Genomic DNA, 72,089 nt, shown 5'->3' on the forward strand with positions numbered 1-72,089 from the left:
ATCTATCATTAAAGTAAATGTTAGAATTGTCCATTCATGCGAATGCATGCTCGTACCCGTTTTCGCAAAGATCCACGTACTCGTGATAACATGTCGGCATCCTGTTGAATATGTCCGCAACATTATTCCACCCTTCCTCGAAGGTCTTCTAATGTTGCAACAGAGGTAGAATAAAATTGCGATTTCACATTGCCCCAGAGAAAGAAATCTAAAGGATTTAAGTCCGGGGAGCGCGGTGGCCAAGCAATAGGACCCCGCGTCCTCTTCGTTTTCGTCCGAATCGGGCATGTAAATGTTCTCTGACACGGTAAAAGAAATGTGCTGGCGCTCCATCATGCATAAAACACAGTCGCTGACGCCTATCGAGAGGTATATCTTCAAGTAGAAGCGGCAAAACGTGTTGGAGAAATCGCAAATATGAGACCCCAGTTAATGCGTTAGGAAGAAAGAATAGTCCTACGAGCTGATCACCTAAGAGTCCTACCCACACATTTAAGGAAAACCCACGCTGATGTCCTAACTTTACTATTGCATGTGGATTCTCAGAGGTCCATACATGAGAATTGTGAAAATTTACAATGCCATCCTGGGTGAATTGTGCTTCATCAGTAAATAGGACGTCATCAGTGAAATGAGGATTGCGAGTAATTTGTCTGCGAAGCAACTGACAAAACTGCATCCTCGCCGGAAAGTCTGTGAGTGTCCGAGGTTGGACACGTTGCAGATGGTATGGGTACAACTGCTATTCATGGAGAATGTGTCATACGAGAGCATTGGATACGCGTTCGGCAAGTCCCACACGTCTTGTGCTCGTTACTGGGTTTTCGTCCACTGCCTGTAGCACGCGTTCTCCTAATTCAGGGGTCCGTACTGTCCTTAGCCTTCCCGGCCTGGAACAGTTTGTAAAGCTCCCATGTTCTTGTAGCCGCTGATGTATTCTGATGAATATTCTTCGGTCTGGTTGCTGTCTCGTAGGGAAAGTCTCGCGATATAACCTAGCGGCCTCTACCGCATTTCCGTTTGCTTTGCTGCATAAAGCGCATGTCAGCATACTCAATATTACTGTACATTGTATCAATGGCAAGGTAAACAATAATTTAGCAACACACTAATAATTAGCACTAATTAGCACTGAACAATAGTATTCCTGTGGTTTTGCAACATTACTGAAACTATTGCACTGTTCCCCGCAATTCAGTGAAGTAAGTGCATCCACAAGACTGTAAAGGCACACGAATTTGACACCTCTTCAGCACACAGAATTACTACATTCACTGTAGGCGACAAAGACAAGTGAAGACATCGAACCTCTACACTCTGAATCATTCTCCCAAGCGACTACTCCGGTACAACGAAAGCATGTAGACCTGTAGCAGAACCCTTCATGCAACATAATAAACAAACGTGGAAAGGCAAGCGTGTTTCCAATTCACGTCTGTAGTCGAAACAATGTAGTGTTCTTCCATTTCATATTTCCTGGCTTACCAGCCGATTGACAAAAACTGTTTGCACATTTTTTTATTTACGTATACATACAGGGGATGAACCAAATAATGAGCAACCTACAGGCGCTCGATTGATTGAGTCATTGTTGCTTTAAACGAGCTTAGGATCTTCGAAGGACGGGACCTACGATTTGGAAAATCTGGGATCAGAACCACTGCATTCAGTGGACACTTCAGCGGATTTGAACATCATGCACCCAAGGTGAGCTCAACGTCTGTTGCAACCTCGGTTCAGCATTTCCAGCTGGCTTCCATGTTCTACCAGTGTTCCTTCCGGCCATTCCATTCATTTTCGCGCATCGTTTGTTTTCCTTGGTTATGGTACAGTAAAGGACTACTCTGTACATGTGCACTCGTCTTAGGAATGTGCTCTGGAGTAGTTCACAACATGCACCACCACCTTTCTTCAATTGCCTCTCTCATTTCCTGCTGGTTATGCAACCACACACGACACGTAAACATTGTCCGCCATTTTGTATCTTTTTCGAGCTTTCGACCTGGTACCACGACTTATGAATTACTGGTGGATAAACTTGCCCTCGATGTTCATCTCGAGCCCCCTTTCCTTGCACAATTGTCCGGGAATCCCTCCGTTTCTTTGGAGAATCATTTGCGCGCACATTGCAGAGTTATCAACTATGAATTTCTGCATAGCGCAGGTCTGACTTCGATAGTCATTCATTGGACCGCCCTCTGTCCGATTCATACTTTTTGGGAAATTCGTCTCTACACTTCATTTTCCCACACTTTCGACAGCCCCTATCTCCGTTACGAAGCGTTTGCGGACATATGTTTATTAAGACTTTTTTGTTAGTTTTGGCGCGTACTATCTATGGTTTAATTTATGACCATTACTTATTAAACACCCTGTATATATATATATATATATATATATATATATATATATATATATATATATATATATATATATATATATATGAGTATCGAGTTAAAACATGTCAGCCAATATTACCTCCTCAATATTTGGCTCCCTTATGCAAATCTCGCTATTACTTTCGATAATATGAAAAAAAAACAACACAAAACCCAGTGCACCTAACGCAAGCCCGTAGGTGGCAAAGGACGGTGCATAATTGTATTGTTGTGCACAAGCGGATTAGCTGGAGCAAAACCTGTAATCAACTGAACACAGAGTCACATCCAACGAAATATTCTAAAAACTTTCACCTTCTAACTGGGCAAAAAGTAAATTCATCTTATCCTCTTATACAGAATGACCAACCTTTACATACAGACAATGAGAAAGCAGATGCTTTCCCCAGCCATCTCCAATCTGTCTTTACATCTCCTACATGCATTCACCGCAGCAGTCCCAAAGTTTCCGAAGAAACAATAAACCAGCTATTACAGCGTTCAATCCATCACAGGTTAGTCAACAACAATCCTTTAACTCAGGAAATTACTTCTGGAGATATTCTATCCGTCATTAAACGGAAACGTAGCACTGCCCCTGGCTTTGACCAAATATCGTACAGACTTCTTAGAGAATGTTCGGCCAACTTTTTCATTTTTCTGGTTACAATATATACATTTATACTTCTTACAGGCTACTATCCTTCCCATTGGAAGGTATCTAAAGTCTGTATGTTTTTGAAACCGAACAAACCAGCACATTCTGTACAATCATATCATCCAATCCAACTAATGTCCACACTTGGGAAAGTCTTTGAAAAAATACTGGTCTTACGTTTACACCCCTATATCACTGATAATCAACTTTTACCACTTCATCAGGCTGGATTTAGACCCTATTACAGTATAAATGATCTGTTACCTCGCCTAACCACCATCATAACCAACCACTACAATAAATGCCTTCAGTCTTGTCTCATACTGATGGATCTTGAAAAGGCATTCGATCGGCTTTGGCACTACGGATTATTTTATAAACTACTTAAATTGAGTCTTCCTCTCTCATATATATCAGAGTTATTTATTCGTTCATACTTAATCGTATTGCTTATGTCAGTGTCAATAACTCTTAATCCCTTCCAGTATTTCCACACACGGGGGTACCGCATGGTTCTAGCTTATCGCCTCTTTTGTACATCTAGTATGCTTCAGATTTGTGATCTCCAGCGTCGAATACTTATCTGTTCCAATATGCTGATGGTACAGCCTTTCTAACATTAGGAAAAACAATACAACATATTAATATACACTTGCAGACTACGATTACAACTTTTGTGCAATGGTGTCGTAAATGGCGACTATCAGTAAACTCAGACACTAGTTATTCTACCAACGAAGTGTCGTAGTAAAGTTAGGCGTAATCCGAATTTGTTGCAGATACGAGTAGGCGATCACCTTCTTCACCGCTCTAAAACTGTTACATACTTAAGTATCATCTTCGATGATAAGTTGCGATGGACAGCCGAATTACAAACTTATGTTACGAAGGCTAAAAACAGGTTACAACTTCTTCGTCGCCTTGTTGGTCAGAACTGGGGACTAAACTCTAAATTACTGCTTAACACCTACAAAACATTCATGAGGATTGTCCTTACTTTTGGTCACGTAGCTTGGTGTTTAGCCCCAAAAAAATTCTACAAACAGACTTCAGATTCTACAGCGACACGCCATTCGTTTAGCATATCGGATCAAACTTCCTTATCACAATACTTACCTACATGATAAAATTGGCTTTCCTCCGCTCGTTTACCACATTGCCAACTTGCGTGAAAAGTTTATAGCAAAGAATCTCCAGAATCGTAAGGATATATTTCTTGATACAATATTTACAGACTTACAGCAAGAATCCATATATAAATACTGTTATACACCACACAGCGTCGTGCTTACAATATATCTTCTCAATATTCCAGCAGATCATCATCACACAACATTCTTTCGTCACCAACTTATCCAGCAGCATATTCCTCATCTTTTTCCATCATAGCACTGTTTCTCCACACCACTAATAATGGATATCCATATGTCTTTCATCAGTCCTGAGCTGCCCCAAGACAGAAGATTAATATGCACTTGTCTGTTCTAACATCCATCTACTGTGTTGTGACGTCGAGAGCACCTCACTCATCACTATTCATTTGTTATCAATTTGTACTATAATTTCTTTCAACAGTATCTTCTGTACATTTCGCAATATTTTATTCTGCTCTACCACTATTATCACTTTTTTTGCACTTATGTTATTTTCCTACACTCGCACCTTTGTTTACTAGTTTAATAGTTTGCTTAATTTTTTTCTTTAATAACATTTTGTTTCCATATTTCGTTTTGTTTATTATATTGATATATAAAATAATCTTTTATTTTGATATAATCTTTGTATCTGGATTTTGTTAATGACTAAAATAAATATTCTTTCACAGCTCCTTGGCCACCCAAAATATTAATAAATTGATGAGTAATTGATGGTCTCAAACCCCAGGACAAGAGAGAGGGCGAAGCCCTCTAGTGGCAGATTATAGACAACTAATGCTTATTTCAATTACTTAAAAATAAAGATTGTTTCACTGATAATAAGATGCCCTCTGACTTCCGAATACAGAAATAAAATGTTAACTCCTACCACTACCCTCTGAAAAAAAACCTCGAGTTGAATAGAAACCTAAGTAACACGCTTAAGAGGTAGTCATTTAGTGTTGGGTTACCTTTGTAACCAACTGACAGTTTAATATTAACCACATGTGGTGTTAAATCCTGTAACGGTGAATATGACCTTGATTTTAACCCATTATTTCGTCATGTTTTAACTCAACCTTGGTAAATTTAATCTCATTGTTGGGTTATTTGCACTCCCTCCCTTCTCTAAACGACCCCACAATGTGGTCATTTCTTACCTCACGCTTGTTCACTTTTAACTACACTTTTGATCGAACACATAACCAGGTTAATGGAATTTACACTTTGTTTAGTCATGTTGTACATTAAGTTATATTAAACGTTTTAACCGGTTATGCGATTTCACACCAATTGGGTCTTTGGGTTGGACTCCTACATTTAACTACTTCTTGGGTTGAACTTATTTCAACCCAGTTTAAGTAAAAACTTTGACCCTATTTGGGTTGGAGCAGTTTTAGCCGCCTGGTTGGATTAAAAGATGCACCAATAGGGTCAATTTCAACCCATCGTATTTCTCAATGTATCTGTCCATGAATTTTTGCAGCAATATCCTGATTAACCTGATACGGATATGACAAATTGAACAATATTGCATTATATAAAAATAAGATGCATACTTCTGATTGTAACCCCCATTGTTACCTACATTTTTGATACCACCAATTCATCCAACACAATTCCGTGTTATTTTGCTAATGTGACTCTCTTGTCTCAATCCTGTGAGTAGCCAAAATTGAGAATATATAATATCTTCCTTCTGATATTCAGTTACTTTCTGAACTAGTACCTGGTCACCATTTCTCGTATTATTTTTCTGTATAGAAGTGAAATAAAATATTTAAGTTGTATATTTCACGGTTATATCGGCTAAGCTAAAGAAGACACTGACGATCAGAAATGAATGAAATGGTGGAATGAAGAAAGTGAGAGCAATCGGGAAAATTCCGAGAAAACACGCACACGGTGTTTGCTCACCACAAAGCTCACTTGGCGCGATCTGGGATAGAACCAAGAATCACATGCGCCAAAAATGAACGCTCTACCACTGAGACACTGCTGTCTCTCTTTCATAGAGAACTCAAATACAATCCACGTATCTGTAGCTATATTAAAAGTTGCAATTAACATGTTTTCTTAGCTCACATACATTATATTACTGCCCATAGAAAGGATATAATATTCTATGACTGGCCTGAAGAACTCTCAATAATGAACGAAGTGACGTGTCAGAAAAGTGAATGAACTATCCAGTAAGTATTGATTCAATTTGCATTTAGACAAACAAGAACAAACTTCTTGAATTTGGCTCACTTATTATAGTGTTGCTCCATTAAAAAAAGTATCAAGAAACTCCAAAAGACTTGTTGCAATCTTGCCGATTGTCTGTGCATCCAGATTTTGTTTTTACAATTATATAAGGCACAGTTATGAATACACATTTTACAAGAGAGAAAGTAAAATCAACTAAAAATTAACAGATAAATCTATAAAAATTGAATGCACTTACCATTTTTTAAAAGGATTGTAGCAATTGAACGTAAATTCAAAGTACATCTGGTATAAACACTATTACAGAAAATGATTAAGTCAATACAATTGAAGTGAATTTGATAATGTCTGAACGCGGGTGAGAAGGAAGTAAACCCACCGTGTGTGCTCGACATTAAAATAAGACACACCGATGATTCGATTTTGGAAGCAACGAATGTGTTTTGCATTATTTTCTTTAATGGTTACGGTGCAATGTTTAAATTCTAACGCTGGAATGGGAAGAAACAAATTTTGTCCAACTCGCTTGAGGTGGAGTTTTTTCTTTTATTGATCCACCAGTGATAATTTTGTATTAGTTCTTAAGCATAAACAAAAGTATGGATTTTTACTAGTGCTGTAGTGTTATTATTGTGTCATCAGGGTTGATATGTTTAAAACAAAAATGTTTAAAACAAGTGTTTAAAACATGTTTAAAACGAAGGCTGTTGTTTTATTCAGTTTGTTTTAAACGTTTTAAACAAATTGTTTTAAACGTGTTTTTTTTTTCGATGTTGGTTGGACATGTTTAAAACAACTAAAATATCAGATTGAAGAAGCTAATTTAATTTTCTGACAAACAACCCATCCTCCGCAGGATTTGTGCATGGAGTCAATTACAAGCAGAGTTATATTCTTATTATAACAACAATTACTGAACGAAATTCCGCACATCAATGTGCATATAACTAAACCAACAGAAATTCAAGTGAAGTATTTGAACATTTCTTAATTTCCAAGAATAATAGAGGTTAAACACACTATACACTATTCTAAGATCCAAATTCACAAATTCAAAACTTGGGTATTTTTTATCACTATCATTTCCATAATAATGAACAGTTCTCACATCATAAGTTAGAAGAAATACTCTGACAAATACAACTCATAGAAAAGACAGTGACTAGCCTGCAAGGAGCAAATGACATATTTTGACTAAACAGTTTTCAAGATACATCTCTATCTGCAACATGGGTAGCTAATAATGATTAGTTGAGTTGAGTTGATTTTGAGTTTACCGTCCCGTTCAGCAGCGAGGCTATATGAGACGTGGACCTACTGATTAACGTGGAATCCGAACCACATGAGCTCCCGCCGGGAATCGAACCCGAGCCTCCCACGCCAAAGGAATAATGATTAGTGTCTACGGCATAACAACACAATTAACTCTAGACGCCCGCCAGGGATTTTAACAAAACGGTAGACTCTCATGTTCGGGGCTCTGGTGACCCCCCTAATTATCACAGAGTCATGAGTTATACACCATTGGAAAGCTTATATACCACAAATTCCAACGAAGTAAGATTCATAAAATTCCCACCGTATTCGTAGAAAAAGAACAGACATAAAAAATCATTAAAAATATGAAAATATTAACTTTGCGGGGCCCTGGCAACCCTTGCAGTCTCCCTACGCTGACAAAATGATGCTAATGTGTAGGCCATATATTTGTGACAATAATATAAGAAATGGTAGCCATTGCTGCCTTTGCGTAATGAATTCGTTTTATGTAGGAAATAATTAAAAAAAATATACACAGAAAAACATTCATTGAATTAGACATTCTCTCCCCTCCCCCACTATAGTACCACGTCCATATGCAAATCATTTTTGCTGCACACATCATGTATACGAACAAGGATTATGCTTCTAGACCACTTCAGTGAAATATATCTTGTGTTATATGGGACCGTCCCGAAAATAAATGTAAATTAACCAAATTTGACCCCCTCTTCCTCTATAAAGAACAAGTACACATACAGGTTACTATCATGTAGGGACTACTTCATTGCTTCACATACAAATTTTTAGGGATGTACCACAAAGGGGGGAGGAATACTCGCCAAAACCTGATGAAAAATTAAAAAAAAACAAACAACTCCATCCTCCCTCTCTCGGCCGTACATACGTACACCCTATATACATAAAATGCAACTGACGGAAAGCTTCATCCCTCAAAAATACTTTGGTACCAAATCATCTTTCTAGCTTAATTAAGAACTGAGCTATTGATGTTTATTGTAAAAATAAATGTAATTTACTTCAAAAAAAAAAAAAAAAAACCTCCAAAAATTGGCTAACTTTGCCCCCTTCCTGCTACCCCATATAAACAAGAAGTACAAATACACGATATTGCCATATAGTGGCCTACTTCATTGCTTCACGTAACAATTTTTATGAATCTATCCCCCAAGAGGGGGAATGACACCCAAAAAACTGTTGAAAAAACAAACAAACAAAAAAAAAAAAAAAACGAAATTTACCCTCCTCCCACATACATAAAATGTACATCAGCAAAGCTGCATCTTTCAGGAATAAATTGGTACCAAAACCATCTTCCAGCTTAATTTGAGGTTTAAGAGTGAGCCATTGAGGTTTAAAGTTCTGATAGAACGTAACACAAAGAAACTAAACTACATATTCTGTGAACGGAGATCGGGAAATTCCCGATTTCTTTCTCCGGAATTGAACATTTTGGCGGATCGAGATTAGGAAAGTTCTCGAAATTTGATCTAGCGGTTGAATATAGATGGCAAGCAATACCTAAGAGTGTAAAAATGTAAGATATATGCCTATTTAGATTATTGTTTTAAACAAAATAAACATTTTAAACATGTTTTTTTCTGTTTAAAACAAAGTACTTTGTTTTAAACGTTAAAACGTTTTAAACGAAAAAACGTGTTTTAAACATAAAAAAAACGTTATTTTTGTTTCTTTAAATAATCATGTTTTTCTTTTCAACCCTGTGTGTCATTATTTCAAATTGTGTTATTATTTTGAATGAAGACATTCCTGGTTTCAAGAAGTTGTAAATAGAAAAAAATACGCATAGTTTACAGTGAGAAATTGTAAGCTATACCATTATCCAGGATAAAAAAAAAAGTAGAAGTGACTCCTTATGAACGCCAAAGCCACACCGCACTAGCATACGCATCTTTGGCCTGGGAAACCCCAGTTTGATTCTTCGTGGAAATTATTTGGCTCGAATTCACGTTAGGCTGAGGTTCACGTCTCATCAGCCTCGCTGTTGAAGGCGACGCTAAACGCACACACACACACAAATCGCACTAATATAGTCAAAAACAGAATTTGGAAAGAGCACTCATTTTGTCACGAAATCAAAATATATGAAATGATTTGGAAATACCTATCCTAGCGGGGATTCGTTAAAAGCTCAGTATCTCAGGAATCCCTAAAGTTAAGAAAATGAAACTCAGTATATGTATTTCTGATTCAAATTAACTGGAATGTATTTAAGAATTTTCGAAAATTCCACACCTGAATGGGGGAACAACATCTGAACGGAGAAACGAAGTAATTCCCATAGCATCAAACTTGTTACTTTTTATTCATAAAGTACCAATTTGAACATTCGTTTAAGTTGGCGGTTTGAAATTTGGTGTGTAAACTCTAAATCAAAAGTAAGATATAACTTGTTTCAGGGTTTCGGAACATTCCTATCCTAAAGGGAGAAAGGGACACTAGAAAGTTCTTATAAACTATTATATAAAGAGTAAAAATATAGTCACAGATCAATGCCAAGGTCATGCTCGTTAGATTATAAAATAATGGATTACCTCAAGAAATTCATTTCCACAAAGTATCTGATTGGTTGGATAGTGATGATAGTCAGAAATGACGGCAACGACAGCTGATATGTTTGAGAGCTTGGTTGTATGTCACTCAAGTAGCAATCTATCTGATCTATCAGAGAGCTTCAGGGTTTGTGGTAACGGGGGTCATCTATGTAACTTCTCTTAAATGGGGTAACATTCATTTCTTGTTTAGCAGATACTTTTATTTGTTTTGTTATTCTGTACAGATATGTTGTCCCATTCTTATGCAATTTTCTACAACATAAGAATAATGCACTATTAATAATTTTACAAATACTTACCGTATTTTCTTTCAAGGGGAGTGTATCTTCTAAACCTATTACGTTATCCATAGTTGAAAAATTAGTTTTATTCAATTTAAAGGAAAATCTTATGTGTTAGTATAGAAGTTGATTGAAAATACAATATTTTTAAAAAATATTTTTTTTTAGTATTTTTACAAGTAAGTTTATTACTGTAACAACTATTACATTATTATTAAAAGCTACAAAATATTACATTTGTTGCTTTGCGTATCTGAAATATAAAGTCACCTTAGAGCAAGTGGTTACATTTTAGCACAATTTTAAACTAAATATAATGCATTAATCCCAGATATAAAAACATTACCAATTCCTTTACAAACACATTTGAACGAGAAATTATTAATTATCAAGAAAAATCATACTATTTTCTACGCATTTTTAGAGTGGAATTAAATGAAAACATTAATTTTCAAAACACTTATATATTTTTCTATTAGAAATTAATACAGTAATATTTCAAGTGAAGGACATTATGAAATATTTGCTACTTTTCGATTTGTTTTCGAAATACAAACTATTTCCGAAAACAAATATTGCCACTCATCTTATTACACATAATATGAACAAAAATATCGTAAAATATTTACATATTGATGCATATAGAAAAAATCTTTAAGCAATCTCATGAAACAAAAGATCTTCCTTCAATTCATGTACTTATTCTCAATGAACATATGTCGAATATTATTTAGTTACAAATAGATTATACGAACAAAATCTCAAAGTTTTATAGTACGAATTAAATGAAGGTAAACATGTAAGCAAAACATAATATGAAAGGCTAAGTGAATCCTCACTATTTTAATATGAAATGCCTTCCCGTGTGCTAGCCGAGTGCATGAGTCGCGGGTTCGATTCTACGTGGGAGCGTTCGAATTTAAACGCATTAAGTGTGGTCCGAAGTCCATCTTAACCTGTATATTGCAATTATCACATAACGCTAGTGATGAAAGCGACACTAAACAATCCAACCAACTAAGTTAAACGAAATATATAAATTAGTTAAACATAAAAGAACCTAAATTACATTGACAGCAAATAACTGCAATTTATGAAGTTAATAAAATACACCACAAATTACGTAGATTCTGAAGAACTGTTAAACCAATAATACTAAAAGAAGATAACTTATTAATTGCTACAATTGTATAAACTCTTAGGAAAAAGTAAAAAAAAAAAGTCACGTGAACGTTTATTTCTGCATCGACCTCACATCTATTGGCACTACATTCGTTTTACAAATATCACTTATAGGGGAACTGTTAAGTGAGCAAACGACGTTTAAGACTAAAGTTCAGATTTCAATATTGTCTTGTCAAATATATATTGACAAGACATTGACAATACACACACACACACATATATATATATATATATATATATATATATATATATATATATATATATATATATATATATATATATATATATATATATATATATATAAGTTGGTGAACCTAACCTCACCCAACGGAGATTAGGTTTAGAGTAGCACTTATACATGAAGGGTTAAAACTTACATTAGGGTTTTCACATTTATACAATATACAAATCCAAATATTCGACTCTATAGAGGCATCATATATACAGTTTTGAAAGAAGTTTCATAGCAAATTTGGTGAGTTTTCAAAATTATTTACTATTTGATATTCCTATAATCAAAAGTGTTCATATATATGAATTGTTATGCAACAATAGGGATAAATGAATTATATATATATATATATATATATATATATATATATATATATATATATATATATATATATATATATATATATATATATATATATATATATATATATATATATATTCCATTTTCATATTTACGAGTATATTAAGCGTAATTAAATTATTTCCATCTCTAGATTTCACAGCACTTTCATTGAAAGTCGATTTGTGTTAGTGCACTAGCATACCATAATACATTTATAAGATTACTATTCATATTATTCTGACTTGTTACTGGCAATCTATATTAAGAAACAATAAAATAATTAAAATTAAAACGTCAGTTACACTCTATGGAATTATAAAACTTAAAATATCCAAACTTTTAAATAAAGAAGACGCCATAACGTTTATCAGTGGAAAGAAAAAGAATGACAACTTACAAATACGGCTCACCAATTATCAGCAGTTGGGAGGTTTTCGTGGGGCATGTTATGTGTCGCGATGAATTGCAAACCCGACACCTTTAGAATAGGTTGTCGTAAGAATAGTCTTAGGTTTTGCAAAGAAAAAAAACTCAGAACATAGTGACGGAAAATAAGCACTATTTGACATAATTAAGGAGTCTCCAAAACAGAGCATAATCGTTTACAACTTTTTGCCATTCAAAAATTCATCGCCATCTTCATCATCTTCATAAACATAATCTAACAAATAACACGAAGATATGTTCAATTGACCATTTTGAACTTTAAGGACTAACATTATTCTTCTTCCAAACTCAGTTGAGAATCTCTCAAATCTTATATCTGTCACTCCTTGGCGTCTAAGCTCCAAATATTCTTCTTTGACTTTCAACACATTAAACAAACGTTTAGTAATATCAAAATATTCTTTAACTGAAAGGTCACGTGTTGTTTCAGGAACTCGCTTGTGCTTAAAATAATGATAAAGAGCAGAATATACGTTTCTGAAGTTAGGTTCGTGGTTAATTCGTTCCAGTTTAGGTTCGATTTGAGATCTAAGATTTTGAAATGTATTTATCAGATTATTATGAGTAGAACCATTCGATAGTTCTGCTAGCATGATTTTTGTCACTTTCTCGGCTATCCGACGCAGTCTTTCAGCGAAAGGAAGGTTTCTAATGTTTTCGGGAAAACCGGAACGATTGTATTCGTCATTCAATTGAGCCAATTGCTCGCAGATGCATTCGCAAGTGAACTCTACTAAACTAAGAAAATTATCAAATGTAATTTCATTCACATCCTTGGGAAGTATATCAAGCAATTTCACAACTATCTTAATCACGTGTTCTAAATTAATGCGACGGGAAATTATATCTTTAAGCATCTTCTTTAGATATTTTTTTTGTCCAGAATTAAGGTCCTTAAAAATATACTTACCACGTATGCAAATATCATCTAATGAATTAACACCGAATATTTCTAGAAGTAATGATAGAATACTTCTATTAGTTTGGTTCTCGTCTTCTTTATTATTCTGATTATCATTCGGCTGTTGTGATCCAGATCCACTTGCTTGGTTGTTTCCCGAAGAACTAGATGAATAGTGACCTGTACTTTGGTTTGAGTTCGATTTTTTGGATTTGGAGTCACTGGGTTCCTTCACTGGTTTTTTAATGCTATTATTGACTATTGCGGACGTAGTAGTAAGAGCTACTGTATCTGTTGCTGCTTTGACTACTACTGGTGCAACACCTTTGGCAGTAGCTTTACCAACAACCATACCAAAGGAATTGAGAGCACCACTTGTTACTCCTGCTCCTACACCACACACAACATCTGTGCCAACCTGAACAGTGGTTTGAAGCACAGACCTAAGTGGAATTTCACCTTTTTGAACATCTGTAGCAATATTGACAATACCTGCACATACTCCTTGAGGTTCATTTGTTGCAAGACTTGTAAATGTGTCCATCACCATACCACCAGCTGTAGCTCCGAGTGCTGCCCCTGCTGGGCCAGCTACAGATCCAACGATTCCTCCCCCGATAACAGCAGTCGATCTAGTTGCATCACGCATTGCTGCATGCCCTGCTTTCTTATCGCCACAGACATAATGAACAACTCCTTTAACATGCCCTACAATTGGTATTGAATTTAGAAACATGTTAATTGGTGCTTCCTAAACTAAGGTATTGTGAAATTTTATTGGAACCACCAGATGTGGGACTCAGGTATTCCAGTTTTCTCTGCTTCTCGATCTGATTGTCCTTCGTCAGAGTCTTCAGCTTCACGCCACTTATCTATGATGTCGTCCAAAATGTCAATGCTTACTTGTAAATTGATTTCTGCAAATTTTGTCGACAATGAAGTAGACCCTACTGGAAACTCACCGTAATCATCCACTAAAAACTGTAAGGAAGATCTCTTCCGAAGTACCGAATTTTCCAGCCTTGTTCGATATTTACATGCAGTGTTTTCGATGCAGAATTTTATAGGTTTGAGGACATCTACCACAAGTTCACCAACTCTTCTCTTGTCTTTTGCTTCAAATTTCGGTTGTTTCTTTCCTATTTGGAAAATCAGATTAAGCAGTTTGTCTGTTTTTGCGTGGCTTTCTGCAGTAGGGCATGCACAACTTTTAACTTCTTGCATACATTGCACTAGTTTTGGTACTAGTGTCGACATGTCAAACACCAACGGGGAAATCTGAAAATAAATTTTTGAATTAATTTAATGTATTTGAAAAATGTACAACAGTATTAAGTTTAATCTAGCAGAAATACAGGAAAATTTATGATTACTGTAGAATATTTCAAAGGTATATCTATAAACCTCTGGATTACAATAATCATTGACATAAGTTCTAATTCATTAGCGTTTCTTAAACCTCTTAGAATATTTTCCCTACTTTTTTTTCCAAAATCCGAGACTTAGTGGAATGACCTTCCCCAAAACGATTCCCTTCATACCATGGAAAAATGAATGTAAACTACTTAAGTCTCAGAAAAATGAATTTTTCAGGTGGTTCTCAAATAACTTAAAGCGTGTGTCCTCCCTCACTCCCATTCCATTTTAAATTCCTCAGTCAACCCCATCTGAAGTGGAATAAGGCTCTATACACAAGACGTTGACGCAAACCTTATATTAAGGTGCTGTCTTTTTTAAACGTGTTGGCTATGCTTTGCCATGGTGACTTGCATTACGTGCTCAAGAAACAAAGAGGTGTGAAATGGTTATGATGTTATACAAAAATAGTTTAATGAAACTTATCGTCATCGACGTTCTTTCTATTGTTTTTGGTACTTTTGATTCCGTTATTTAAATGACAAACAAGTATACAACTTGCTAGTGTACATATTATGTACAAAAGAACGTTCTCTTATAATATTTTAATATTGTTACCTACAATTAATTGGCGTAGGAAGACAGACGCTTTGTGCTGAAGTCGCGAAGATTAGCATTGGGATGCCATCATGAAACAAATAAGCAAGCGTGTATATTGATTCTGAAGGAAATCCGTGACAAGATTTATAATCCTTCACACTGTAGTGAAATATATTGTATAAACAGTTTCTCGAGTTAATGAACGAACAAACTTAATAATCGAGTGTGAACAATATATGTGATTAAAGGAAGAATCCTCCACGGAGTGGTGAAATTAATGATATAAATATCTCCTATAGTCAATGCAGTTCACAATGTAATAGTTCTAGTGAAAATTAGAGAAGATATGTGATAAAAGCACGACTCAGTTGTAACTTAGTGATTATACATTCTTAATATCTATTACGTACTAGTCCGTTCAATTAACCAAACTAATCTTTATAGTAAATCGCCCCAATATTAATGAAAACATAGTAAAAGATTCGTAGAAATACAAATTCATTAGCGTTAATCTGAATTTATTGTATTTCAAGTAATTTCACATTAAACTCTGCGAAGAGGAAGCGTGAGATAATGTAATCCAGATGGAGGTTGAAATTCATCATCGTCGGAATTAGAAGACAAAGCTGCAAGGAATTCTTCTACATGGAATTATTCTAAGTTCCCCCCCCTTAAATCCCCTGTAATTGATGTGTAGTGCAGTGATGTGTTCAGCGAACCAACGTGTGCTAGGTGGTCGTGTATCACCAATCTTAAAATAAGCCGGCAATAATATATTATACCATTTTAAATCAATCCTTCGTCATTTTTTTATTTTTTTTTATTATATATCAAAATGAGCTAGAAAGTTTTGAAAATATATCGAAATATATTTATCAATAGAAATATATTGATAAAAGGTGCACGTATGTAAATATAACATGTGAATTACTTTTTTGATCAAATAAAATACATACTATGCATTTGTTTTGTCTTCAGTTATCTTTTCCATGTTTCTTACATGAATCACCTAAGGAATTCTTAGTATTATTTACATGTATTTACGTATACTCTGCAAGCATAAAAGACTGACGCGTCAAGGATGGTGGGTATGCGTGAGTGCAACCTTAGTGTGAGTTTATTTTGGTTTGTGATTTAATTAAGGGCCACGCATGATTTATACTCTAACCACTACCACCTGCAGAGTGAAGCACTTGTTCCTTCTAACCACTAAGACCCCCTTCTAGGTATAAAATTACCAGCCCGAACATGGGAAAACGAACCCGGCCGGTCATAAGAATGGCTTCCCGAACAGGGACGGACGAGAATCGAATCCCGTCGGGTCATACTTTTCACGACATCGATTTGTAGTGTATTATAATCGATTTTAGCATCTGAAAACAGTAGATACATTCAATACAATAGAAACAGTTCAGTAACATTGATAGCCCATTTAAAAATGTATTTCCCACACTGCCTCTATACAAGATTTCCCAATATTGAGATCAACTTAAATCGGTATAGTGCACCTGGAAACGATTAAATAATCCCATTTCAAGGAAAACATCAGGAAATGGAATTCATTTTCCAAATTCTTCCAATGAGTCTCTTCAGATTTGATACCATAGTTAAATAGTTCAATTTTATCCAAAAACGAAAGATTATCCAAAGTGTTGTTATCAATTTTTTTTTTTACCAAAATCAATTTTTTTACAGGTTGCATTTAAAGAGCTTATCCTAGACTTGAAACTCGCTCAAATGAACTTATTTCAGTTAGAAAACACTACATTCGCTGTATTTCATTCAAATTGCTAATCCGGATCATATGATTGAAGTCAAGATCTAGGAAAATTGTTTTGTTGCACTTGATACTTCATGAAATACTATGGAAATCGTTATTTAAATCAATTAATTCTTGACATTTCAACATGATCTATATTTAAGCGTATTCTTGCCACCCATTTTGAATTCGGATTATGGATAAAATCGCGCTGCTCTAAACATTGCCGTCGAAAAAGCTTTGAGTGGCGAAACGCTCGCTGCCCCATATCTCGTCTGGCCAAACCATCGCCACCCGAAATCTTGCCATAATAACACATATAAGAGTTTGTGGGATCAAACTAATAATAATAAGAAGAAGAAATTAAATAGCATTTACCATAAATGCTTATTTTAGACCCCGAGGGCCCTACGCAAGCGTTGTATTATGAGCTGGACTAAAGTTTGATGCTAACTTCCGTATTCAGAAACAACAAAATCGTAATGATCCATGACATATTGTTTTACTGAAGGTAAAAAAAAATGTACTAATTAAAGTATCCTTACTTAGTCCATCGCTTTCACTTATATCCAACTTCCACCATTGTATCCCATCCCTAAAAGAAGGCGTAGCCTTCTTGATGGTTGCTAGCCTCTGGATAGCGCTAAGAAAACGCTTATAATTTCAGTATAGGAGAACCTACCTGATAAACAGGGTTTGGAAGTGGATATGAAATCTTTGATAAGTCATTGGTCTTAGCAAATGAAAACTTCGGTGACCACTCGCGAATGATATAGTTATTGCAGAGTTATCAATATTACCTAGGTAAAATTTGAATGGCTTGCATTCATCATGTAGCTGTTGTATATACTGAAAGATCACCGTTTGGCTGTTTCTATTTCCCTGATTTTTTAGCTAATTCTTTATCTCCACCGCAGTGTTATTTTCACAATGCTCGACACCGTGCGCGTGTCAAGTTGGTAACACCAGGCCTATGTTAAATCTGACACCAGACTCTTGTTATTAAAATAACACACTAAAATGGTAGTCATGCAAGGACCACTGGCCTGTGTTAAAATTCAGATTATTAATACGATCATTTTTGTTGCGTAGAAGCTCCAACGCCAGACAATTAATCAAAATAAATATTTAGGAAATAAGTTGCACAGCGTACTTAATGAAATAAATATTAACAAGCTTATAATATTCTTCTAGAGCTCTTTCTTCTAAAAAAAAAAAAACTCACAATGAGAAAAAAGCTTATATGGCGTAAGTAAAAATGTAGGCTACATGTGTAAATCTTGTAGTTTTGGACCACGTATATCAGAACTGTTTACCTATTCAATAGGCTGTAGGTTCTCCTGAAGGTAAAACGCAACATAGCAAATAACAGTTTAGTTTTCAATACGTCATTGTATGATTTTTGTTTGTTTTCCGCATAACCTAGGTGAAGGATGTAATATTTTGTTTTTGAACGTCAAAAATCGCATTAACATTTCACAAAGGATAGAAATATAACTATAATTGAATTAGTAGTTTTGAAAAGGTCATGAGTCAGAAAAGTAGTTATGAAAACATCGAAAAAAACTAGTTTTTGAATATCCTGATAGGCATGAAGTAACTGACCTTTGTTTGAAAAAGTAGAGTTTTGTTGTCATTTTAGGAAGTAAACAACTTGTTGTAAGCAATTGGTGTTCTAAAGGAAATAACAGTAGGGAATGAGACAGTATTGCAGTTACTCTGAAAAAGTCTCTTGATCCTTTCAAATACCATATTAACGATTTCCCTATAACACATTCTGCTAGTCATAATGATTTTGGTGTCATCTTTGATTCGAAACTCATGTTTTCTGACCACATGTCCTGAATAGTTAAAGCATCAATGTGTATGTTGGTTCTTCTTTAACGATTCACTGAAGCACGCACTGTGGCAACATTCGCAACATTCTATAAAACTCTAATAGGGCTCAAGATCAAATACTGCTCTCCCATATGGGCCATGGCCGCATCTACACATCTCTCTAGACTCAATCCTATTCTTAATTCCTTTATAACAATAGTGCGGTTCCGTGTTCCCACACTTCGAATATTATCTAAGGAAGAACTCTTGCGACATCTTAATATCCAGACTCCGGGAGTACGCAGAAATAACTCTGACCTGAAATTTCTTCATAAAATAGTTAATGGGAACTTAAGGTCAGAATACTTACTTCAAGAATTATCCTTACGTGCCCCTTCCCGCAAAACACGGAATACCCACCTATTCCACCTTGTCTACCCTAAGTTGGCAATTATACAGATGTTTCTTTTCCACAAAGTACCGAACTACTATACTCATCTAACAACTGATGTAAACATTTTTTTGAGTTACCCGATGTTTGCCAGAACAATTAAAAGCATGTGGCCAAATAATATTACTTTTGCACTATTTGTTGCCATTATTGGTGTCACTATTGTTGATATATATTTTTTCTCTTTTTTCTTATTTTCCTGCTTATTAACATTTCCGTGTGTAAATTGGCAAAATTATACTGTATCTGGGTATTTGTTCAATAAATAAAAAAATAATAAAAATAAGAAGCTGGACAAAACAAAATCTTAATTTTCTGATTCATGACCTTTTCAAAACAACTGACTAAATTTGTGTTTGCTAAAGTATGAAGAAGACCTCTAGTTTAACCAATCCAGCATTTATGTACACTAAATAATAATTTATATGCGGAAATACATTCATCCAATAGGCCTACACGTTAGCGAGCTTTTAATTATGGAAATCAACTGTATAGAACAACAAATGAAAATTTTACCAAACCCCACTTATGTAGGCACGAGATTACTATTATTTTTCTACGAAGTACTGTGTCATATTTAAAACTGTGATAGATCAATTAATTAGAGTTTAACGTCCCTTTCCAGAGACAGGTTTATATAAGAAGGGACTTGCTTTGTGGTGCAATCCGAACAGTCCTAGACTTGTAGTCCAAGGTAAGTACTAGGGTGGCCCGAAAAAAGTAGAAAGAAAATGTTTTCAACTCGTAATACCACGAAAAACCTGCGAAGCAGGGAAACAAAAAAGAAAAACAAACAAAATGAAATCTTTAAGTTTTACATCCCACGGTTATGCCAATTGGGCTACAGGAGACGGTGATGATGATGGGAAATGAGTGAAATGGTGGAATGAGGAAAGTGGGAGGAAACGGGAGAATCCCGAGAAAACCCACGAGCACGGTGTTTGTCTACCACAAAGTTCACTTGGCGCGAGCTGAGAACGAACCAACGACCCCAAGCACCAAAGTTGAAGACTAAAAGGTGTAGTCGCGCATGTGCTCTAAAGTTTGCCAAAATTTTTCGAAAAATTCACATTTTTCGATAACTTTTAACATTTTTACATTATCGTCTTCCCGAATGTAAGAGCGCAAATTCTTATGTTTTAAAACCACAGAATAATTTTAAATAGTATTTAAATCCATGACCAACTTCGAGTCGCGCATTGCCTTCAAAGTTAATGAAAGTTTGAAAAAAAATTCACAAATAAAGGTAAATCAAAGTTCAAGATAAAAAAATAACAATTTACCTATTTTCTGTTCTCTTTATTGAATATAAGTTTAATGTTTAAAAACAAAATACTTTAGACCAGCGTTTCCCAATCTTTTTCAACTTGCGGCACACTACCGGTGTAACTTGAATTCTCGCGACACACTCATACATATTATTATTATTATTATTATTATTATTATTATTATTATTATTATTTAAAACATAAAATACCATGGTAATTTTTTTCTGTGATTACTGATCTCTTTCTCACAGAGATGAAAGCTTGATCACTGGTTTTCCCCTATACTAATTCATTATATTTATTTTTTATTTTAATTTTAAAATAGAAAACAATATATTGCAATGAGATAAAGGACTCAGATTTTTAAAAACACGATTTCTTTTTCGAAAACTGTATCCAACCTTTCAGTAAGAACGAAGATCACTAAATAACGAACGAACAAACAAATGTCTTGTATTTTTAACTTTGCTGTTTTAACCAAAACCGGTGCATATTATTGCAATCACACAGGTTGCGATGCGTCGAAGTCAAAACACAGCTGTTGAACAAAGTGTTGTTCTGTCATTCACGTGCGAATGAGTGTTCTACGAACCATTCACTTGACGCGTACCGTACAAGTGCTTCCATTTCTCGGTGTTAGTATGACTCGCAATTGAAACGTAACATAGCAGCTAACCGTGGAAATGTATACGAGCCGAAATACTGTCTGTTACACAGTAATAGATGTAGACAGTATTTTTTTTCTTGGTAGAAATTCATAGTAATGTGAAATACAAAAATATACATTTTTTTCCTATGTCTTCCAATTTGGTTGCTATAGGATTAATAATTATGTTTCGATTTCCTCGCGGCACACCGGTTGGGAAACGCTGCTTTAGACAATTAGTATTATTTATGAACAGATCTTTTATTGAGAAAACAAGGTTTTTACGTAAAGAGTCATAAGTCCAAGAAACTGATGTTGAACAATTGAACATCTCCGTTTTCACTCAATTTTAGCTGAAGGTACTTTGAAATCTGATTTGTGGGTAGGTGGAGCGTAGTGGTCATTGACCAGAGCGAGTTACAACTAGGGACGGGCAAAACCGGTTCTTTAAAAACCGGAAACCGGTTTCTACGAAAACCGAAATCCGAAAACTCAACATTTCGGTTTTCTTCAAAACCGGTTCGGTTTCTTTCACCGAACACATAAAATTATTTCTGTGGAAACGGAATTGGTTTCCGGAGAACAACGAAACACTACTACAATCAGAGATAGAACTAGTTTTAGAAAAACTGAAACCGGTTTCGATGAAAATCAGAACTGGTTTTGGAGAAACCCGAAACCGGATTCAGTGAAAACCTGTTTCGGAGAAAAGCCGTTTTTTTACATTTTCAAAAACAGGTTTCGGTTTTTCTAAGAACCGGGAGCCGAAAAACAGTTTTTTGTGTCCACTACTAGTTACCACGAGCGTTTGATTTTCTTAAAATTGACAACCGTTGCGCTAACAGAATATCCTAATCGATTTGACAATTATTTTTTTCTAAATCATTATTGGTTTAAATATGATTCCACTAGAGCTATTGAGCCTTATGCAGGGTCCTTCTGACGTATGATTTGTGCCATACTAAAGAGCTCGACTAACATATGTTTCCTGCAGTAGTCAGGCCTTTAGTATGACGCTAATCATACGTCACAAGGACTCTGCATAAGGCTGATTACATTTAAATATTGACAAATAAGATAAAAAAAAATATTGTAAAAATGTGAATTTTTCCAAACTTCGGCCGACTTTAGAGCACACGTGCAACCGGAAGATATAAATCAATTTTGTTTCTGTTTCTACTCGTTTTTAGTCTCCCCAGTTTGCAATTTTTCCGCGGTATTACGATTTGAAAACAAAATTTTGACTCTTTTCGTCCACCCTAGTAAGCACCTCACTGGAAATCGGTATCTTACACGATAATATTTACGGTGTTTTTTATTACAATTTATTCATTCATTTACACATAAGTTATGATTTTGCTATTTCAACTGTGTATAACAAGAAACAAATGAAATATTATAGTTATTTAAAAAAGAACTTTGCTGAATGATTTTGTGTTACAAATCAGGGACTAATAGTAAAATAGTAAACAAACTTAATATTTTATTTTCAGCTATTACAGTTTACATTTGTAGCTCTTATAACATTCTTTGCTATTCGAATTCACAAGAAAAGGAGTTGCCTAATGCTTGTCAAATGAAATATTCCCACTGTTCGGAATAAATTAGGAGCATGCGAGGAAACCTTCTACACTGTTTGAACACATGAAATCAAATTGGCAGATTAACTAACTAGCTAACTAACTAACTCTATGGCCTATGGAACCCGGAGGTTAAAAGCCGTGTTCTCAAAAGCTCTTCACTGACTTCTATCCTTAGCCAATTGGATCCAGTTTCTACTTTGTATTCCTATCTCTGCGAGATCCATCTTAATGTTGCCCTCCCATCTGCGCCTAGGTCTTCCTAATGGTCGTTTTCCGGTTGATTTTCCATTTAAGATTTTGAAAGCGTTCCTACTTTCTTCCATCCTGGCTACATGATCTGCCCATCTTAGGCTCTAGACTTGATGACCCTAACAATATTCGGTAAACCGTATAAATTATGTAGTTCCTCGTTATGAAATTTCCGCCATTCCCCATTCCCGTTCCTCTTCGGTGCTAGCGGTCCCGGGTTCGATTTCCGGTGGGGGCACTCGGTCGAAAAAGTGTAAAACGCTTTTTCATTCCAGCCATCCTGAATGAGGTTTTCCTGGGTTTTTCTCATTCACACCAGGCAAATGCCGGAGTGGTACCTAACTTATAGGTCCCAGGCCGCATTCTTCCTTCTCCAGTCCTTTCTTTCTTCCCTTTCCCCGGATAGTGTTCTCGCGGAGGGACGTCATCCCTCAAAACGTGACGGGCTAAATGGCCTTAGATGCCGAAAGCTCAGAAATTTAAATCCTAATCCTGATCTTTTGGGTCCGAATATTGGCCTCAGGATTTTGTTCTCAAATACTTTCAATCTACGTTCTTCCTTCCGAGTAAGCGACCATGTTTCACAACCATACAGAAAAACAGGCATGATTATCGTTTTATATATTTTAAGTTTCAAATTCCTCGACAGAATTCGTGACGACAAGAGACTTTGAACTGAATAATAACACGAATTCTCTGCTTTTAGTCGACATCTAATTTCTTCATGAATATGGTTTTCGTCTGTTAATACTGATCCTACATATTTGAAAGTATCCACTTTATCAAAAATATTACTCGATATTTTAACGCATCCATAATTTGCCGTATTAAGATCCCGAAGAACTTCCATGTATTTAGTTTTTTCTGCATTTACTTCTAAACTCACGTCCCTGCAAGCGTTTAATAAGACCTCCGCATTTCTTTCTATTGTTTTCTTATCATCTCCTATTAAATTTACTTCATCAGCATACACCATAACCTGGTGAATCCTATTCAATTTTAGGCCCTGGTGGCTATCTTTGATTTTCCTTAAGCGTATTCTAGAACAAATTTCAATAATAATGGCGACAACGCATCTCCTTGATTCAGGCCATTCTCGGCGTGAAAACTCGTGAACAAAATTTTTTCTACCCGTACTTTACTTTGGGATTCATTTAAACATATCTTTATTAATCTAATTAGTTTCTTCGGTATTTCAAATTCTGTAAGAATGGTGTGCAATGCTTCTCTCCTAACCGAGTCGTAAACCTTTCTAAAATCAACAAAGAGTTGATGTACCGCGGTATTGAATTTCTACTTCTTTTCGAGAATTTGACAAATGGTAAATATTTGGTCGATAGTTGATCGATTTCTTCTAAATCCGCACTGATAATCTCCAATAATTTCATTTGCGTATGGGGTCGATCTTTCTATAGAATGTTTGAGTCATTTAACCCTTTCCGGTACCCGGTTTTTTGGGCTATTTTTTAGACTTTCAGTCAAGCAGCTACTGCATCGTCACTATTTATCCTAGGATCATGGCTCATACCTCATTCTCTTCAGAATAGAGCTGACTTTGAAATAATACCCCTTGCATGCTCATACCATAAACCAAGAGCGGGAAAAATGATGTCAAAGGGAAAATTTCGGAGGGAAATTTTTTTCTCGCACTTTGGGCTCCTCTGGAGCGGGCCTGTGAACGTCGCTATCTAAAAAAAAAAAATCTGATAAATAGTACTTAGTATACTGAATGCGTGTGCCAAATTTCAAGTTTCTATCTTGAATACCAAGGGCGGGAGAAATTTTATCAGGAATTCCCACCATGCCCCAAATTACCGTAAAACACCATGATCTCAGGTAAAAAATTTCCTGAGACATCCCTAATTACCCTAGTGTCATGTTTCGCCCATCATTCTCTTCAGAATAGAACTGCCTTTCAGGTGGTATGACTCATGTGTCTCTATCATGTACCTAAGACGGGAAAATGAGGAAAAATGGGATTTTTTGGGTCTAAATATCCTTTTTTCAACTTTTAGCCCCCTGGACCCCCCTGTTTCAACGCAGAGATCTTAAAAAAATCTGGTAAATACTACTCTGTTGTCTGAATTTTTATGCACAATTCCAATTTTCCAGGTGCATAAGTAAGCCCGCCAAAATATATATATATATATATATATATATATATATATATATATATATATATATATATATATATATATATATATATACCGACAATGTTCCATATTCCCGTATACAGAGGGAAATTTTTAAACATTCCCTGAGACATCCCTAATTACCCTAGGGTCATGTTTCGTCCATCGTTCTCTTCAGAATAGAACTGCCTTTCAGGCGGTACCATTCACTTGTCCCCATCATATATCTAAGGTGGGAAAATCCCGTGAAAGGAATTTTTGGTAAAAATTTCCCTTTTTCAACGTTTAGCCCCTCTGTACCCCCTGTTTTAACGCAGAAATCTGAAAAAAATCTGGTAGATACTACTCAGTGGACTGAATGTTTGTGCACAATTTCAATCTTCTAGGTGCAAAAATAAGCCCGCAAAAAATAATACCGAAAATGTCCAAAATTCCCCTATACAGAAGTATATTTTGATAAAAAATCCCTGACACTTCCCTAATTACCTTACGGCCATGTTTCGCACATCATTCTCTTCAGAATAGAACTGCCTTTCAGGCGGTACCATTCACTTGTCTCCAACATGTATCTAAGGCGGGAAAATGAGGAAAAACGGGATTTTTGTGTAAAAATTTCCCTTTTTTCAGCTTTTCGGCCCTCTGGATCCCCCCTGTTTTAACGCAGAAATCTAAAAAAAATCTGGTAAATACTACTCGGTGGACTGCATGTTTGTGCAAAATTTCAATCTTCTACGTGCAAAAATAAGCCCGCCAAAAATACTTTACATAACCCCCCTCCAAAAAAAGTATTCACGAAAATATAAATTTTAGACTTATGACGTTATCACCTCCTATGTCTCGACGCAGGAAGGTGTGAAACCATACGTAATTTCTTCTACAATGCCTCTGGACTTGAAAAAAAAAGAAAAAAAAACGGACGAAAAAGCTCAAATAGGAGAGTTATAACGCAATGTACCATGAAACACCCCGTATGGTACAAATTGTACCATGAGATCCCCAAAGGGCTAAAGCACGTGAATGTTTCTTATGCTAACTTAAATATACTTTTAACTTCTGTGTAAAGTGCTTTTTGCTTCAAACCAAGTATCGATTACAGACAGATACAACTGATTTTACAGCGAGTAATTGATAATTATAGCTCTTACAATGTATAAATGTATTTTTCTTGCAAGTCACGTATTATCTTACGACACAGTAGTTTATGTAAAACATGTTGGATCCGTAGAATAATTGGGCCTGAATGATCGGTAATAATAATAGTAATAATAATAAGGCAACATATAATTACAATACAACTATCTAAAGGATAAATCTTGATGGAGAGTAATTTACATGGAAGGATTTGAACCCGGGTATGCTTCTTATCGGATTCGTGCGCTACCATTCACAACAAATCTTCCATGTAAAGCTGACGGCGGGAGCTCATGTGGTGCGGATTCCACGTTAATCAGTAGGTCCACGTCTCATATAGCCTCGCTGCTGAAAGGGACGCTAAACTAAAATCAACTCAACTCAACTCCATGTAAAGCTGACAAATTGAACTACTAACTACTAGATAAGGAAGTAGTATAAACGCATAACTAATATTCCTGTGCATCGTGATACAATTTAAGGAATTCAAACATATCATTTGCTATCTTTTCTTCTTCGAAAGTGGAAGTTAGTCTGCAGGGCCAACCACAAAACTGGTAACAGAGCCTCAATTTGAGGAACATTTCAAGATATTTTCCTCATTTATGAACGTCTTTGTAGCTTGTTTCTGAATTGAAGAAGGAAATGAGTAACTAAACTAAGGAAGGTCTCTTCATTCAGGACTTAATATGTCGTTTTGAAATGTTTTTAAGTAGCTAACAATTTTTGTGGAACATCAAGTGACTGACTAGAATAGTCAAGGGGTTGAACTTTTAGTCAGAAGACTCGGGTTTGTCTCCCGGCAGAACCGAACGTTTGAATGCTTCAATTTCAATTCAATTTCAATTTCCATACAGACATCGAGTGACTATCTCGGCCGAACTCGTTAAACTAGTCAACCTCTGAAGGGGTAACAGCGTGATCAACTATGGATATCCAAGTCATGTACATGAACTCTCACGTAATCCTCTACTGTCTTCATCAGAGTTTATTTTAAACAATGAGGACTTTAAAAATATTCGTACTCTAGAACAAGCGCGTTTCTTTTGTATTCATTATCTTAACATGGTAAATTTTTACTTTAAAGTGACGATAGGAAAGAAGAAAATATAGCAAATGTGAAAAGAAATCCCAGAAACTCGTTCTAAAGGAGTATAACTTATTTCAGACTATTCAAGCATTAATTACTCACCAAACACATACATATTACACTTATAGGCCACATATTATATTATTATTATTATTATTATTAAATTTGCCGTGTGTTACCGTTTGAAACACAGTTTCAAGCCCGGGATGGAATACTAACGAGGACGATGGACAAGTCTACCAAAAGGGTGCTCATAAAAACGCGAATAAGTGTTTATATATATAGGTGCCATGTTATGTATTAAAATCACCAATTTTTTTAGTATCGTAAATATCCACACTGCGGAAACCTCTTTACCAGAGAAATACTTTTTAGTTCTTGTAATAAAATTTTTGACAAACAAAATGAAGCTAAATATATAAACAAATCAATGTAGAAATACAATAGGCACTGATTACCTGAACACTGCTCTAGAACACACAGGAACAATCAATATGTGCATGAATATTAAGACTGTGTAATCTACAATGCTGAAAAAAATTCTAAATTAGAAATACTCTACTGTATCAATGTGGTATTTCAGGAGTATCATCACACGTTCGACTGTCCAAACTATTCTTGGTTTTTCACAATTATTTGTTTTATAGATAAGTAACTTTATATATTTATATTTTAAAAGTGATTGTACTCTTTACCTGTTTTCTACCAATAGCAACTGTATGATTTATAATATAAAACTGGCATGCAGATGAATAATAATAATAAAACATTTATCTGTAATGTGATGTTTCACAGGGCGCTTTATATAAAGGCACACTGTACCCTTCATAGGTTCTTTACCAATAGTAAATGAGTTGAGTTGATTTTAAGTTTAACGTCCCTGTCAGCAGCGAGGCTATATGAGATGTGGACTTACTGATTAACGTGGAACCCGAGACACATGAACTTCCGCCGGGGATTACAAACCCAGGTCTCTCACGCCAAGGCGCGTACGCTAACCGCTTAGCCACGAAGGAGCTCACCAATAGTAAACATATATATTTATTGCACAGAACTTTGCTATACAGGAGAATAAATAAAACCGTTTATCTTTGATGTGGTTTCGCAAGAGCGCCATATGTAAAGGGCGCACTGTACTCTTCACGGGTTCTTTACCAATAACAACTGTAGGAGTTTATTATATAGCCTATAAAAATGTACTTTTATTTATAATGTGAAGTTTCGGAGGACGAACTGGGACATATCACGGTGTCTCGATGGGCCAGCCCATGCCTTCACGGTTTTGATAGTACGTCAAGTTAACATCACAGATTATAGGAAAGATATAATTAAGCAATTCATAAGAAGAACACTTGTGGAAGTGAATTTCTTTGGTTGTGCTCATATGAGCATTTTTTAACTCTTACAAAAAATAAGGTCAAACTTAGACAATGTTGTTCGTTGGTATAGAAATACATTCGCGTATATGTCCATCCAGTTAAGCAAATGAAAGTACAACATGGATGATTGATTTTAGTTATTTTAATCAATTTAGCGTGTTGGCGTGTCTTTATTATTATTATTATTATTATTTACAAAAATAACTAACTGGTTCATATTAGCTTTGCTATTCTAAATAACTTAAACTAGAAATACAAATCAGTGAACAGAGTAGTGTATATTTAAAAAAAATAAGTGTGTTAATACAGTTATTATTATTATTATTATTTAAAATAAAGGTTGATTTCTTCAGCGATTTTTATGTCTGGTTAAAAAAATGTTTTTCTTTCATATTCCATTATAAACGTTCTTCACCTCTTATAATATCTAACAACTTTAATAAACGTACAACAGATGAAACTTATTTGGGAAGGAACCAGGGTTGGCGAAAACCGCGTTAAAAAACCCGGTTTCTTGGTTTAAACCCATTTTTTTCGTTTAAACCAGGTTTTTTTTGGTTTAATGATTTCCTCTGTGTATTTTTATAACATATGCACAGTAATAAGTTTGTTTCGCTTTGGCGTTATTATGCAACAACGGGGTTTATGCTGGAAGGGGTCACATAAGCTTAAAGCGGAATCCAAACCGCTTTAAGAGGGTGGGTCTTCATTTCCCTATACCCATGGCTGCACTGGTGATTATTACGGATTTCAACGGATTTTCGTTTCAAGATTACTACAGGGGCACGGTGGCTCAGTGTGTTTGGTCCCCGGTTCGATTCCCGGCCAAGCAATTTTCTGGTGGACAACATCGTGTTCGTGGGTTTTCTCGGAGTACTCCTGTTTCCTCCCACTTTCTCATTTCACCATTTTTCATCATTATTCATTTCCTTCAATAATTGTCTCCCTTAGCCTACACTGAGAAAAATCCGTTCTCCGGACAGCGGTATATTGTACAAATATACGGTATCCACTTGCTTACTACAGAAATCAGTATGGAGCGTACGTTATCCATATGTTACATACAGTGGCGGCGGTTGGACGTCAAAAGTGGGGTGGGCAAGACATGATGTCAATATTTGTATATCAATGTTAGTTTTTTGGTTAATTCTAACATTTTGTTTGACGAAAGGTTGTATAACTATTAGGATACTGTATTTTCCAGTTAAAATACCGTATATCGTGTTTCATAGTAAATTGAAAAGAGCAACGCAAGTAGATACTAGCCCTTTATACTCTTAAACAACGAAGGTGTAAGAAGAGATTTGATTCCTTGCTCATGAACATCTTAAAATTATGTCTGGAAAATTGTGTGATCAGATTAGAGGCCTATTTAATAACAAATATGCAAAACAAATAAATAGAAAGGATAATATTAATCAAATAATCATAGTAATGAATAATGATGCTTGTTTTGCAAAAAAAGTTATATTGAAACTGGGAATTATAGAACAACTTATATTTTTAATTCCACGTATGCTACTATATGTGTTATTACTCTTACTACAAGCATATGCTACGACATTTAAAGAAATACTTTTGCAGCTTCCCGAAACATGCTCGTTGCCATGAGGTGCAGTTTTCACTTTCTTGGAATACATCAAAACTCAACAATACTTAGAATCACTCCACACTCCAGTTATGCAAAATAATCCTAAAACTAGAAATGCCCACGAGACAAGATTTGAGGCTGTCTTGTCTCAAAAATGTGCTGTAAAAGTGATGTCTCGACTCGAAAAATATATGTTTCTCTATTGGAAGAGCTGTGTCTCGACTCGAATTTTGTCAGGAAAATTCTGTCTCGACTCGTCTCGTGCGCATCCCTACCTAAAACCTAGAATTATGTTGAATTCATTAAATTTAATTGTATATACAAAATTGTATACAGTATATATATCCCTAAATTCATATATTACACTGCAAAACCATGCCGCGCCTTTGACGTGGGAGACCCGGGTTCGATTCCTGGCAGGAGCTTATGCGGTTTGTATTCCACGTTAATCAGTAGGTCCACGTCTCATATAGCCTCACTGCTGAACGGGATGTTAAACTCAAAAAAATCAAATCAAAATATTCCTTACCATTAGAAAGAAGAAAAGACATTTTAGGAACTGTCGATTTTTGTGCAATTAAAGATTAATTTGTGAACAGTGTTTCTTCCAGACATGCTTTTGGGAGTCACTGCCTCCCGAAGCTCTGAGAGTATCCCACCCTCCGAACGAGACCAAAATAATACGTCTATAATATAATAATAAATAGAATAGTACCAGCAGTGCTCCCCCTGGAATACTAAGTGTGCGCCACGGAACATTGTTTCTGAAAGACATTCTTAATTTTTGGGCCATTTTTCGTGGCAATTAAAACGCAATTCATGTAGCTTTCTTCACTGTCCGGGAAGACAACCAATACGTACTCACGGAACGGCAAATATTTTATGGCACCATTTTTATTCTATGAACCATTAATACATACAAAAACTTTATATTTCCAAATGAAATTATACACATTGATTGGTCATTTCAAAAAAGTGGGGGGCAACTGTCCCCTTTGCCTCCCCTAATCGCCGCCCATGGTTACATACACACTGCCCTTAGATGTTACATCATGCCGTTGCAGGATGTCTGACATCTAACAGTTTTCTGTAGATCACATGCATATACCTACGTTACCTTCGTCAGCTATATGTAATATACGTCCATTTGTACGTGAGATTCTGTCCGCCTATATTGTTTCATACGGAAAGTACGTATAGATGGAACACTTATACAGAAAGTATTATAAAACATGCGTTTTCAGTTATACGTCTGGTGTACGTTAAGTCAAAAAACTACAGGAATTACGCATGTAACCTATCTTTTTAAGTACGCCACCTACAATTTTTTTTCTCAGTGTAAAAGGCATAATCGTGGTACGTTAAACTGAAGATTTTCTAGATACCTATATACCGAAAACGTGATTTTTGGATGCATATTCGTCCTGATGTATGTACGCACGCCGCTTGGAGGTCATGTTGTTTATATTCCAAAGTTTTTCTAGTCTTTTATTTCGAATTGTCTTCCTATCCCTCACTGAAGGGTGAAAATCTAATTCCACTATTTTCTTGAAAATGGCTCCAACGATTTTCTTAATATTTCATAAATCATCGTCTTATTAATATGTCTATAATGTCTATATTCATATCTGTTAAAAGAAAACAAAAGGGAATAGGTTCCTTTACTTAGGGTAAATTAGGGTAAATTGTTTCTCGACGTTAAAAATATCAGGATATTCTATTCATATTTCATTAAAAAAATGTTTCATTAACAACCCTAAACTATGGCATAAACCATTTCAAGTAATAGTTTACTTTTAAGAGTATTTTTGGATTATTTTCTCAGAAGCGACTCAGGGTATTTTTTGTTTTCATATTTTGTAACTAAATATTCCATTAGTAGCCCTAGAATATGGCTTAAAATTATTTTTCATATAAAAGCCGAATAGGGAAGTTCACTCCTGAGGTGAATTATATTACAAAAGGTCGGGAAAAGCTAATTCGGAATTCTATTACTGGGCAAAAAGTTGCGCATTCGCATGCTAATAAACAGGAACATATTGGGGAAAACCTTACAATGTATCTTCAGTTCGCGCGAATAGCCTAAAGTTTCAAAAAATGACCAGAAACATCAATTATTGCCTTAATGTTCAAATTTTAAAGAATAAATTTTTGTGATTTCTAATGGCATAAGATCACGTTATTTAAAATTACAGCTGTACATTTAGAGTACGTGCATATGAGTCTAAAGTTAGTGAATTTCGAAAAACTGATTTTTTAAGTTTTACGAACAGACGTACTCTTGTATTATATATATAGGGTGTCCATAAAGCAGGGTTGGGCCCACCTAAAAAAAAAAAACACTTTAAAACCCACCTGGGTTTTTGAGCTTTTTGTTAGTGTATTATTGGTACAACTAAGGTGATCACATTGAAAGATATTTTTATCAGATTTTAAACTTTCTTTGGGCGAATTATATTCTTTCACGTTAAGGTATACAACAACATTCAACATGAGACCTTTATAAAGTTCTGAATGCACTGAATGAATTTTTAAAAAAAAAGCTTAGCCTGAGATAGTTATAGAACAAATTAATGTATGGATTATGCTTATAGCCTATTCCAGCGTTTTCCAACCGGTGTGCCGCGAATGGACCGCTTGTGTGCCGCGACGAAATCGAGGTGGTTGTCTCGTAGTCGTGTATTGTCAAGCTTTTATGCACTTAAGGAACAACTTATTCTATTCTTTCTGTCAGAAGAAAGTGAAAATGTCGATTTCCTTCGTGATGATTCTTGGTGCAATACTTTTCTTACCGACATGTTCCAAACATTGAATACCCTGAACAAATGCATGCGGGGAAAAATAGGAAAATAGCCTAACCTTAAGTGATAAAATTTGCTCATTTAGGGAGAAACTCTCATTTTGGGAGGTCAGAATTAGAAAACAAAACAAATGTGACATTTGATATTACAAAGTCTGTAAAATTGACACAATCCTCTCAACACTCATTTCTAGGGGTCTGCGCAGATATAAAATACCACATCTGCATCCACAGCATCTCTGTCCGCATCCGCAGATAATGAGGCAGCAAATATATACAACTTACATATTTTATAATAGTCATAATTTCGAAAAATTTTTAAAATACATTTTAAATAGTTATTGAAAAGAGCAATAAAAGGACAACTCTCTCGTGTCATTTCTTGTCCATTTGCTGTCACTGAGTCACAAGCTTCAAACACTTGTATTTTGATTTGAGTTATTTTTCAACCGGTTTTAAAACTTCTAATTCGAAACAAACATTTCCTAGTGCTCTTCCCACCATCATCACAAATTTCATAGCGTTTTTTTTTTAGGTAGGGAAAAGATGTAGGAAACCATATCCGCAACTTTATCCGCTATCCGCACAGAAGCGAAATATCCGCAGATACTCATTTTGCTGCGGATATCCGCATCCGCGCAGACCTCTACTCATTTAAGACATATTTTCTTTGTTGTGTACCAATGTTGAAAAGTATTTTTCCTACGCTTCAGTTTAATTCATTTGACTGGGTGAGGGACTCCTTTGCACCTTCTGTTCTACAGTCACCAAAATTAAATGTACAGGAAAAAGTGAATTGGTCGATGTGAGAAATGACCGAGGTTTCAAGCTCCAGCACTCACAAGAAGACAAGGCTTCATTCTGGATTTCTCTCCGGAGAGAATATTCATCTATTTCTACAAAGTTCATGTTCCCTTTTCTACATCCTACTTAAGTAAAGCAGGATTTTCTGCCATGAACACAATTAAGTGTAAGAACGGGTCATAACTGTTAACTCCGGAACACCACATGAGGGCGTGTTTAACAACTATCAGTCCACAACTGAAGAAGATTATGAAACACATCAAGCTCAAGTTGCACATTAATTTTGCTTGGAGCACCAATTTGTTTCACTTATTTTTGAAAAATTGGAACCTTCATATATTATTATTAAACAATTGCAACATTTAATGGATATTATTGAAATAATGTTACATTACTAATATTATTAAACAATTCTAACCTTGACAAAATATTTAAAAATTGTAATGTAGATCAATGATGTTAATAAATTATAAGTTTCAAAATGTATTACTTTTGTGTACATTTTTAACGTTGAAAAAATATTTGTTATCATTATTATGACCATTATTGCTTCTTTATTATTGCAGAATATTTTGTAACTTGAAATATGAAAATATTCATTCCTTTCGGTAAAGCGAACATGTATAAAAATTAGCTACATTTGTGTTATTAAAGTACAAGAGAATAGTTTGTTCGTTCGTTATTTAGTGATCTTCCTTCTTTGTAAAAGGTTGGATACATTTTTCGAAAAAGAAAGTGTATTTTTAAAAACCTGAGACCTATATTTCAGTGCAATTGTTCTCTACTTTTTAAATTAGAATGAAAAATAAGCATAATGATATACCACGGGGAGAAAACAGTGATCGAGCTTTCTTCCCTGTGAGAAGACCAGCAATCATAGAAAAAAATACCACGGTATTTTATATTTACGAATAAAATAATAATAATAATAATAATAATAATAATAATAATAATAATAATAATAATAATAATAATAATAATAATAATAATAATAATAATATATGAGTGTGCCGCGAGAATTCAAGTTACACCCGTAGTGTTCCGCAAGTTGAAACGCTGGCCTATTCGAAGTAAAATATGCAGTTTTGTACTTTCGAAAATACTTTCCGCAAATAGTGTTCTCGTGGTCTCGGCAACACCGAGGGACGTTATCACTCATAGGTTTGACGGGTTTAAGGCCATAGGTGCCGGTACTAATAGTAAATATATAAATACGTTAGTAAAACTATTAGTATTAGGCCTATTTCTTAGGTTTGATGTAAAATACAAGTATTTTTTAGTAAAATTTGATTTTCCAACAACAACAGTTTAGTTCAGTCGTTTGTTAATTCTCTAAATAAGCATTCTGTAGAGTCAACACAAGCAATAGCGTAAAAATTATTCTCAAATTTAAGAAGCATAATGCTCGGAGTTCCGAAGACTATTTAACGCTTACTATTTCAAGTGCTGAATTCAAATTTCCGTACTAGTGGAAGTTTCGATGTTCAGTAAAGAAACCTGTATTTTCGAAAAAAAATATCTGCCTGCTGGAAGGAGTGCTCGGGAAATTCCCGCAGTTGAACGCAGAAGCATCGGAAATGAATACTTCAACAATAAAATTATTCGTTTTACGCTGGAAGATGTTTCATTTAAGACATTTTGGAACAATTACTTTATAAAATATGAATTATATCGTTGTTAATTGTTCTAAATTAATTTTCAGGAAAGAACCGTCTTGCAACAAGTGCTCGGCAAATTCCCGTAATTTAACGCACAAATTATCGAAAGTGAACTTCAACCGTAAAACCATTTATTTTACGCTGGAAGATGCTTATTTGATATAAGACATTTTGAAATATTTATTTATTTTATACAACATGAATTATATCTTTGTTTTAAATTAATAGACTCCTTTTTGTATTCATATTTAGGGAACGTCAGTCAGGCCTCTGGATGACTTGATCTACATTTGTTCGTTTGTCTGACAAGCTCCTTCATGGCTAAGCGGTTAGCGTACGCGTCTTCGGCGTGGGCGACACGGGTTTGATTCCCGGCTGGAACTCATGTGGTTCGGATTACACGTTATTCAGTAGGCCCCGTCTCATACAACCTCGCTACTGAAAGGGACGTTAAACACAAAATCAACTCAACTCGTTTGTCTGTATCTGCTACACACACTACAGGGTGAAACTATCGGTCTTTTAAGTTAAAATTTTCAGAGTACAAGCACGAGAAACTGTAAATTTCCCTTTATAGATTTTGGCAGCATACCAACGTAAAATTTCAAAATGGCGGCATTTTTTCAAAATAGCAAGTATCCACGCTACAAAGCGCAATTTTCACTCTTTTAAGTTGAACTTTTGACGGTGGAAGCACGAGATATGGTAAATTTTCTGTATAGATTTCCTTGGCGATCCAATGTAAAATTTCAAAATGGCGGCCACTTTTCCAAAACAGCAGTGAATAGAAAATTGTTGCAAGTTGTGACAATGACAATCTTGAAATATAATCACATTTTAGCACTTTTACTCCAAAGACATTGAAAACATCCAGTTAAACCCGAAAAACCCAATTAAAGCCGAAAATACACGAAAAAACCCATATGGGCCTAGGTGGGTTGTGCTTTTTCAAAAAAGCCCGAATTTTTTCAAACCCTGTCATAAAGTCCGTTGCCAGCCTGCGTATCTTCGAAACGACTGCGAATATGACCAAACACAGATACACGTACATCATTATGTATATATATATATATATATATATATATATATATATATATATATATATATAGAGAGAGAGAGAGAGAGAGAGAGAGAGAGAGATTAGGTTCGGGCCTGGGCTTGTTTATCACTTCTTTGACGCTGCAACTTAGGAGAGAGGAAAGAGAGATATTTAGAAATGATAGAAAATGACTGATATTAATGTTGAATTCATAGTTTTCAGGGTAGCTGTTATGAACAGTGACACTTCCGATGCTGTTTAAATCTAAAATCATCCACGCAACTTGAAGGAGGGGAGATATATAAAAACAATCGAAAATGACCGATATTAGTCTTGATTACATAGTTTTCGATGTTGCCAGGACGAACAGTGACACTTCCGATGTCGTTTAAATCCGAATTCAGGCCCCATTGTCCTGTATGTCCAAAATGAAAGTATTCTCCCCGTGAGAAGAATGGGCAATCTGCTAGTCGCATATGGTGTATGCTTCTGTCTGGTTTGATGTGAGCATCCATCCACTACGACAGTTATATGTCATTTTGAGAGGTTAATGTGTACCACTCTGTAAAGTATTGTAAAAAGCGCGTTTTAAAGTTCTTTGAAATAACTACACATATGCTGAAAATTTTTAAAGAAATCAACGATCTAGGAGTTAAGAGAAACGCTTTCTTTTGGCACTCGAAGAACTTGTTGTTGGGGATGATAATGGTTCAGATACAATACCTTAGAGAGTTGGGTTACAGTAGGATACTGAAGCTGGGAACCAACAAACTGAGGGAAGATTTGTTAGAACTTTTTGCCTCTCTCTTTACTTTTGATGCCAAGAACTAGGTTGAACTGATTGAAGCTGTTGTCCTCTCCAATGATATAAAGCTTGACAAAAAAAAAAAAAAAAAAAAGAAGACAAAGAAAACTCTGAGTTTCAATTTATAAATTTCCGCTGTTACACTCAAACAGTGCAAAGATGTGTTAAAATTCGTTACAGAGTCCACCGGAAAATTATGAAACAAAATAACAGAGATGGCTGTATTAGAGGAATATAGTACTCTTTGATGACTAAATTCGACCAAAAATCCGAATTTATGATGACGCCTTGACTAATGATGGTGAACAACATGACTTAACAGCTCCTTCCTGGTCATATGATTAGCACACGCACCTTAGGTGCACGAGATCCAAATTCGATTCCCAGTGTGAGGTCATGCGGTTCGAATCTAGACTCAACTGTAGGTTAACGTCTTATATAGACTCGGTGCTGAAAGGAACGCTAAAATCCAATAATTCAACATAACATGATTTAAATGTTAGAACGGTAAAATAGGGCTTGCATCGAGCTCGAATTTCTGCCATCTCCACGTAGCAGATATGGGTCATTTTAGTAAGACTTATTTTGCGAAATGGGCAAAAAAAAAAAAAAAAAAAAAAAAAACTGCAAGTTAATGTTTTCAACTCAAATTTGAAAATACATAATCACTCTCTGGAAAGAAATGGTCTTATATATATTTTTAATACCGTACAAGAGCACGTCTACAATTAAAACTGTTAAAAAACTACTTCTTCACCAAAATCCAATAACTTAAGGCAGCGGCGTATTTACGATTTTGTTTCGGGTGGGGCTATGCACAACCCGTAGAAGCAGCGGACAATTACCCAACTGAATTTGAAAATTAAATATATTTTTAATGGGTTGTCTACTAATATACTAGGAAAAAAAAACGTGAAATTAACAACGGTCGAAAGTATAGTAGGAGAAACGAAAGAAAGCAACAACAAAGAAAAAGAACAGAAAAGAAGAATGGACGAAAGAAAAAAAGAACACAGTTCTTACATGGAATGAAATTTGACAAATACAGTATTATTTCTCAACAAAGAGCATAAGAAAATGGAAAGTCAATGAACTTCTTAGAAATGCTAAGAAGGATTATTGTTGCACGTGAAATGCGAAAAACTGACAAATTTACTTCAGGGGTTGGGCTTGAGCCCACAGCTCCACCCTAAATACGCCTCTCTAACCTTAGGCCATAATATGCGAGAACTCTAAATATCATTATATTAAAAAAAAAAAAACATTCTTAACATTGTTAAAAAACTAAAATAATGTCATGGAATTAGAAATCGCAAAACTTAAGCATTAAAAAAAATTGAATGTTAAGACAATAATAGATGATTTTGTTAATTTTTTCGAACTTTAGGGCCTTTGCGCGAACTGAAGATAAAATACGGATTTTTTTTTTTTGATTCATTAGCATTCGAATATGCAAATTTTCCGCACTATTAGAAGTCAACATTCGAGCATTCACTTTTTCTGACCTACCGTAATGTACATATAAATATACATTTAAAAAGTAACTGCAGTATATGACTTGAGACATGGGAACGAGAAAGTTTACTGTGGTAGACCGTACCTTTTACATTTTTTCCGCAATACTTTTTGCATTGCACGTTGGAGTTAGGTAGCCCTCTTGCGTTCGCCACTGGCAACAGCTACTTTAAAGTATTCAAATTAATTAGTTTTACCCAAATAATAATAATAATAATAATAATAATAATAATAATAATAATAATAATAATAATAATAATAATAATAATAATAATAATAATTTGCTTTACCGCATTGGCTGAATTGTTCTGAAGCAATTCAGGATTAGGTGGTAAGATTTCTGCGACATGAAGATACGAGTTTGAAATTAACTAACGAAATGTTATGTCGCACGCGTAAGTTCCTTTGACGAAGCAAAATGCACGTGAAAAAGAATTATTATGAAGCAAGTGGTGTAATGATAATGTGGAAGAAAATGGTATAATCCCTAAGGAAACCCACTGAAATTACATTAATCACAAACTCACTTCACCTGTTATCGAACTACCGCCTCCCAAGACGTTCTACCGCTGAGATGCGATGCCTTCACAACCTACGACTTTGTTAACCCATAGGCTTACAGTTAGCAATGTTATTATTAAAAATTGTTATACAGCGTATCAAGACTATTTCTCCTCTTTAAGTAATCATTGCTGGAGGATTTATTTTGATCTTCAGTTATTCTTTAATGCTTTCCATATAATATTGTTCGACTTACCTCGATAATATCTTCACAATTTAGAAGACCAAGGATTTAACACAGCTCCCAAGGCGCACTGGAGCAACAAGTAAACGACACGTTTGATTTTATAATCTTCACAGGACAAAGGGCGTGTCTGCGTAAACTGAAAGTACGCACACTCTTGGTAAGATTATAAACATTAGTTGCAATGCACGTGATTCTTATCTGAATATGCAAGGGTTTGCAACGTTTGAATGTGAAAAAGTCGGAGCACACTTGGTGACAGACGAGAAACAGTGATGCCGCCGATAGGAGGAGTGGAGACGAGTGCCAGTTGGTGGCCACGTCTTTAACTCCGCGATTGCTGCCCACACATATAGTAGTGAATCAAGTAATATTTCGTTATCCTTATTGGCGTGTGTAAAAATAGCTGCACCGTAAAAAATCTCTCTGTACCTCCACTTGTCATTTTCACGAAATTACGGCTGGAGTCGTCATGTATTTAACAAGTGGATGCTGCCTTTCATTTTCTTCCTCCGGATAACAATTAAGAGCAGGTATACAAACCAGTGTTCGAAGTGGAAAAAAAAAGCAGAGGCAGTATGTTTTATTATGATTTTGACTCAGCATACCGGCTTTTTAAAATATTGTCTTTAACCAGAAAAAACAGAGACGGTATATCCTCATTACTGAACAACCACAGGCTTCATGGCATACAACAGCATACCGTCTCACTTCGGCCACTGATACAAACATTTAAAAAAAATACAAGGAAAATATCCTATGTTAAATTAGAAAGAAACATTGCAACCTAAGTAAGTAAATAATGCACATGACATACACACGGCTACATTGGCGTCTCTGGCATGTAAAATTTGGGGGGGGGGGACATCAAAGGAAATGATCTAACTGCTAGTGAGTATCTAAATAAACACTAGAACGGCGGAGTTTCTGATACTCTCTAGAACGGCGGGAGTGGGTCAAAAACGACCCATTCCATTTTTATTAATTATTTGTATTCTAAACCACTAATATTTATTATATAATAAAACATGACTTTCACTCAAAAAAAAAAAAATACTTCTTTGAACTCTAGCTTAATATTTATTGATCAATGTGTTTTTTGCCAATCATACAAACTTAAGAAACGCTATTTTTTTATAAATATAAGATTGTTGGAATGATATTATTAAATGTATTATATAAAATGTCACTTTATTATATAGTAATATTATATGTCAATCTAATTTTTAGATAGTTATTATTCTTAGTTTGTTTAAGCACATGACCTAACTGAACTAAACTAATCTAATCTACACACATCTAAACTTGCAGTCTTACACAGAAGAAAGTTCAGTGATTCCTCTACAAGAAGAAGGGCCATACAAAAACATTGTTTACAAATAAAAACGTGACGCATTACACAAAAAATATTTTACTAATATGGTTGTAAACGCAACTATGCATTTCTATAACTTTCCTCTCCCTATTTAGAATTTGTGGAAACATAACCTGACACAACCTAAAATAGCATACACAGTCGTAAACTTGCAGTAGTTCAAACCAGAAAATTTCAGTATAGAGTGATTGTTTTTTAAATAAGATATGCTATGTTCTAATCATGAAAGCCTTGACATGAAAAGTATGGTAAACTACCTGTTCTTTCGAACAACTCCTTTAGAGATTCTACTTCTTTGGTTGAAATATAAGTTCTCCACACATATGAGGTAGTAAGTTGTCTCTCTTTTAGACCTCTAAACTTTTTGGTTTCAGTAGCTTTGAAATTTCTGGTTACGCCACAGGCTAGTAGTCTAAGAATTCTTGGTAGCGCCGGAAATCGAACCCAGGATCCCTGAATCCGTAGTCACCCACGTTCACCACTAGACCTGCGGGACGGTCATATAGTGGCGATCACAGTGAGAGCTTCGGCTTTCTTCTCCCAACCCGTCTGGAATATAGGAACCTTGTCCCAACCCGTCTGGTCAGCGTGGGAGCAATAGACCGAGGCCTCATCTAATAGTGAATCGAATATTGCTGTGGTTTATTTATTATTTATTTGTGCTATAAACGTCTTCTCATAAAACATTTCAACATAATGATACAAAAAAACAACAACAACAAAAAAAAAAAAAAAAAAAACACTAGCTATATATTTTCACAATAGCATTCAAATTGTTTGCAAGATTTTTGTTAAAATCGTGAAATTATTATGAATATTTTGTTACGATGTAAGACATAATTTATGTTTAATAATAATAATAATAATAATAATAATAATAATAATAATAATAATAATAATAATAATAATAATAATAATAATCTTACCTATTATATGATGCTTATTTGCAGAAGTATGGTTTTCAGTGCTTACCTCTTCCTTTTCCGATATTTCATCCGAATCAAAATATTCGTTGTTATTTGGCAGGTACTCTTCATCTGAAGAAATATCAACGCATTCAGCGTCAGACTCGGCTTAACTTATATCATTGAAATTTGCAAGAATTCCATACGGTGTCAACAGTTTTTTGCTCATAATGAGGTTTGTAATAGCACATCAGTCCGAAAATAATGAAATTCTCCTAATCAACAGACTCTCTAAAGTATTACTAACTCCAACTAAACTGATGAAATTGCTGAGAAGCTGGTTTTGAACACGAACTGGAATGAGAGAGTATTATGAGAAAGAACGGTCGCACGATAAAGACGCTAGCCAGCAGTGTTGCTACAATACAACAAAATATCACTAACAAAAGAGTTGGGTCAAAATTGACCCACGCCGCCGTTCTAGTATAATTGTTTGGTATTTCAAAAGGCAAAGTGTGGATAAGAGTGATACTTAGTACAAATGTTTCTTTCAGAGAACGAGTAAAAGTCACAATAATTCGATCCGATTCGTAAGAAAATAGAAAAGTTGTTTAAACGTAAAGTTTGAAACGGGTCAAAAATGACCCAGCCGCCGTTCTAGTGTTAAATTAAAATAAAATGTTGAATATTTCGTATTTCAAAATATTGGGGGGACGCGTCTCCCCGTCCCCCCGCCAGAGACGCCCATGCACGGCTATCATTTTTAAACAAGAAAAAGTAGTATGCAACACATAATACAGTATATTTGAGGTGGTATGGTAACGCCAGGGATGCGTGTGGAGCGCCAGGCCGTTGTAAGTGTTTCGATTGTTTGCAGTGCGTGAGGCGAAGTCAATGTTATCATAATTTTTGTTGCTAAACAATGAAATGAAATATGAAGTTTAACGTCCCACGGCCACTGTCGCAAATCCCAGGGAGATGAGGGGGACATGTGCCACTAATCTTAGAGCTGGGGGACTGTGTCCCAATAATCCGATTTGAAATGTAATTTTTATCTAGATTGTGGATGAGGATTATTGTGGATGCCTAAGTAGAAACAAACCAATTATAAATATGCATGTATTCAGATTTCAGAATTTGTTCATAGCAGGCCCCTGTTGGGATACTAACGAGGGTGGTGGACAAGTCTACCAAAAGGGCGCCCATAGAAACGTGAATACGCATTATATATATATATATATATATATATATATATATATATATATATATATATATATATATATATATATATATATATACATTAATAATACATAATAATAATAATAATAATGCAAAATAATACATTAATATATATATATATATATATTTATATTTATATATATATATATATATATATATATTAACTTCATTCATGCAGTAAACGTCAGAGGGTGATTCCTGGCCCCGAGATAAAGCGAAAAGTATAGAGAACCTGGATGTAAAAATTCCTCAGTTATGACCACCCCAAAAATTTTCGGAAAAATTGAAAAACAGCCATATTCTAGAATAAAATGTCGAACCGAAATTGGGAAAAAAGGAATGTTCATATATTTAGTCGTAGATTCCATTAGTGCACAAACGGATGTAGTGCATTGGCGGTGCAAGGGTGACTCCTAGGGATGCGCACGAGACAAGATTTATGTCTGTCTCGTCTCGAAAATGTGCTGTAAAAGTGATGTCTAGACTCGAAAAATGTATATTTCTCTATTGGAAGAGCCGTGTCTCGACTCGAATTTTGTCAGGAAAATCCTGTCTCGACTTGTCTCGTGCGCATACCTAGTGACTCCCAAAAAATTTGAAGTACTCCTTCGAGTATTTTGTCAAACGTTGAATGAGGAAAATGATCAACAATCAAATCAAGTACAAGATTTCAACAATCAAAAGTAATAGTGTATCGATGAAATTAGAAATCTTATAATTCGAGAAAAAATAAGGGAGACCGGGGGCAATTGTAACAAATGTTACATTTTATTTTTTTCCTTACATGTTTATGCTCCATTATGTCTGAAAATTATACAATACCTTAAGTGAAGCTTTGTTGATCCATTCATTTTTTTTTTTCATACATGACAATTTCTAATATAGAAATTTACAAGGAATTTGTTGTCTAAGTTGTTGTTCATCAATGTTAATGGCCCACCGCTAGACAAGCTCAAAGCAGATGAGCTAGTTATTTCTTGGCTGAAGGATGGACATCATTCCGCTGCGGATGATTTACCACGAAAAAGTTCTGGAGGCCAACAGGAAATACATCCGATTTCAGATTTATTTTAAGGTGGCAAATTACGAGTTGTGGAAAATGTATACTTGTATTAATAATGCCTTTTTTTCTATTATTCAACTTTGTACCTAATTTTTAATAAATCTCTTCTTTGCTTTAGGTAAACTACTTTGAATAAATATTCATAATAATTGCATATATGCATATTTGTAACTTAAATTTAACGTGGTGTTTTAATGATTACACAAATTACAATTATGAGCATACTTTATGCAGATGCTCTCACAGAGGGTGCTCGAGCACCTCTATACACTATTAAAAACTGATTTTCAAGTCTTTTGTGAGAAAAATACTGTGAACTGAGAAACCATAACTTTCCATTTTGTACAGGGGAATTTTCCTGTGAATAGAAGTTTCTTTTGGAATGCGTTCAGAAATTAACACCTGCAAGAATACTCTCTTAGTACAAGAATATTTTAGGCATACACTATTTTCCCCCCACCTCGAAGTGCTTCAATTTCCTCTCTGATAAACACTTTACCATTTGATATTGTAAAGGTCAGATCCACCATTATTGTATTGTGGTCCTTGAGCGATTGACTAGAAATTTAAACTCCGATTAGTGACAATTTCAGTCTTGTTATATTACAAGTGTAAACTCTTTAGTCAGTACAGAAGAGGCTGTGGATCATGTTCATAGTTGATGACGATGGATTTTGGTGAGTCAGAGTAGGTCACAGTGGATGAGAATGATTCATGGTGGGTGGTGGGTCAGAGTGGGTAACGGTGGGTGGTGGGTCAGAGTGGGTGGTAGGTCAGTAGGTCGTGGGTCACGGTGTGTAGCGGGTCAGTGGGTCGTGGGTCAAGTTTTTATTGACCCACGCCAACTCTGGTCGTTATAAACGTCCCCATGCCAGGGCAATTGTAACAGAGCTTTGGAACAATTGTAACATATTTTAAATGAAAAGTACAATATATATGGAATGGAAAAACAATATATGTGATTAAATAATACTGATACTAATAATGATGATAGGTTTAACAACGGATGGGGATAACAAACTAAGAGTAGAGACTACATCCTCAAATTTAGAAGTAGACTATTTAAAAATATATATTTTTCGCGCGTCAATAAGATGCATGAACGATGAGTTACCGGTACCGTACCACATGAGCTCGAAACAACTTTTCTTCAGCCTAATTTAAAAATGGAAAAGCAAGCCAAGATTAAAATATGTCGTAATATAAAAATTCAAGTCAGTGACGTAACAACGGCGTTTGGCGTTCCTAGGCAAAATCCGTAATGGCGCCCCCATAACCCTCTAATATGCCCAAGTGCACTTCGCACCTAGGCAACGTTTACCCTATTGTTATGCCACTGTTTCAGGTCCTAATGAAGTTGTACTGATATTCACTCACATTGCATTTGTAACCCCTATGCACATCCCTCACACAACGACGCGAACAGAGAATGCGCTACTGTGCGAGAGGGATTATGTAAAACAAGTGAAAATTACATTGTTGATAATTTGTGATGAATCAGAAAAGGTGCGTATTTGATAAATGGATCTTTAAAAGCTTATAGGCTATTTAAAGACATCACAAAGAAGAAACCTATTAAAACATTAACCAATTCTGATACAACATCGAAAAGCAGTGATCCGCAGCCAGCCACAAACGTTTATGAGGGTGTATAAAGAAGTTAGAGGAGGCATCATAATAAAATATGGGTTGAACGTGTTTTCTTTACCTATAGTAACCATAATGATATATTATACACTAAGGCCGCTAAGTATTTTGGGAGAAGTCGGGTTCCTATCTACGTACTTGTGGCCTCGGAAAAGCACACTTAATACATACATTGTTTTATTAATTACATCAATTGTATTATCTTCGGTCATATCTAGTTTATTTTAATAATGGTTCAGTACAACTTTGTATGGGACGCTTATAACGTGACAATCGTCCCCGACCGCCATGTTACGTTTGTACCCGTTCAGCGGTTAGTGATAAATACAATAATTTCTCATAATTACATTGAGTCAATGCATCAAACACAATATCCACGTTGTCTAGGAAAAGGCATGGATTACACACGCAAAGGTTACTTGTTCACAGTAAACGCATATCTATCAAGAGAAAATAAAAACAGGTCATTAAAAAATTACATACCTTTGTCAAAATCACGTTTCTCCTTGTCCAGTCTTCCAGACTTTACTAACGACGCACTTATTTTCTTCCCACATACACCTTGCATGAGTGACTTCAATGACATGCACAAACAATATTTCGAAACTCACTTCTACAAGTAATGGTCAATGTTACAATTGACCCGCGTTACAATTGTCCCCAGTCTCCCCTACGCATGTATGATTTATCTATTTTGTCTCAGTACAGATTAACTCTCGAAAAAAAAAATAAATGAAACGAAGTCTTTAGCATATCACAGTTATATCTTCTAAGCTAATGGTGACTTATGATTAGACATCTGATTTTTATGCACTTAACAATCATAAAATATGCATATAACTATGCTGTTAAATGTTTTAAAATATGCACTTAATATGCGCTAACAATGCAGTAAAAGAGAGCATTTTCAAGCATGCAGCAGGTTGAGACAAAGTTTTGTAAGTGAAATATAACATCGAAAGTGTACTTTACTTTCAGGGACTTGTCTTTAGAATTTATTTTTATGACAGTTACTGTTTATACCCGTGACAGTTTTACTCCTAATCTTTTAAAACACACAAATTATGAGATTAAAATGAATACAGTGATATGAGAACACGATCTCTAGTTCTTCTTCACATTTGTATTGTAGAGTGCATTTACTTTACACTAAATAATAAGAGCCTCATTTTTCTACACGTTTCTACTGTACAAAAAAAAAAGTTTTGATTTTTAAGAATGTATTCCTTCCTGTAATTAGCCTTACAGTATATCACAAGATACTTCTCTTCATTTACTGGTGTTAGTTTGTGACATTTGTAACCAGACAATCTGATATTCAATCCTTGAAGGTATTTTCCCATGATTTCAATTGTTTTGTAGTTAAAAATTTCTGGTAATAACACCAGCCAATCTATTTTTCCATAGAGTGCCTGAATTCACCAGGAGCTCGTGGCGAACTCCATCAACTGCAGCTAAGCATTCACTGAGTAGCATCTGAATTGATCGACATGATATTGCAATATGTTCATCATTATCAGATTTCTCGTAACGTCTTGACAATTGTAAGTATTTATGCACTGCTGATTGGTCCTCCATAAACTAGGCATTCTTCCATCTTCCCATGTAAAAAGCCGTTCTGTTGCATAGACATGTAAATGCGTTGAAAATACGATTTAAAACTGGATTTATTCCACACTATAAGCATAGTTCGAAATAAAAACTTATAACATATACTGAATATGATCTTAAGCACTAATATATGCTCTAACCTTTGAAATAGGAATTTATATGCACTCTTAAACCTCAAATTCGAGCGGCATTATTGTTGTTAGAAACTCCTATAAAGATTAACATAAATGTATATAAGCAAACAAAATATGCATTTGCATAAAACATCTGATGTATACTGATGATAAATGAACGGCTTCCTGTCCAAGTTAAGAGTGTGTGAAAATGGAAAAAATAATTAACTTTGTTCCAGATTAGGTTTATAATGACTGTGCATAGGACAGTCAGGTGGCAAAGATCATGTATGATGAACAAGAATCCAAGGGATTCTTCACATGACAACAGTGATTCCCACAAAATATGTGAATGCAATTTGGCCGAAAGTAAGCTGCTTTAACCTTTATTTTACCGCCGGCCAGCAGGCTGTACGCTTCCCCATAGCACGGGAAATTTAAATGATTTTTAATAGTTTGTAGTGTATGAAAGAAACGCTTCTAAAATAACTTCTATTGCGTACAGAGACATAAAGTAAAAAGCATTTTGTTGCCGAAGGTCCCTGCTATAATTTTGGGCGTCATTTGAGATACTTGGTACAAACCGAGGGGGCGCCACGGAGCGCCAAATGTCAAAAAGTTCATAAAAAATGCTAAATTCGGGGTGAAAACACCCCAACCCCCTTCTTTTCAATTTTGTTGTAAAGAATTTTATTGAAAATGTATATACATCCTTCCGAATGCGAAATCTTTTTGGTTGAGGTCTTACAATGAAATAGTACTATTAGAATAAATTATTTTCTGACACCTTGCAAATTCAAAAAAAAAAATGTGTAAAATTTATGTCATTGCAGTGTATCATAAAACATTTTTTTTTACGTTACGAAAAGCGACTAAGTTATGAAATCACTTTTATATTCGTAAGGAAAGTCCCTGGTATAATTTTTGGGTCCTTTGACATACTTGGTACAAACTGAGGGGGCGCCACGTGGCGCCAAATATAAAAAAATCTAGAAAAAATGCTAAATTTGGGGTGAAAACACCCCCAACCCCTTATTTTCAATTTTGTTTGTAAAGAATTTTATTGAAAATGTACGTACATCCTTCCGAATGCGAAATCTTTTTGGTTGATGTCTTACAATAAAATAATATTATTACTATATTTTTTCTGACACCTTGTTGAAGGTGTCAATGGGGTTTGAGTATGCAGTGAGTCTGTCGGTCTTTGGTCCAGCTTCAAAGTGAAAGGGAAAGGTGTAGGAGAAGATTTTGATCTGTCCCGTCGAACCCAATGCCTGTAGCCTGGACGTGTTTCGTCGTCGCTGTCGAAATCGCCTTCTCTCAATGTCTCGGGTTCGATCTCTGGTTCGTCATTGTCAGCAGCGTCCAAATCATCTACATCTTCTGTGTCGGTCTCCTACCAGAGTGCTTGTTGAATTTCTTCTTCGGGGCTCATAAATTACTTTCTGTGGCGACATATGTTTAGTCTAGAACGGCAGGAAAACATGATTGCCTAACTTCCCTCTTCCCCGCACTCCTAGCTGTGGTAAAAAAAGAAGAGTTTTCTTTTCCTTCGGCGAATAAGAACTATAGTATACATTGACTTACCATGACAATATTCCTTGCGAAACATTTATAAAATCTTGTGAAACGTAGATTTTTTAAAATTTAAAAGCCATTCTTTTAAAAATCACAAACCTAAATTCTTATCGCTGTTAAAAACTAGATAAAAGTAGGAATAGCACACTTATTTTTTAAAATGATGCGCCTTATTGTATGAAGAGATAGTCTATAGTGAAAGGAACCAAAAACGTTGGTTCTCAACCGGTGTGTCGCGAGTCAAAGTAGACCTTTCGCCTTTGTCAGTACAGTGACACGCGGGAAGGAACGGATTTATTATTCTGACAGTGTACTGACCCTTAAAAGATTTTCTCGTAATACGTAATTCCGTGGAAGATAATAATTCCGAGCACAGAAGCAATGAAACTTGATGAAACACAAGGTATTGCGCATACTGCACAATGATACAAAGAAATACAGTTTCAAACCACCGATTTATTCTGTTTCGTACAAAGTAGGAAATACTCAGAAGTACCTTGTACACCACTTGTGCAATGCAGTATGTGCACACGAGACAGCTGTGAATAATAACAGTTCATAGTCTGATTTTGTCGGCCGTTGACCGCATTGCAAAGATGACATCGGCGAAGCAAATTTTCAAGCATGCTGCCAAACATACCTGAAATTTCGGAGATGATTGCCGCAGCTATATTAATTCGAGCAACAAGTTCTTCAGCTGTTGTGGCTGGTGTTGCATATAAAAGGTGTTTCATACTCAGCCCCAAATAAAGAAATCAAGGGGAGTGATGTAGGGTGAACGAGGTGTTCATAACACATTCTTCTTCTCTCCCAATCCAACGATCTGGGAATGCTTCATTTAGGTAGTCTGCATATTCCTGTCAAAGTGTGCAGGTGCACTGTCATGATGGAATCACATCTGCTGTCTTATGTTCAGGAGCACATGTTCTAAAAATTTTGGGAGAACACTACGTAAAAATAAAAGACATGTACTCCCACACAAACGAGCCGGTAATAAATAAGGTCATACCACAAAATTCTCCACCATACCTCACGGCACGCTAACATCATCTCTGCTGCTGATTATTCACTCGAGTTGCATGTAGATTTCTACGCCCTACACATGGCTACTCCTAGTTTCAGGACGATTTCTAATCATTTCCCGTACGCGGCCTTCAAATTCAATTGTCCATATGGTGTGATTTCCTCTGATTTCACGTAGAGGAAATTGAAGAGACCCTATCTCTCGAACGCGAATATGGAGACGTGGAAAACTATAGGGAAAGTTACTCTCATTTGAGGGCGACGGTAATGATATAAACGCTTCGCCTCTTGGTTATTTCCCCTTGCCTTCTTATAAAACGAGGTGCATATCTGCCAGCTCGTGGATAAGGTAATCTGCCATTGCGTAAGCACGTACAGATTAAGAAAATCAATTTTGCTTACCTAAGTAAGTACCTACATCTACACTTTTACACGACCGTGAATATCTGGAAACAACCCTCTACCGTTGAACGCAACACTTCCTATCCTGTTAAACAGCAATTCCACAGGTAATACCAGAGCATCGGACTATGCATATAACTCACAAGTTGTGTAGATGCCTATTATAACACAGTCACGCTAATTGATGCCATTCCAGAACAAACTGCAAGTAGGGGTGTTCGATAAGGCTGAGGACCTATCGAATTTCGGGACTGAAAATTTATCGAATTGTCATCGGTTACTCGAAACCGTTCGAGTATTTGAAATTATCGAAGTTTCGGGTATTATCGAAATTTCGAATGTTATCGAAGTTTCGGGTATTATCGAAATTTCGAGTATTATCGAAGTTTCGGGTATTATCGGAATTTCGAGTATTATCGAAGTTTCGGGTATTATCGAAATTTCGAGCATTATCGAAGTTTCGGGTATTATCGAAGGCTCGAGTATTATTGAAAGTTTCTTGCAGCCAATGATTCCTTCTTGCAGCGAAACTAGTCAGACAACTTTTATCATCTGATTAGTTAATGCAAAGTTGTATTTGTGAAGAGAAAAGAAAGCATGCAGAAAGGGACTGCTTTTTCGACACCCCCCCACACACAGGAAGTTTAATTTCTTCCTGAATTCTAACTCTTGTTTGTTATTTGCTGACCCCCTATCGTGTCAGTGTTGCCAGACATATGGTCTTAAACCTACAAATACGATAATTTGCTCTTCGTACGATATAGTACACGGTCCAACACCTCAACCATATTAATCATGTGCGGTGTTGCTAAAATTTTGTGGGAAAATTCTATTTTTAAGTCAAATGTTTTATCTTCTGTAATGTTTTCTCTCTCTCAATGGCCTCTAGTTCACACATTGCCGCAATCAGATATGATGATGCTTTGGGCTCAACTCCCCATTTCGCCTTTGAGTAAAATAAATGTTAATCAAATCAGTGGCTATTTCAGTAGGTTGTTCAGGAGGGATATTCCTATACAAACATATCTCTGATCGTGTTCATCGTGGGTTACCAGTATTTTTCCTACTTTCACCCTCTGTGTATTTAAAATCTCCCGAAGTATGATTACCATAATTTTTTGGACACCAATCCCAGATTTTTTTTAAAGAATGGCATGTGTTTATTGAGAAGTTAAAAGAAAGTCTAACTTTAAGTACCAAAAATGCTTATGCTCATTTTCTTTACTTATTTTTCTGAGTAAAGTATTCTTCCGAAGAACACCTTATCGCTATTGATTTTTCATAAATATCAACACAAGACAATTTGCAAGCCAACCACTTGACCAAACGTAGCGAAATTTCCCGGCCTTCCATTTCCCCTAAGATTTCAGTCAATTCTAGACAATTTTCCGTACACAGGCTTGAATCCCGGACGAATGCTAAGTCTACCCGGGGGAAGCTCTGAAATCATCACTGACTTTAATCAAGATGAAAAACGGAAATATTGGGAGCGGTGATTATATTCAATGAGAAAAAGCATAAAGGCTATTAGGCCCTACTCACTGAAACATATATATATATATATATATATACAGTGGCGGATCCAAGGGGGGGCTATAGGGGCTATAGCCCCCCCCCATGACGCTCAGGTTTACACTGGATAAAACGGCAAACTACGGTTTAGCTCCTCCCTTGATCATATCCTGGATCCGCCACTGTATATATATGAAACAGAATTTTCTTTTACATGCAACAGGTAGGGCTTTCGGAAGATGCAACTTCCTTCTTCAGCCTGTGATAGACTCCAAAAAGGATTTTAAAATAACACATGAAGGAAGATTTAAAAATGGTTAAAAGTTTAGGATATGTAAAAAAAACAAATCTTCTGTCAAACATTATTCCCCTGTGTTTTAATGTTTGACAGAATATTTGTTGTTTACATATCCTAACCTTTTAACCATTTTTTATTCGTAATGAAACATTTTTAGTTTAACTTAGAGCTAAGCGAAGTGGTTAATATTCGTATGGTTCCGGTTTTGATCCCAATGAAGGTGCTTGCCTTTGAGAAAAGTCAGAGTAATGTTTTGAATCTCACTTTATGAAATAGGGCTTATCCCATATAGCTTTTAGGTTGAATATTAATACCCAATCAAACAATCGATTGTGAATTTTACGTTAGGATACATGACGATGCATCAATATAGATTACACACACATAAAAAAAAACTCATTTTCTGAATTGCAATACAAAAAGATCAGGAGATCTGGTAATCCTGAACACCTGTGGAAGAGAAGAAAGTCAACAAACATGCTGATAAGACTAGTTGCCACCCTCCCCACTGTCTTCATTGGTAGAGGAGTTTCGTTATCAGAATGTTCTTAGAAGGGACACAAAAATCACAAAGAAAGCTTGGGGGTGTTCGGAATTGAGATTTCAATTCCGGAATTCGGAATGTCGATAATTCCGGAATTTTTCGGAATTCCGTTTTTCGGAATCTCGGAATTCCGGAATTTTCGGAATCTCGGAATTCCGGAATTTTCGGAATCTCGGAATTCCGGAATTTTCGGAATCTCGGAATTCCGGAATTTCGAAATTCCGAGATCCCGGAATTCCGAAAATTCCGGAATTCCGATCTTCAGAAATTTCCGATGGAGTTTAAAAATTCCGGAATTCCGACCTTCCGAAATTTAGTATCGTGTTCTGGATTCCGGAATTCCGATCTTCCGAAATTTCAGATCTTGTTTCGAGATTCCGGAATTCCGATTTTCCGAAATTTCGGATCGTGTTCCAAGATTCCGGAATTCCGAACTTCCGATATTTGCGATAAAATTCCGGAATTCCGATTTTCCGAAATCTAATCTATTAGAGGCTTTATATCAGTTAGTATAGATATGTCGGAAATATCAACTGAAAATGTTCGTTGTGTAACAACAGTAGTACCAATATTGTAAAGGCCATTGTTGACTTGAGTGATTTCCAACATTTGAGCTGTTTCGGTCATACTTTAAATATTGGAGTGAACAAAGCCCTTGAGCTACATCCAGTCAATGAAGTTATTAGGTAACTTCGTAAACTTACTTGTTAGACAAATTACGAGTCGCAGCAGCAAAATGAGACGTGCGCTGCAAGAAGAGCAAGATGCATTAGGCCTCCCGCGCAAAGTACTTCCGTCATGCACGCCAACAAGGTGGTGGTCTACTCTTCCTTTGATACAGGTAGCTTTAACAAATCAAGAAGCAATAGCAAAATTTCTGTCCCGAACAAAACATAAAAACCTTATCCTTCAGAACAAAGAAATAGAATTATTAAATATGATCATGACCCTATTATCGCCCTTACAAGTGCTTTGTGACAGTATGTCAGCTGAAACATCGGTTACAGCGTCGGGCATATGGCCATTATATGAACAAATCTTAAAAGATTTTCAAATCGAAGAATCTCAACAGATAGAAGATACATCACAACAAGACGAAGCAAGTAAACAGGAAACACATTTTTCGCTGTATGACTCTTTGACTGAAGAAGAAGATAGTGAACAGATGTTAGAAGCAGCACTCAAAGAAATTGAAAGAAGCATGAAAATGGAAATTTTATCTCCGTTGCAATCCCGATACGAGGAGGATGAAGAAAGCAGAATACTGTTGAAAATGTGTACATTCTTAGATCCCAGGTTTAAAGATCTTTTGGATGAAGATACTGAGATAATAAAAGGTAGAGTACTGAATGAGTTGAGATTTATTCCAGCAGGAAGTCCTAAAAAACATGATCGAGGGAATGTTGGTACTAAAGGATTTGACAGTTACCTAAAACGAAGGAAATTTGGTGACAGGAACGATAAAGAAGACAGTCAAATAGAAGAATTAAACCGATACCTAAATCTTGGGGATGCAGATTTGGAGGAAGAGAAACTTGTTTGGTGGAATAGCCATTCCCACCATCTTCCAAGATTAACAAAATTAGCGAGAAAATATTTGTGTATTCCTGCTACGAGCGTGCCAAGTGAGAGAGTTTTCAACTGTGGTGGCAATGTAGTGACAGATTATAGAGCATCTCTTACCGCTGAGCATGCTGAACAGTTAATATTTCTGTCCATGAACAAAGCTATTGTCCCAAAATAATTTTAAAATGCTATTTAATATAAGCTAAATGTTCTCATTGTTTCACATTATTGACTTAGTATAACAGGGGATTCATAAATCAACACCTGACTTTAAAAGGTGCGATAAATTTAACTCTTTTAGGATTTCCCCTTTCTCAGGTAAATTTTATACTTTATACTTTATTTTATACTTTTACAGCTACTGCTTCCTTACTATTTATCGTAGGATCATGGTTCATACCTCGTTTTCTGTTTTAGGATAAAGCATACTTTCCAACGGTACCACTCGATTGTGCGTATTATACACCGGAAACGGAAAAAGCGGGAGACTTTTCGAAAAAAAGTCGAAATTTTTGCGCCCCTCTGGCCCAAGCCTGGGTTCACGTAGGGATCTGAATTATTATTTTATAAAATACGTTGTTGTGTTCATAATACGTGTGCAAAATTTCAATCTTGTATCTTGAAAACTAAGGTCAGGAGAAATTTTTGAAAGTCTGAAGGTAATCCAATCTTTTCGTGTATATATATACTGTACTTCAAAAATATACTGTTTATTACTACTTGACTAAGAGTCATGGTTCAAACGCCATTTTCTTCAGTATAATGAGCCCTTTCCAAGGTACCACTCACATGTTCGTATCATACACCTGAACCGTAAAATTCGGGAAAAACCCGCATTTTTTTTTTTGGAAAAATCCAGCCAAAACACTTTGCCCCTCGGAACCGGGCCTGCGTTTATGTAGAGATCTGAAGCTTTTTTCTTATGTAGACCCTATATACATAATACGTGTGCAAAAGTTCAATCTTGTATCTTGAAAACAAAGGGCGGAAAAAATTGTTGAAAGTCTGAATTTAGGCCCTATATAGGCCTATATTTACACACACACACACACACACACACACACACACACACACACACATATACATATATATATATATATATATATATATATATATATATATATATATATTGTGCAACAGTCATGGCTCATTTTCTTTGGTATATCGAGCCCTTTCCAACGGTACGATTTACATGTCCGTATCATACACCTGAACCGGAAAAATCGGGGAAAACCGGAAATTTTTCATTAAAAAATCGCCCTCTCGGAACACTTGCTTCCCTCGGCCCCAGGCCCGGTTTCACGTAGGGATCTCAAAAAATATATATATTCAGAAGAAATTTGCAGAGGTACACATAATTCATATGTAAAGTTTCAATCTGATATCTTGAAAAATAAAGACGTGATTTTTTTTAACTTGCCTTAAGAAAAAAGGAAAAACGCCCCTCCGCCCCCACTTGGCGCCGCCAAGTTGATCATCCGGTTCCAAAACGCATCTGGGGTGTTCTTAGGGCCATCATTGACTTGACCAATAAGAAAACGGCTTAAATACTTATTATAGAACCTAAATAAACGGTCAAAGGCGATACTAGGCCATAGTAACAGAAGTCGCTATAAATCTTAAAAGAGTTAAGCTACTGAGAAAGGTATAGTTACTAGTGTCATAACTGTATAGATGTATCTACATATTGTTAAAATAACATTTTCTTAGGTTTCATAACGTTAATAATACAAAAATGTTTCAACTAATACATTATTTGAACAAATGTTTCAATTGATATAGTTCATAAGATTCATAATATTTCGTATTTAAAATGTCGTTTGTACAGTATAACATTCCCTTAGTTTTCTAATGTTACATGTTAAATATGTGTAATGTATATTATTATTATTGAAACATGACTAAATAGTAGTTATGTTTAGCTTGATATCATCTATCGCTTTGGTCATTATGAGACCGATAGATGACTAGATTTTGGGGTATCTTCTCCACCACCAGCAACTAGCGCTGGAATATAAAAATAAATCTCATCTGAAAGATAATTCTACAACTAAAGCATGTGGGAAATGTAGCTCATGGTATTTAGAAATCATAACTCATACTCAAATTTGCTTTTAAAAGTGCAGCAGATAGGATAAGGACAATTAAGTATAAGAGTAATTAGTCTGGCGTAGTCACTTATTGTTTCGACGAAATAAACAGTACCTTCTTCAAAGTTAGTAACTCCATTCTTCTCCTCCCTCTCTCGCTGGCTCGTTGCTGTTCTTCCAACTCCAAACGAAGTGCCTCGAGAAACACTCACCATCCAGTTTTGTTTCCCGGACTGAGGCCTCAAACCACACCTCCTGATTTCCTCAATACCAAATATGGTCACTCCCTAACTCACCTTCTCCTAACACCGTGTTCGTGACGTCACATGAGTCAAAACGTTTGAGAGTCGAAGACCTCACACGCTGGGGACTTCACCTCCTGATCCTGAATTGTATTTTCTGAGGAATTTCAAGTGCAAAGCTAAACCTCAGCGAAAAGTGGAAAATACAAAATACACACATAATAATCGTTGACGTAGTTACCAGACAATAACTTTTAGTTGAGGCAATCGAATGAGTCAGCTAGAGAAAAGCTAACTGGGCGCTCGAAATATTTACAAATAAGTTGAATGTGAGCAATGTCCTCAAACGCAGACTAGTGACACTGCCAAGAAATGGAAACGTAGCCAGACACAAGTAGAAAGTTGATAAGTTGCACAAAGGTAGGAAAACAAACAAGGGTAGTGACTTTATATGAGGTTAAAGGAATCTGCTATTGCACTTATCTTTTAATAAAACACAAAGGTATACAAATATGCTTCTAGGAAGCTTGAGACTACATAATTGAACTTTCCGAGGAAAGAAAAAAAAATAAAAATAATCCAGCGAAGTAGATGACGTGAATCCAAAAGTCTGTCGTTGGAATCGAACCAGGGACCTCCGACGTATCGTATCGTAACATGCCCTCCCCGCAAACAAGATGATTGAGTCTAAGAGCTGAATACATGGAAGATCTAGAACAATCATCGGCATCTAAAAGAAACTTAAAAAACACATGTAAGTATACATTCAAATTTTTTCTCAATATTCAAAATTAACAACCAAAAAAAAACCTAAATCATACTTAGTTACGACCTCGTAGTTAAGATAAAAAAAACACTAGATGGCATAGGCTGTATCGGACGACGAATCCATGCATCCAGGCAGGCGACAAGTTCTCAAATAAATGAAAGGAGACATGCCAGTACTAATATAAAAAAAGAAGATTAGAAGAAAAAAAATGGGACAAATTCATAGTAAAATTAACAAGGTAAGTCCTACAAATATACAACAACAACAAAAAAAAAAAAAACAAAGTTATAATATAAATATATGTATAGTCTTGAAGTAGGGGAAAAAAACTGATATGGATAAACGAATAACTAAGCCAAAGTAAACGGAAACAAACCCGGTATTGAAATGTGTAAAGGACAAGCAAACTTAAAAGAAAAATAATTATAATATTTCTGTTATGTTTAACCTTCCTTACTTAAACAAAAATAAGTAGTATACAGCAAACGAAGGGCAGTAATAATAAAAAATATAATTAATTGAAATCCAATCAGCCTTGCACTAATTTTTTTTTTTTTTTAATATTGAATGAAATAAATAATTCACAATGTAAAGTCTCTAATGTAGATCTCACTCTAATGGAAGACAAAGCTTAATAATTTACGCATAACTAGGTAACTACCCATAGAATAGCACAGAATGTTGGCGGAACAAAACCGGGGGGCAAAGAGTGGTCCTATTAATCTTTAGAAAACTGAACCATGAAGGATTTAATCTTCACGGTGTCCGTAGAAATGGACTTATCGCGGTCCATATTCGCACTTGCCGACAAGAAAAATAGGACACGACAGACCACCACCAAACTACTCCTAACCTAACGCGGCCTATAAGTGAAGATGTCCAGGTGAAATATCCAAGGTGACGGGGCGACGTAACAACAACCAGTCGGCAGGATCGAAGATCACAATAAGTCAAATCTACTAGGCGAGAAACTTCCATGTCCAATAGCAAGGCTGAGGCGTAGATTTCTCAATTGTAATCCATATCAGAGAGGCAAAATAAGTCCAGACGAAGCATTGGAAGTGACAAGTATTTTCGTAGTCAGAGGTAGAAGTTTAAACACTAATAAAATCACAGTCTATAATGTAAATAAAATACGATCTGTCATAGCATACAAATTATGTAGTATTATTCTTAATAAATATCTTTGTTTCTTCTAATCTCATTAAAATCAAAGTCTATACAAAATATGCATATACAATAAAGATGAAACTACTCCACTTCTACATTTTTCTTCTTTTTCCAGAAATACTACTTGAATTCAGTAATGGGACGTAGGCTTCAATGCATCCAAGGATTTCCACAAGGTAACTATAATCTCAATATCCTTCACATAATATAATCAAAATACTAATGCATCATATGCCACTACGAATTCTTAAAAACAATATATATATATAAGTAAGCAATACAACTGTACAATGTTAATACAAAGTTATTATATCAACGCCTATAAATATCTCTAATAATAATAATACCTAATCCCAAGTTGCAATAAATTCCAATAAATATCAATAATATGTTATATAGTCATGTAAATAAGAGACTGAAGGCGAAGGATGAACGTTAGTTCTATTATTTTCACTAGTAGTTGGTGGAGGGGGTGGAGGCAGGCTAGCACTTCTAAAAACTTTAGGATTTCGACGTAACATGGGGCGTCGCTTATAAATTTTAAATAACAGAAAAACTGCTAACAACAGTAATAAAATTTCCACAATATGAACAATGATCCACAATACATCCTGATCCAAAGACATAGATTCAGCTCTAGCGCCTTTCACACAGAGAGTACACAAGAAAAACCCTTGTTTATATAATAAATAACCTATGGCTAATGTCAAAATAATATTCCAAATCACGAGAAAAATAGGAATAAAATTGTCTCTATAATAAATTGGAGTATAGGGAACCACAGTAGCGACAGAATAGCTAGAAAGATTTAGATGAGGTACAGAATAGTGCCAATTGAGATTTAATAAATTTGAGGAATTGAAAACTTCATGAGTTTTAAATTTCTGATTAAGGTGAACAAAACTATTGGCAGACAAGAAAGCCGGAAATAAATGCACTACAGTAGGCGTAACTAATTCCGTTTGAAAACAAGGAAAGACGGCTTTCGCAAATAAATGGCTATTAACTCTTAATGTCGTACCACAAGGCAGTTTAATCATAATCGAACCATACTTAGCTTTATCTGTAATGTCTATGAGTTTAGTGTTAGTACCAGTCACTAATTGAACCGTAGCAGGCGGATGAGTCAACACATAAGTATGTGGTTGTAATTCCAGTAATTGGCTTTGAGAATTGTCATGACAAATATAAGAGCACGATGAAATTATATCATGGACAGTTATACCAAAATATCCTTTATATAAACATTGCGCTAAATGAGAGGACACAGAAACATGCGATGGGATTTTACATAAGGGTGAAACTTGCAAATTACATGACAAAAGGTCTGATCCAGTAATTGGTAGGGCTAAAATATGACCCTGAAAGATAACATAACTGGGTGAAATACTAATTGAACATGTTTGGTTATGATAACCAAATGGAATGGCCTTAACTGAAAATAATTTAAATTGCATATCTTGTTCTCTAAGTGGCACTTTAAAATGCACAAAAATGTAATTATCAGTAATAGTGCACGAAAGTAATTTCAAAGTATAATATATATCAATATCTTCAGCAGGAATAGCCAAAATCATACGTTGTTTAGTTATAGATTCCTGTAAAATGTGAAGCTGAGCTTGCAAAACTTCATAAGGCACCAATACGGGATCTAACTTCCCTGCACGACAGCTTTGAATGGACGTTTGATAACGCTGAAATTCTAATACTTTCAAAATGTGCATCGATAACTGATATAATTCACCCAAAATCGCAAAAACTTCCAATTGGTCCTTATTTGATAAATTTTCTAAGGTCCTGGCCAAAAACTTCGATTGATCCAACAATGTTTTAGAAAAAACTTCCATCTTTTGAAAATTTTTACCCAATTTCTCCTGGAAATTAGTTAATTCAACAGACGCATTCTGAATATACACAGAATTCCTCAATAACTGCTGTCTTAGTTCGATAACTGTAGATTCTAATTTATCTTGTTTCTTCTGAAAAGACGATAACTGTCCTTGGGTAGCCACGTTACAGCAAAATGAAAAAAGATTCCCTAAAATAGCAATACCTCTCTTAGAACGCGAATGTTCTCGGTATCTATAAGGTTCATTAATTTTCAAAAAAATTACTCGCTATATGTGAATGTAATGCGTCAAGACTATGAGCTAAAGAGCATGTCTGAATAGAATACGAAGAATTATCGGCACAGTGTAATGATTTAAATAAAGAAGACGCAGGCAGGGATTGCGGAAAAGTGAAACTTACGTTAAACATGATGGGAATAGCATATTGGTATAATATGTGGCCATGTAACTCATTAAAAAAAAATCCACTTGAAATCGACACATCAAAATTGGCAGAAGTACCAAAGGCAATGGATAAAACCAGGATCATCTGTAAAAAATACAGACGAACACACATATAACACCCAAAATAAATAAATAAAACTCAGAACAAAACTCAAATAAAATTCAAGTGCGTTAACGTATGCAATGCATATATATATATGTATCTTAACTACCATAGTGTAACTTGATTCATTAAATAAGAAAGCTAATAGATGCATTTAAACAAAATAACTCAGCTTAGTACCATTAAATTAAACTGCTATACTTCTCATAAAATGTTGAAATTACTTAAAAACCATAACGTAGCAGTCATAAAGACATAATTGTAATAAAAATAACACTAAAATCGATAGTCAAACAGGTATATATTATAATTAATAACACAACTAAGCAAAACTTATATCATAAAATGCGCATATTGACTAAATTAGGATAAAAAAAATAATATTATTCGTCATAATCAGGAAATTAATGTCAAAAATAGAGAAAACTAATGTCAAAAATAGGAAAACTGCAGTTTTAAAGTCTTAATTCGGTGAAATTCAAACGTCACAGACCAGGGTAAAATACACAATTAGGTAAACATGTAATATATATATATCATGATCTACGCAATTATACTCGAGTAAAGTAGTCATAATGAAAATTGCAAAATAAATAAATAAATAAATAAATAAAATAAGTACTAGACCAGCTAGTATAAAAATGACATAATTGGTAATTTTTTTTTAAGCTTATGATCTGAATAGAAAATAAACTAACGTCAAATCAAAGTATAATGAATATCCAAGTTAAGTTTCTCTTTTCCTTTGCAGGTAAGTGAAAGGAGAATTCCTCGTCCAGGATCTATATAACCGAAGACTAGTGATCAGTGAGTGTGTGTGCCTGATACAGTGCTGTGCGTGCGTGATACACTAATATGTGAAACATTAGTGAATTTTTTTTAAGTCATTAGTAATACATGTAGGTAAGAATAGCTGTAAGAACTCTACTAACCTTCATATATGCGCTACTAACCACTGTCTTTTTTTTTTTTTTTTAAATCCGCACTGGGAAATAAGCAAACATATTATTTTCATATAATTTCCGGTTCTCTTTATCAAAAATACATAGCACAATACGATCGAAATCTTGCAAATTAGCTTCCAGAACATTTCGAATCGTGGATAGAGCAATCTTCATTGCCTGAAACTTATCAAAATTGAATTTCCCAGTTCCCAAATTAGGGAACGCTATCGTCCGACAATTATTCTCCAAAGCGCGTTGTAGACAATTCGTGTAACATTGTCGTAAAATTCTTTTATTATTATCTCTAGGCGCGCAAGTGAATAACACATATTCCGCTGGTAAATTAAAAGCCGAAGAGATCTTAGCTTCACCAGGTTTTAACGAACCTAGCTTTTTACAAACTTCAACTAGTTCCTTCCCTGCCCCTCTGTGAATTGCTCCGTCGACTCCAGACAAGGGAGTAAGGGTCTCATTCGCTGCATTAACCACGATGTCACACTTCAGATCCGCAATATTACCATAATATACACTCACTTTTCTGTTAATGTCCTCATTATAACTATATAATGGCTTCTTGTATGCGAATTTCTGAGACAAATCCATTAAAGTTGGAAGCTCCAACACATCCACAACTCGCTGAATTTCCACGGGATCACTGAGTGCAGTGGTGAATGTTAGCTGGTTAAACTCTATATTATGTTGAGAACAATCTTTGGCAACATTAATCACTTGCATGTCACGTATTTCTTCTTCTTCCTCGCCTGTCATCGGTTCTGGGGTTACATCCGGGTAATACGGTTTAAGTCTAGTAATGGCAATCGACTCAATTTTTTCTCTTCCCTTTGAAGTTTTGTACTTCACAAAATAAGCATTTTCATAATCTTTTCGTACTATAACAGCAGGTCCAAAAAATAATCCTGAAAATGCTTTGGCATTACCTCTCCGTCTTGAAGGGTCAAAGATCCATACACGCTGTCCTTCCGTGAACTGTACGGATCTATGATGTTTATTGTAAGATCTCTCTGAAGTACGAAATCGATTAAAAAGTTTATCCTGAGCCTGTTCTCTAATATCAACAAGAGTGGCTAGACGCTCTTGATTCACACTGTGTACACACGGTCCATTAATGATAGCCTGATGTTCTAAATAAGGATCCACTCCGTGTAACAGTTTAAATGGGCTAAATGACGTGGAATGGTTCACAGTGATATTATGGGCAAAAGTGACGGCTGGCACGTGATCCACCCAACTACCATGATTGTTAGGATCCACTTTCCTTTTCAATAGTGCTTCAATATGGCGGACAGAAGTCTCAACAAGACCATTGGTCTGGTGAAAGTAAGGATTAACAAAGTTCATTCTAATATCTAAAATATTACATAGTTCTTGAAACAAAGAACTCGTAAACGCCGTAGATCTATCTAAAATCACTTCTTTGAACAAACCAAAGCGTAAAATTACATGATTGTACAAAAAATCTGCCAAAGCAGCGGCTGTCTGTTCACCCAACGTAGCCGTTACTACATAACGAGTATTGTAGTCTATTGCGATTGCTAAATATTTGTGCCGCAGAATATTGGCATCAGAATACCTCCCAGCTACATCAATACCAATACGAAAGAAAGGAGGCACGCTAGGCATAGTTTGTAAAACACCTGGAGGCGAACCCGGTACCTTTTTGAAACGTTGGCACACCTGGCAGCTTTTACATCGCTCAATAACGAACTTTTTCATGTATGGAAAATATACTGAATTTAACAACAAATTATATGTTTTTGTAAATCCTGAATGTGAACTACCCAAAGAAGAACTATGAGCTGACTGAAACACTTTCTCTCGTAAGGAAGCAGGAATAGCTACCAACAACTGTGTACCAGTTGGACGTCTATGTTTTCGGTACAACAAACCATCCTTCATCTCATATCGCAGTGCCTGTCGTTCAATATCGTAATTTTGCGGTATTTTCCCTTCTAAAAAGAGAATGATATCTTTGTAACAGGAATCCTTCCGCTGTTCTTCCTTTAACTTATCATCTTCTTCTATAGTAAAGACCCGGGGATCTTCTAGATTCTTCTGTTCATCCGCTTCGTCTCTTGTGCAATCTACATGGCGACTAATACTGTCTACAAGACTATTGGAAGCACCCGAAATATGAGAAATAGTGTAATTATAGGTCTCCAACTCTGCAAGAATTCGAGAAAATTTAGCCACATTCTTAGTTTGACGTAAAAAAACCAGTGACCGACAGTCGGTACGCAAATAAAAGTGACGTCCTAATAAAAAATATCTAAAGCGTCTTAGCGTAAAGATCAACGCTGCAAGTTCCAAATGAAATGGGTGATAAGATTTCTCGTGTGGCCCTACAGCACGAGAACAGTAAGCTATTGGAACCAAAGGAGCATCTTTTTCATCACTTTCAGGTTGCAGGACTGCCCCAGCTAAACCGCGTTGTGAGGCGTCCGTGACGACGTACACGTCTCTTTCTGGATGAAATTTCATAAGAGTAGGCGCAGACAAGATCACTTCTTTGAGCTTTTCAAAAGCTTGTTGTTGTTCACTCGTCCATTTGTATGGAACATTTTTTTTCAATAGACGCTGTAACGGCTCCGCTATAGACGAAAAGTTGGCAACATGGTTTCTAACAAATGAACACAACCCTAAGAAACTTTTCAATTGTTTTTGTGTTCTTGGACGTCTATAATTTTGAATCGATTCAGTAATACGTTCAGAAATAGAAATACCACGCTTAGAGACGCGGTGACCCAATATTTCCAATGAAAAATGGCCTAATTTGGTTTTTTCAGGAGATATTTTCAAACCTCTGCGTCTTAATCGTTCAAATAGTTCACGTGTTGTATTAATAATGCCATCTATCGTATCGTCTGACCACAAAATATCATCGAGATAATAAAATACTTTATTTTCATCTAATCCTTCTAGTGTTAGTTTCATTAAATCATTTAATGCCGCTGGAGAAGTAACTCCTCCCATAGGAATGGAAGTGAAACAGTACTGCTTAAGTCCAGGAACTGAAAAAGCAGTTACTAATTGGCTTTTTTCAGACAAAGGCACTTGAAAGAAACCTTGCGAAAGATCTGTCGAGCAAATCAGGTTTTTACCACTAGAACGCACTAATATGTCCTGAATTGGTGGTACAGGAAAATTAATAGGCCTTATTTTAGCATTCGTAAATCTCATATCTGCCACGAACCTCCAAGATCCATTTTTTTTCTTAACTAATATGATGGGATTATTGTAACTACTATGACAAGGACGAATGACGTTCTGTTTAAGTAACTGTTCAACTTGCTCGTGAACAGCATCCCGAAGATGGAACGGGATGGGAAACTGGCGGATGTATACTGGGTCTTCATCCTTTAACTGAAATTCGTGAACATAGTCCCGTGCCTTTGAAAAATCGTCCGGGGACCAACTAAACACATCTCTATACTCCGTAACTAAATCATAAAATCGTTGTCTGTCATGTTCAGAGAGTTCAGGGTTCACATCCACCCTGGTACAATCAAATTTATCAGATTGAGTCTTTTGAAGACCAGTATCTTCTGTAACATTACTACAAAAATGTTCTTCCCTATTCAGAACAGCATGCCCTAAAACTTTATTCTTCCATAGCAAAAATTGCTTGTCAGTAGGATTCGAAACCCAAATATGTGAATTTACGCTGTCAACCGCAGTATCTCTTAATAAAACATGTACAGCACCCACTACGAACTTATTAGGTACCAAATAATCTCTATTTCCCAATAAATCAAAACATTTCTTCACTTTAACACATGTTCGCGAACGTGGGGGCAACCAAACAGACGAAAAAACCTTATACACAGGAGATACGAGCGTTGCAAATTCGTTAGACACAGAATTAACTGTACTGTCGGTGGGCAGAGTAAATTTAGGAATCCTACCAAACCGCGTAACTTCCAAGCATAAATCATGTAAATTTAAATTTGCCTTATGTGCTAATAAAAAATCCTGCCCCAATAGGGGTGGGTGGGAATACGCTGGGATAACCCGGAAAGGATGGCAAAAAACTTGAGATCCAAGCTTGAATCGAACCAAAGCTATCTTGTTAACAGACAAAGTATTCCCTGTCACGCCTTTCAAAAAACTATTTGTTGCTTGAACTTTAGCAAAACGCGGGACCATGGCCTGACCAATACAAGACACCTGTGATCCAGAATCCAATAATAAAGGACTCTCTTTCCCATTAATAGTAACATTAACATGAGGAAGCGCACGATCAATCTGAATAGGGACTTTAAGACGTTGAAGAGCTGATGGCCCTGCGTCATCAACTCTATTGATCAGTTTAAATTACTTCTACAGTGGGTGGCAATATGGTTTTCTTTTCCACATTTATGACAAATAATAGGACCCCTCTGCTGTGTCCTATTCCCTGCATTGTTATTCTGACCACCCCGGGAACGATTTTGCTGAAACCGTTGGCCATTGCCCCGTCTATTATAATTACGTCCATAATTGTTATTACTATTGTTATTATTAGTATTACGTCTCGAAAACGAACGTTGATCATCTGTTCTCTTATTTTCTGCTTGCAAAGACAATTGCGTTAATTGCTTTTGTATAGCAGCCAGCTGATCTTTAACCTGATCAGTTTCCTGTGTGTTCGTAGCTTGAGAGGGCAAAGTCCGTACTACAGCCTGGGAAAGCTGACTTTGCGGAACAGAAGCCGATTGAACTTGAGTATTCTCAGGTGGATTACATTGCATTAACTGAGAATTAGCTAACAACGGATTTTTCTTAATCAACTTTTCAATTGCTTTTCTTTCTAACAACACGCGTGCCTTCTCCTCGTCCAACAAATCTTGCACTAAGGCTTCAACAGTAACATATGTTTTTTTATTGCCAATCTCATATACTCCGGAGATAATCCATCGATTATTAACTGCACTTGCTTAGCTACTGGCGCGTCCTTATCGTTACGTAAAATTAAATTACGCTTGGCGTAAACGTATGATAGAATACTCTCTCCTTCATTTTGTTCTCGCATCCGCATTTCCTGTTCTGTAAGTTGAGGCAAAAGCGCGTCCTTGAAAGCAGCTATTAACTTCTGTTTAAATTGCTCATATGACAACTCCGGAAAATCTGCTTGTTTTGACGTAGTGTCAAACCAATAGGCTGCTGACCCCTTTAAAAGCGAACCCAGAATCCATTTTTTCTTTACGTCTGTCCAATTATTTACCTGAGCCAATACTTCAAATTGATCGATATAGCGAACAATATCATCGCCCATACGTCCAAAAAATGGTTCTGGCCGAAGGATATGACTCAAAATGCCAATATTATCCTGATTTCCCCCAACAGCCATGTCTACAGTAAACTCAAACCTGTCAGAATCTAATGAAGAAACAGTGTCAATACTCGAAAGCGAATGCGTAAACTGTAATTGCTTTTTAATTTTGTCAAAACATTGTCGCGTAAAATGTATGCGACCCGGAGATGATGTAATAATCGGCTCAAAAAATTCAGTAGCATCTAAATCATCACAAAAATCAGATAAAAACACATTGTCCTCAGCAAAGTAACGCAACATATAAAAATAATCTCCAAATAAATGTAGTCAGAACAAAAAAGTGAAAACGCCAATTTTTTTTTTAACCAGCTGCACAGGTACTACAGAGATCAAACCTAAAGCATCTCCATCATGAAACATGACTAAATAGTAGTTATGTTTAGCTTGATATCATCTATCGCTTTGGTCATTATGAGACCGATAGATGACTAGATTTTGGGGTATCTTCTCCACCACCAGCAACTAGCGCTGGAATATAAAAATAAATCTCATCTGAAAGATAATTCTACAACTAAAGCATGTGGGAAATGTAGCTCATGGTATTTAGAAATCATAACTCATACTCAAATTTGCTTTTAAAAGTGCAGCAGATAGGATAAGGACAATTAAGTATAAGAGTAATTAGTCTGGCGTAGTCACTTATTGTTTCGACGAAATAAACAGTACCTTCTTCAAAGTTAGTAACTCCATTCTTCTCCTCCCTCTCTCGCTGGCTCGTTGCTGTTCTTCCAACTCCAAACGAAGTGCCTCGAGAAACACTCACCATCCAGTTTTGTTTCCCGGACTGAGGCCTCAAACCACACCTCCTGATTTCCTCAATACCAAATATGGTCACTCCCTAACTCACCTTCTCCTAACACCGTGTTCGTGACGTCACATGAGTCAAAACGTTTGAGAGTCGAAGACCTCACACGCTGGGGACTTCACCTCCTGATCCTGAATTGTATTTTCTGAGGAATTTCAAGTGCAAAGCTAAACCTCAGCGAAAAGTGGAAAATACAAAATACACACATAATAATCGTTGACGTAGTTACCAGACAATAACTTTTAGTTGAGGCAATCGAATGAGTCAGCTAGAGAAAAGCTAACTGGGCGCTCGAAATATTTACAAATAAGTTGAATGTGAGCAATGTCCTCAAACGCAGACTAGTGACACTGCCAAGAAATGGAAACGTAGCCAGACACAAGTAGAAAGTTGATAAGTTGCACAAAGGTAGGAAAACAAACAAGGGTAGTGACTTTATATGAGGTTAAAGGAATCTGCTATTGCACTTATCTTTTAATAAAACACAAAGGTATACAAATATGCTTCTAGGAAGCTTGAGACTACATAATTGAACTTTCCGAGGAAAGAAAAAAAAATAAAAATAATCCAGCGAAGTAGATGACGTGAATCCAAAAGTCTGTCGTTGGAATCGAACCAGGGACCTCCGACGTATCGTATCGTAACATTATTATGTTATTTGTATAAAATTTCCTTATGTTTAATAGTGATAAGTAGTTTTTATTTTAATTTGTAGTTAACGTACATTTTCATTCTATCTTTTATGTATATCCAAGTAAAATAACCAGACTGAAAAATGCTATTTGAATTTATTTTTATTTTCAAAAGTAGAATTTTGTAGTAGAACTAATTTACACATACAATCAGATTTAATGGCAACCATCAAATATATACGATATTATTTCGTTCTATAACTGAGTACCATGTTCCGAAAAGCATTAAACAAGGTGTACAATGATAGTATTGGATTTGAGGTAATGCATATTTTTTTTTACCTTTTTGTAAATTAATTGTAATAATGTATATTTGAATCAATAATGATAGTATTGGATTTGAGGTAATGCATATTTTTTAGTTTTTGTAAATTAATTGTAATAATGTATATTCTAATCAATGGAAATTTATACGAAATTTAAGTAGCATTGACCAATATCTTTAAACAGAATAAGTTTTTTTTGTTTGTTTATTTGTTTTATTGATCATATGAACAGGTAGATTATAAGGGTAACAGTCCGCTACTATGTAAAGCTGTACGATTATGATAGTTTTTTTTTTTAATGTAGAAACTAAAATTAAAGGTTTCTTTAAATTAAATTAAAGAAACATGAGAGGATTAAAATTCTATTGATATGGCATTTCATTATTACTTTGTGTTGAAACCTTAATTGTCTATTTCTACACTGTTTTTACAAATATTAATTACAATTATTATAAATATATGAATGTTTCTTATATTCTATTTTCAATTCTCCATTAATTTAGATCTATTATATTTTTATTTCTTCTTTATAGTAATACAAAATACATTTAACACTAAGGAAAGTTTATTTTTTATGTATTAAAAAAAAGATAGCATGGCATAACAGTTAATATTTGTGTGTAATAGCATTATGCAAGGCTTACGTTATGAAAAACTATTTACTATCAGCTAGTTACGGAATCAACTATGTATGTGAGCTCCGAACCACGTTTTTATTGAAAAGTTTCCATTTTCCAAATACAAGAAATTAAAAACTAAGAAAGTTATGAGGGAGAAGAACTACATGCTTTATTTTATGAAAATGTATGTATGTATGTTTGTTCCAACATAACTCTGGAACGCCCGAAGCAATTTCAATTAAACTTCGCAATTTCAATTATTAAATTAAACATATAACTTTACAACCTGGAAACAAGAGAGACCCCCTAGCTTCCCAAGGAGGCGAGTTGAAAGAGCGTTAAATGCAAAAATAATGAGAAACGACCGGTATTACTGTCGAATTCATAGTTATTTTAGGTCGCTGAGTTGAACATTGACACTCGATGTCGTTTAAATTTCAGTTAAGCCCTCAAGACCCCCTAACACCCCTATGGTTGGAGTGGCAAGAGGTGACATGTAAAACTAACCTTAAACTACCGATATTAGTGTCGAATCCATAGTTTTCGTGGTAAACCGTGTAAACAATCGTTGAAATGTGTATCGTAAGGGGAATTGGGGGTTCAATTATTTTTCATAAACTTACTCTGACCGTGCGAAGAACGAGCATTTCAGCTACGTTTTGAAAACCTGGCTTCTAAACATCAAGGAGTACGAGGGTGGAATAATAGGAGAGGAATGTCAGTTTAAGTGTGCAAGTAAATATGTGGATAACGAACATGAAACTCGCAACTTATGTATTCACCGTGGTTCTAAATTTTCCATTTTCTATGTCATTTTGAAGCCAGACAGGGAAGGAACTAGTTGATACTCTTTCCGTATTGCACTGGTGGCCCAGCTAGCAACCATGTATAAATGTCATAGAACCTGCCTTTGGGGAACATTAAAAAGACAAGAACCAATAAATGAAGTGTTTAAATTTTGTTCAATGAGTACCATGGCTAAGAACTTTCCGCTCCGCAGAAGGACGGAGTATAGCCACCACTGACAACGTGTGAAAGGAAGTAAGTTTCATCATTATATCTGCCTGAGTTGATGTCTATCTCATAGTCATGTTATTTGAACATTCCAGTTTCTGAACTTTTGTAATTATGAAATCAAGGAACTCTAAAATTTCAAAATCTACAATTTCGATTGCCATGACTCAGAAATTTCAACATTCCGAGATTCTGATAGAAGTTCCGGAATTACGAGTTTTCGAAATTCCGAAATTTCGGACTGAAGTTCCGGAATTCCGAGATTCATGCATTCCGAAATTTCGGGATGAAGTTCCGGAATTCCGAAATTCCGAGATTCCGCAATTCCGAGATTTCGAATTTTTCGGAGTGAACTTACAGAATTCCGGAATTCCAAAATTCCGAGATTCCGGAATTCCAAAATTCCGAGATTCCGGAATTCCGAAATTCCGAGATTCCGAAATTCCGAAATTCCGAGATTCCGAAATTCCGGAATTCCGTAATCTCGGAATTCCGGAATGAGAAAATTTTTAATTCCGATTCCGGAATTAAGATTTTCATTCCGAAATATTCCGGAATTCCGGAATCCGGAACACCCCTACTTGGGTGTTTGTAGGCATGAACAGTAGGCTCTCTCTCTCTGTCATACATTGTCCATCTGTTCTGCAGTATTGCTTTTGTCTGATTCCATCAATCCATCAACTGGGTCTACTCTTGAACTTGTGTTGTTTGGTTCCGTCCTCTAGTTCCATTAGCCGAATCCACTGTCTCAATCCGTCTCTTCTTTCCTCTGAGCGAATCCGTCTTTTGATTCCGCCAGTCAATCCGGTTCCTTTCAGAGATTCG

General features: G+C 35.6%; 2 protein-coding genes across 2 annotated transcripts; one reads left to right on the forward strand and one right to left on the reverse strand.

Annotated features, from left to right (window-relative positions):
- Window positions 1-12,380: 12,380 nt before the first annotated feature.
- Window positions 12,381-40,196, reverse strand: LOC145674314 (uncharacterized). The gene is made up of 2 exons (XM_081744200.1): window positions 40,060-40,196; window positions 12,381-14,906 (listed from the first exon to the last, which is right to left on the reverse strand). The coding sequence occupies exon 2, from the start codon at window positions 14,362-14,364 to the stop codon at window positions 12,883-12,885; it is 1,482 nt and encodes a 493-aa protein (XP_081600326.1). The 5' UTR covers window positions 14,365-14,906; window positions 40,060-40,196; the 3' UTR covers window positions 12,381-12,882.
- Window positions 40,197-54,093: 13,897 nt separating this feature from the next.
- On the forward strand, window positions 54,094-55,101 carry LOC145674144 (E3 SUMO-protein ligase ZBED1-like). Its single transcript, XM_081743972.1, has one exon. It carries the CDS (start codon window positions 54,094-54,096, stop codon window positions 55,099-55,101), a length of 1,008 nt encoding a protein of 335 aa, XP_081600098.1.
- Window positions 55,102-72,089: the final 16,988 nt, after the last annotated feature.

Source organism: Thermobia domestica, chromosome 17 (assembly GCF_964235325.1).
Source record: "Thermobia domestica chromosome 17, izTheDome1.hap1.1, whole genome shotgun sequence".
In the NCBI taxonomy this organism is placed as follows: domain Eukaryota; kingdom Metazoa; phylum Arthropoda; class Insecta; order Zygentoma; family Lepismatidae; genus Thermobia; species Thermobia domestica.

Coding starts and splice junctions, on each gene's coding strand:
- LOC145674314 (XM_081744200.1), bottom strand. CDS start 14,364: ATGTTTCTAAATTCAATACCAATTGTAGGGCATGTTAAAGGAGTTGTT.
- LOC145674144 (XM_081743972.1), top strand. CDS start 54,094: ATGAGACGTGCGCTGCAAGAAGAGCAAGATGCATTAGGCCTCCCGCGC.